Raw genomic sequence first — 58297 nt, forward strand, 5'->3', positions numbered from 1 at the left:
TATTCAGTGTGAAGAAAAATCAAATAATTTGGATTGTTAAGGATTAATTCCTATTAATACCATTCTGTTTGTAAGAAATTTTTCCTCCAAGTTGTATATAGAAAACACGTGAAAAATTTCCTATAAATTTTTTTGCAAAAATCGCATCGTTTAGTAGTTTGAAAAGCGTGCGCGCGGAAAACGAGATGCTTTCTCTCCCAATCTCCCATATCACCCGGGAACGAACGAAGCCTTAGTACTAGATGTGACATATACTAGTATTACGAATCTGGATATACTTCTGTCCAGATTCGTTGTATGTGTCACATTCAGTTCTAGGTTTGTCCAGATTCGTTGTATGTGTCACATTCAGTTCTAGGTTTGTTTTTCGTGACGATAAAGGGAGTATATTCTTTCTATTTCTTCACCTTTTTATGTTGCTATGGATTGAAATTTAGGCCCAGTTTAGTACCAAATTTTTTTCTCAAAAACGTCACATCGAATATTTGAACACATACATAGAGCATTAAATATAGATAAAAAATAAACTAATTGCATAATTTACATAGAAATCACGAGACGAATCTCTAATTAGTACTCTACATGATTAACCATAAGTCTACAATAACCCATATGCAATAATGACGGATTAATTAAGCTTAAAAGATTTGTCACACGGTTTCCAAATAAGTTATGAAATTAGTTTTTTCATTTACGTCTGAAAACCCTTTCTGACATCCGTCAAACGTCCTATATGATACCTAAATATTTTCTTTTCACGAACTAAATATGGCCTTATCAGAACCGAACAAACCTGTAAATATATTCCGCAGTTTTGTAAAAAAAAAACAAAGAAATCGCTCTAAAAATATTTGTGCGTTGACTAGAAACCATGTCCCGGAACTTATAAAAGCGGCCCCACCCAATTTCCATCTTCCGCACACCAAATCCTCCCTTTTTGCCAAACAAACCCGACTCCGTCTGACCCCCAATATGGCCACCGCCGCCGCCACCGCCGCCGCCGCCGCCGCCGATGTCCCCTCCTGCCGCGACCTCCCCGCCGCCGTCTCCGCCTTCGCCGACGCCTTCGTCGACTTCGCTGTCTCCGGCATCTTCTTCCCCTCCACCCCAACCCCCTCACCCCCTCCTCCCCCTACGCCAACCACCTTCCTCCCTTCCCCCACCCGCCTCGTCGCCATCGGCGACCTCCACGGCGACCTCCCCAAGTCCCTCTCCGCCCTCCGCCTCGCCGGCCTCGTCCCTCCCCACGACCCCACCTCCTGGTCCGCCGGCCCCACCCTCGCCGTCCAGCTCGGCGACATCCTCGACCGCGGCGGCGACGAGATACGCCTCCTCTACCTCATCCGCCGCCTCGCCATCTCCGCCGCCGGCCAGGGCGGTGCGCTCCTCCCCATCATGGGGAACCACGAGGTCATGAACGTCTCCGGCGACTTCCGCTTCGCCACGCCCCAGGGCCTCCGGGAGTTCTCCGCCTGGGCGGGCTGGTACCGCGCCGGCCTCGCCATCAAGCGCCGCTGCGCCCGCGGCGGCGATGGCGGCGACCCGCCCCCCAAGAACCCGTTCCTGGGAATCCCCAAGGAGTTCCCCGGCGTCAAGCCGGAGTTCTGGGATGGCATCCGATCCCGCCTCGCCGCGCTCCGCCCGGACGGGCCCATCGCGCGGCGGTTCCTCGCCGACCTCCCCACCGTGCTCGTCGTCGGCGACTCCGTGTTCGTCCACGGCGGGCTCCTCGAGGCCAACGTCGAATACGGCCTCGAGCGGATCAATGCGGAGGTCAGCGAGTGGATCCGCGGCGAGAGGGGCGCCAATGCCGTGGCGCCGGAGTTTGTGCGCGGCCGCGACGCCGTGGTCTGGCTCAGGAGGTTCTCCGACGGCGTCAATTGCGATTGCCAGCGGCTCGAGGGGGTTCTCGGGATGATCCCGGGTGCCAAGAGGATGATAATGGGGCACACGATTCAGACTGAGGGGATCAATGCGGTGTGCGGCGCGCAGGCGGTGAGGGTGGATGTGGGATTGTCTAGAGGATGTGGTAATGGGCTGCCGGAGGTGCTCGAGATCAATGGTGGCGGCACCAATGTGAGGGTGATCACGACGGATCCCGCGGAGGCCTGGCAGTACCGGAAGCAGGGGGCGGAGAAGGCCGCCATCGCTACCGCGGTGAAGAAGAAGGGGGAGGTAAAGGAAGGGCTTGCATTGTTGGTAAGGGAGAGCCATGGGTTGAAAGAGGTACAAGCTAAGGCGGCTTAATTAGTTCAGTGTTGTAACTTCAGGGTAGGTAACATTTTGTTGACTCAATTGGGATTGCACAGTAAATTGGGGTAACAAGGATAGAAAGGATGATATGTTGAAACTGTTTGTGGATTCAATAATGGAAAGAAACCATTATCATCATTATTTATCGAGATGTGCTAATCAATTACTGATATGTGCAAATTGTGAGAAACTGTTTCTTTAAGTTTAGTTGTGCATGCCTGCTTTGGCTTTTGATTATTTTCCCAACATGGATTCCAGTAAGAAAAATGGCCCGGTGCCAATTGCTGACAGGACTGTCTCCAAAATTATTGTGTTTGGTTGACTATGTGCAGTGTATCACTGAGTAATCATGTTTACACTTCCCAGTGTGTCAAGCCTGATTCAGCTATTCAGATTATTCATGTGGCCTGATTCAACAATTCAGAATATGCATGTGGCCTGATTCAGCAATTCATATGTTATCATTAAAAATAATTTCTCAACCTTGCAAGCAAGTTTGGGCACACAGTATAATTGATGATTGGTGTTGGTACAACAAAACATCAAGTGGCCAGACTAAGTTTGGGAAACCAGCTGCAATCAACAGTGGACACTGTAAGTTGTCAATTATGTGAAATATTATGGAGATAGTATACTGAAAGCTTATGTGGCAGATTGGACTTTAGGAGGAGGAAGGGAGACGACGCCAATGGAGACGGCATGCTCTCACTTACAGATTGCGTGGTTTGTACCGATAGTCTGTTGGAAGACAGTGCATCATGGGTGTGATCCAACTTGTCAAGTGGACTTTGTTGGCTATCTAGAATTTTGAACAGAATGCATGGTACACATCTGTCTGGTCTTTTTATTATTATTCAGCATCAATGTAGTTATACTGATTTATCTAGGGTTTAAGTACTGCTGATGCATTTTTAAAGTTATTTCAGTCATTCAGTGGAAGCTTACTGCCTTATCATAGAAGTATCTTTTTATACAACCAATATGTCACCCTGAAATTCTAATTATTCATGGAGAAAATATCCAGCATATGGTGTAACATATGTAAAGGCATCATGGTGTGTCCTGTCTATATCCTACTCATTGCGAGAAATTTAATGCTATCTTAGTTGCAGATCTCTCCTTTGGTGATGATAAGGAATTGGATAAAAGAGAATAGACTAGTATGGGCATGTCCTGGAACAGCAAATTGACAAGGAGAAAGACCTGGAGTGCGATCTGCATTTGTGGGCGCTCAAACTTTTCCACCAATTTTCTCATTTGATTGGTTGTTGAATCAGTCTTCTGTTCAAATTCCTGTCTTGTCTCTGTCTTTACCCAGTGCATGGTAGATTGTTTCCATGTTTTTTCCAGGAATTTTCTCATGTGTTCCTCACATTCCGATGGTGACATCTTTCTGTTCATCAAGGTACCTCTTGTCGATGTGGACACCTTCTTTATTTATGAGGAGTATCAGTTGAAATGTGATAACATGGAGAAGTGCTGTTCAATTTTTGCAATCTGTAAGGAACTTTTACTCAGTGGTGATCGATGACTCAACTAGTACTTAAAAGGGCTAAAGTGATCTAAGGTTTACAGTGCATACTTTTAATCTTTGTTGCAACCTTTTTTTCCACTATTCTCTTGACAAAAGTATCTCCATGCATTGCCGTGGGTTCTTGTTTGTTTTCAGGTGATGTGAATGTGATTCTTATTAGAATTTCTGAAAATATTTCATCTTCCTGACGTGCTTTAAATCATTATCCTCATCTTCTACTCCTGAAAAACATGTTAATATTACGTAAATATCATTGGAGTAAATTTCACAAAACTATATATACTTTGACCGAATTATCACAAAACTACACATTTAGGGTGATATATCACAAACTTACCGATTAAACACTAAATTTCTCATAGAACTACAGATTTAAGGTGGAGTATCGTAAAACTATAGATTTAGTAATAAAATTATCACAAAACTATAGGTTTAGTGATAATTTAATCACAAAACTTACACGTGTAACACTAGTGCTAAGGATTTAAACTCTAAAATATTTAGTTTTGTGATAATTTTGTTATTAAATCTGTAGTTTTGTGATACTCCACCTTAAATCTATAGTTTTGTAATAAATTTAGTGCTAAATATGTAGTTTTGTGATATATCACTATAAATCTGTAGTTTTGTGATAATTTGATTAAAGTATATGTAGTTTTGTGAAATTTACTCTATCAGAAACTATTGTTGGCTATATGTACTAGATGACCTAGAAAAGAGAACATGAGGTGCTATTGTACTATGTTGTTTCTGAAATATAATTGGTGAATTTTTTGTTCAGATTTATGCCCCTTTTGGAATGTGGGAGTTATTCCTGTTTGCTGTGGGAATTGAGTTTCTCCTTATGAAATGCCACTCCCTACGTTTTATATTATAAGTCATTTGACTTTTTTTTAGTCAAAATTCTTTAGGTTTGACAAATTTTTAGAAAATTTAAGCAACGTTTACAACACCAAATTAGTTTCATTAAATTCAACATTGAATTTATTTTGATGATATATTTGTTTTATACTAAAAATGTTAGTATAACTTTTTTTTATAAATTTGATCAAATTTAAAGAAGTTTGATTAGGACAAGAAAATAGTTACTCCCTCCGTCCTATAATATAGCAACCTAGTACTAGATGGGACATCTCATAGTGTCCAGATTCGTTGTACTATGAGATGTTCCATACTATGTTGCTATATTATGCGACAGAGAAAGTAAACGACTTATAATGTGAAACGTAGGGAGTACTCTTTTCTTATTCTTAGTTCTTAAAATAAGTTTTATGCTCAAGCATGAAAGATTCGCTGGTTTTTTACTTTTACTTTTTTTTCTTAGTTCTCATGTTATTTTTCCCAGCATCTCACTTCGTTTTGTTCTTCTGTACGCTTGTACCGTTGCTTGAATGAAGACATTCGATCAGCCTGACTTTCCCGGTGCCCACCACCGGAAATTCCTGTGTTCTAGACAAGTTAACTTGCCTTTAATGGTCAAAATCGCATACTGATTTTGTACTCCTGAAATATCTCGTCCATTTAGCTAGGTAAACTACTACTTAGATTTTTGAGCACTCAACTTGTAAAATTCAATTATTGATCCTGTGGATGTTATTTCGCTGCCACGAGTCCACGACCATCACATCATATGTACTGTTTCTGAAATATTATTGGTGAATTTTGTTCATTGATTAATGCGAAATTTAATACTGATTTTTGTAATGATAATGCGTAATCTTGTGATATACTTGGATTGTTTGAACACCCTCAAATTCCAACACTCACATGATTCATGTCACTTAGTTTCTCTTTTCCCCTCTCTTATTTCCCTCCGATCTCCTGCAACTTATCCCTTTACACCAGTGCTTTTCAGATTAACAGGAAGTTTGTGTTAATTATGTATCACAACACATTTGATCATCAGAAAACTAAGAACTTTTCAGTCAACTGAAAACATTCATTTTGGTAGGATTGTACAATTGTAATTGAATAGATGACATATCATGCTTGTGTGTTTCACGGATACTTCGAGAAGTGTGATCCCCAAAAATGGGTGAAAGACGTGAAACACAAACAATTTATCATCTTGTTGCCCTCATACACTGTCTGAATTGTATGTACTACAGTCTACAGTCTACACATCAGGGTCTCGGTCAAATTCAGATACTCAGCAGTTCTCTTACCATTTAAACACGGTGAAACTACCTGTAGGCTTATCAAAGAATTAGAAACTTGCTTTTGTTGCTAACTCGAATTTGTACGGCATACTAACATGCATGAGTTCTTGATGCCCTCTCAAGCCTATAATGAACACCAGAGAAGTTTCCCCAACTTTTTTTTTTCGCATGCATATTGGCATTTTACTTCAGGCTCTCTCTCTCCCAAATTTGTTATGGTAGTAGTTTCATTTTGTGCCACCTTTTATCATATGGTTTGCTTGGAAATATTTATGGTTCTTCACTGATTATGATTGATTCCCTTGTTTAGTTAGGTCTCAGGGAGCATTGGAACATCTTTTCTTAAAATAATAATCAACATAAGGAAATCTGCATGTTTTCTATTAGAAAAGAAACATGAAGTAGATATGACAGCTGCTACCTCTGACCTCTCTGCCACAACTAGAGTTACAAACAAGGAATAAAACAAGTATTACAGGGTTATAAAAGTTCGAAGCCAATCCATACATATTTAGCACCCATGGGCAGCAACTTTAGGCTTCTTCCTTCTATTTGAAAAGGTAAAAATTCAGGTTCCCATCTGTTTTTTTTGCACAATCTTGTTGGCTTGAGCAGGTAGCTCATTGGCTGAGATAATTGAGTTAAAAAAAATTCACTCACTAAAACCATACCAAATGCACTGGGGTATATTTGATTGGCTATACTAAAGGTTTAACTTTTATTTTGGATGAATGAATGGAACATTTTACATGCTTTATCTCTACTACTATAAAAATTAAACATGTTTTTGTCTAGATTTTTGGTACGTCATTGCAGTGGCGCTCGGTCTCAGTCCCTCTTAGCCTGCCGTCTATTGATCCCTTCACGCGCAAGCGTTCTGCATTCCCACCCATGCCATGTAACCCCCATATGGACATAGACCAGAACTGAAGAGGAAGATCGAAGGCTAGCTATCGTGGTAATTCTTCATGTGATTCAAGGCAACGGTGAATTTTCTCAAGTTATCATGGAGCTCGGTCTACGGATGTGGAAAGCGGGGATTTTAGATTTATTAGCTTGGTTCATAAGACTACACAAGAAGAAAGGGTTTCTTCATCAGTCTGGTGAGTTTGATTTATCTATTTGGTGATGATGCGGGTTATTTGGCCATGGATTAGAGATAATCAAATTTAAGACAAAAAATAAAGATGAACATGGTCTTCGAGGAGTCTATGATGTGACAGCTAAGGATGAGTTCAATTAAGCTTGGCAAGACGACTAAGATGATGGGTGAGAAAGTGGAGCACCGTTACGGGTGTAGTCCAGAGGAAGAAGTTATGGGGATAGTGGAGTCTCTTAAAGGTGGTGGGTTTGGTGCAAGTTCGTTAGGTGGTTCGGTGTGGCAATGGAACCCTATCAAATCACTCAGGATATGACAGCCGATACACAGAAGTTTGTTCCTTGGGTTTAATTCCAAACTACTACTCTATTAATTTCACAATTCAATCGGTCCAATCTTCTACATACTGATGTCTTTGAGTTTCTTCTAGCCGATGTTGTTGATATGATTCATCTTGCCGATACTGATGCGCTTGCCCCCAAGTCAATATTGCTGTTGTTCTTGGCTCCCTCCCCCAAACTGGCGTCTTTGAACAATTTACTCATCAACTATTCTTTTGATCAAATTTCGCAATGTATCCACCAAAACTCTAGATTGATCAAACAAAGCACGATGAACTGCTTCATCAACTATATCTTGAAGTGTTTCAATCATCGGCTTGGGAAATTGAGCCTTCTGAATCAGCCCTTGTTGCACCATGAAGAAACATTGAAGACAACGCTTTTGAAAATCAGCCACTGATTGATCCATCTGTTACCTCTGTTCCTTCGTCAAATTCTCCATTGCGACCAGGATATTAGCGTCGACTTCTTCATACATGTAGGTATAAATTTTGTGTCCCACTGGGATGCCAAATCTGTGTTGATGAAAAATCCTCGCTCGGCCAATGGTCCGGAACTGTGTTGGCGCAAACTAAATTGACAACAACAACGGCCTGGGAGATCTGCTTAGCTCAAGTGTAGGTCCAAAATGTTGATGAGATGCGGGCATGCTAGTCAGTTTGATCCCGCAACTGACAAAAATGGATAAGCAAGAGATCAAATAGCCGATCGGCTGACAAGCCGATAGAGCGATTCCAGCCGATGTCGATAGGGTTTTAAGTGATCGGCTATATGTCCAATGTAGATAATGATATAAAGACAATCGGCTGATAATAATGTAATAAAACAATAATATAATCCAGTAGAAACCAATCGGCTAATAATGATATGATAGAACAAGTGTTGGTCCAAAGGTTAAAGCATACATCGGCTGGAGGTTCGATGTTATAAAATCCAAACAATTAGATAAATAGTGAAACCTTTGTTGCGATCGGCAAAATCTAACTTGTATGTAATCCTTGTAAGCCGATGCAACGTCCAGATAACTCATCGGCTGAAATCCCGATGAAACCCTTGTTGGCAATCGAAGATATGTTAGCTTTTATGATTCTAAGCACGACTAGGGATGATGCATTGCAAAGTATGCAAAGTAGCATAAAGTCTAAACAATCAAGCCTTTGACTGATTTTAAGAATGGTGGATACCATAGCTGACCTAATCTGGCAAAGCAATTCAGCCAATACCGACAAAAAACCCTAAAGTAGATCTCAGCCGATAAAAGTAAATGGAGCTACCAAACTAGATTAACTAATATATATGATAAATATATAGGCAAATATATCAACCGAACTAGAGCAATCCAAGATGTCGAAGCGATGTAGCCTGGAACAATAGCAACGTAGCCTAAACAATTGCCAGGGCCGGCCGAACGTAGGACTTATCCCTTCGCCGGAGATCTAAAGCCGATGCAACCCCGCATTAGGTGCCAAGTTCTGCTAGTGATACGTAAAACCTCAGGAGAAAGGGTGGCGATGCTCTGAGAGTAGTTTTATTGATCGAGAGATAATTTTACATTGACCCGGGTGTACATATTTATACCCATGGGTAGATACTAGTCCTTCTTGGACAACAAAGAAACTTTTCTAAAGATAAAAGGAAAACATAAAATCTTTATCGGACACTAAACACTTTCCAAAAGATAAATGGAAACTAGCAGACTCTTGCTAATTAATAGATAAACTGTCATGCCACATCCTCCTTGAAATCGGTCTCTTCTGGATAAACTTTCTTTAATTGATTAATTTCCTTAACCGAATATAACAAGAATTTGACTAATTGCCATCGGCCGATTCCAAAACTCTAAAGCTGATACTGACTCTAGGACGATGATAACTTTGGGGTTTACCAAATTTTGGCATTAACAAAGGGGCACCACAATGTAACTATGGTGAATACAATGTAGCGTAGACATGCAGGGAGATGATGGCGGCGAGGCCATGGATACATAGTGGCATGGTACTATGTTGGTTGGGGATGTGCGCCCATAATCAGAGTTCTGGAGATCTAGGCTATGGTCGAACTTCGTTAATAAATATCTTGTATTCATATGTCGTCATCTGGCATGTCGTGATCAATAACTGAAGCGATCGAGAATATTAGTCGTCGTTCCGCTTTACCGACTAAATTTTATCGACCATGAGAGCAAGCTTTTGAAATGCCTTGTTTTCCAGTTTCGCTAAACTGTGTTCATGTTTTTTTTGGGGTGAGGGGTGGGTGGGTGGGTTTGGGGGGGGGGGGGGGGGGGGGTTATAGCTGCTTTAATCGTCAATGGCTAAAATATTACAATCTTCCTCTAAGCAAAACATGAGGATCATCAGTCATCATAGGTTTACTGCAGTTAGCACACTATTCTAATGATGGGACTCTTATATCCACTGCCATTTTGCTCAGATATATATGATATGGTCATATATGCCCATATCTCCAGGCTTTTCTTAGTGTTACCCCCATTGCTGGAACAATCAGCATAAAAAACTGCACATGTCGGACACAGGAAGTCTGCAACAATCAACTGACAAACACACGGTCACTGCAAACTGCCCAACGAATGCCATCTTGGTATTAGCCTGTGATAATCAACGAGAGGCATGAGCATTCCTACATCACCACAATCTGGGCCTTGTTTGATTTATATTATTAAGCGAACAATTGCTGCTTATTATCTAGCTGATTATAGGGATAAATTATATAGTTTGAGAAATAAAGTTAACAAATAGCTTAAGAAAACATATTTTTCGAAACGAGCAAACAATCCACTTCAATAATCCAGTGAATAATCTAAAAGCATAAGAAGGAAAATGGAAGCCTCGAGCTCTTGCTAACAACAAAGGCAATATGCTCCTATAATGCATATGCACAACATCTCAAAATGCACAAGCAAGCAAACATTAAATTTCTAGATAAAAGTTTTATTCATTGTACTTCATCCACCATTTTCATGTTTTCCATACATCCAAACTTGTGGTATGTGACATTATTATCCTCTGGGATGCCTGAACCATGGTAAATCCTGTATGTTGTGGGATTGTTCAATTACAAAGCTGTGCAGTCATAGCCTTAAACCCCCATCGCTGAACACACTGTTCCCAGATCTAGTTACACCGACTATCACACATCGAGACACCCCTAGTTGTGGTTGTCATTTCACCACCAAAGGCTTCACATCATGTGCAATGTTTCCGAAATATGATTGGTGATTTTTGTCTAGCCTAAATTTGTTACTGGTTTTCGTTAAGTCCCCAAAACTTGTAAGCTGTTTATTTCTAGATAGTTGAACGTCCTCAGTTTCCAATACCACTTAGTTTATGTGCATTTGCAAGCAACATCTCCTTTTTCTTTCTTTTTGACTTATCTCCTGTGTATCAAAGAAAGGGCGTGAACACATACTGCCAAGTTGCTTGGATGTTGCTTGATTGGATATATAGAAACTGCAGCCAGCTTTGCATTTTCGCCACCGCACTATCTCTGCAAGGGATTAACCCCACAACTGAACCTTCCACTAGACTCTTATCTTGATGGGTTAATGCAATCCATCTCCTCAATTGAAAATTCCAATCTGGATCGATTTCTGATTTGAACAACAGGGCCTTTTAAAAACGCTGGTCTCAAATGGAGACTAATCCATAGAAAACCCACTTGTCCGGGATTGATGTCTTAGTTGTACCATGTGTTAGAATAATTGGGCTAGGCCCAATTTATCTTATTAAATCTCAAAGGCCCATAATAAGTGTTAAGGATAATAATACCATCTCAGGATTTAAGCGAGGAATATCTCAGCCTAAATAGGGAGTTATTGGAGGCTCCCTGTTGACTGGTTGAGGTGGGGGTCGGAAAGCCACAAGCACGCGCGCGGGGGCCGGGCCGGGCCGAGGCTGAGGCATGGCTTGGCTTGGCTGGCGTCACGTCACTACTCTTTTGCGGCCACTAACCCACGTTCCCACGACTGCCTCCGCAACAGCGCACCCACGTTCCCATGACTGCCTCTCTCTTGATAGATAAGGAGGCCGCGAGTCCGATCTGTTCTGATCACTTGCTTCTTTCTCGGTGTTAGTTCCTCCTTCTCCGCGCCTGTGCTGTTCTCGCTTCCTCGCTTCTGATCGCTTGCGCGCACGAGAGATTGGAAGGAGCAGGGCCTCCGAAACCACACCTTCGCCGTGGAGGGCCATTCTGTTCCCGTTGTTAGCGCTTTACTGCTATGTTCCTGTTCCTGATATTCATGATAGCATGCTATTGTGTTACTGCTATGTTCCTGATATTCATGGTGCGCATGATGTCTTTAGTATGCTACTGGTTATGTTACATGTTGTCACTAGATCGCCCTACACTGCTACTATTGCGTTACTGCTATGTTCCTGATATTCATGGTGCGCATGATGTCTTTAGTATGCTACTGGTTATGTTACATGTTGTCACTAGATCGCCCTACACTGCTTATGCCATGATTATTGTCTTAACATTTTGGATTAAAATATGCCGATTCATGACCATATTTCCAACAATCCAAAAACCTGATTAGGTCATTTTCGGTAGTTGGCTTTGCTGCTGCACTGAAACCACATGCTTTTGATGGTTCTAACTATAAGAGATGGAAAGCACGTGCACTATTGTGGTTGACAGCGATGCAGTGCTTCTATGTTTCACAGGGCAAACGAAGTGAACCACCTCTTTCTCCTGAGGAAGAGGCTAAGTTCGAGGCTTTGGATTGCCTGTTCCGTGGAGCATTGATCAGTGTACTCGCTGACAACATAGTGGACGTGTACATGCACATGCCTTCTGGGAAGGACATGTGAGATGCACTTGAGGCTAAGTTCGGAGTTTCTGACGCCGGCAGTGAGCTGTATGTCATGGAGCAGTTCTATGACTACAAGATGGTCGATGACCGTTCTGTAGTAGAACAAGCTCATGAGATTCATATGCTGGCTAAGGAACTTGAGAACAACAACTGTGAGTTGCCGGACAAGTTTGTGGCGGGTGGCATTATTGCCAAATTGCCACCTTCTTGGTCGGACTTTGCCACTTCTCTAAAGCACAAGAGACAAGAGTTCAGTATTTCTGATCTCATTGGCTCTTTGGGTGTCGAGGAGAAGGCGAGGGCAAAGGACGTCCGGGGCAAAAAGGTTGAGGGAGGTTCTAGTGCCAATATGGTACAGAAGAAGAACCCTCATGCATCCCACAACAACAAGAAAGTCAAGCCTGATGTCAAACCTAAGGCTACAACCAACTTTAAGAAGAAAGGCAAGGGAAAGGCAAAGGGAGACTGCTTTGTGTGTGGCAAGTCTGGGCATTGGGCCAAGGACTGTTCTGAGCGCAAAGACAGGAAATCTGCCAACATGGTCATTAGCGAGGGCGGAAGAACATCGGGGTACGGTAAAATATTACCTACAGTTCTCTCTGTTTTTCACTCACCTGATTGGTGGGTGGACACTGGTGCTAATATTCATGTATGTGCTGACATTTCTCTGTTTTCTTCTTATCAGGTCGGGAGAGGTTCCTTCTTGTTGATGGGAAACGGGTCGCTTGCGGCTGCTCATGGTGTTGGTACGGTCGATCTGAAGTTTACTTTGGGAAAGACCGTGCAGTTAAAGAACGTGCAGCATGTCCCTTCAATAAAGAATAATCTAGTTAGCGGCTCTCTATTGTATAGAGAAGGTTTTAGACTTGTGTTTGAGTCCAATAAATGTGTTGTATCTAAATATGGGACTTTTGTTGGAAAAGGTTATGACAGCGGAGGCTTGTTCCGCTTTTCTTTGAATGACATGTGTAATAATCATAATGCCGTGAACCATATTAGCGAGAATGATGAGTCTAATGTGTGGCATTCGCGACTCTGTCATGTGAATTTCGGTTGTATGACGCGCTTAGCTAACATGTACCTATAGCCAAAAAGCGAAAACTTGGACCAAATACTGTTGAATGTGTGTTCCTTGGTTATGCTATTCACAGTGTGGGTTATAGATTCTTAATAGTAAACTCTGGAGTACTCGACATGCATGTTGGTACAATTTTTGAGTCCAGAGATGCTACATTCTTTGAGAATGAATTTCCCATGAAACATACACCTAGCACTTCTAGTCAAGAAACTGTCATGCCCCATGAGCACTTTGCACCGATAGAACACAATGATCAAACGCCTGAGGAAAATCCTGAGGAGGACAACATTGTAGATACTCGCAAGAGTAAGAGACAAAGGGTTGCAAAATCCTTTGGAGATGATTACATTGTATACCTCGTGGATGACACCCCAAGAACCATAGAAGAGGCATATTCATCTCCTGACGCTGACTACTGGAAGGAAGTAGTACGCAGTGAAATGGACTCGATTATGTCTAATGGTCCTTGGGAAGTCGTTGAGCGTCCATATGGGTGCAAGCCCGTGGGATGCAAATGGGTTTTCAAGAAAAAGCTTAGGCCTGATGGTACAATCGAAAAGTACAAGGCAAGGCTTGTGGCCAAGGGTTATACCCAAAAGGAAGGCGAGCACTTCTTTGACACATACTCACCAGTTGCTTGCTTGACCACGATTCGAGTACTACTTGCTCTGGCAGTCTCTCATGGTCTTCTTGTTCATCAGATGGACGTTAAGACAGCTTTCCTAAACGGAGAGCTGGAGGAGGAGATCTATATGGATCAACCAGACGGGTATGTACTAGAAGGTCAGGAGGGAATGGTGTGTAAACTGTTGAAATCCTTGTATGGCCTCAAGCAAGCACCTAAGCAATGGCATGAGAAGTTTGACACAACGCTTACATCTACAGGCTTTGTTGTGAACGAAGCTGACAAATGTGTGTACTATCGCTATGGTGGGGGAGAAGGAGTGATCTTGTACTTATATGTCGATGATATATTGATCTTTGGGACCAGCCTTAATGTTATTGAGGAGGTCAAGGACTATCTGTCCAAGAGTTTTGAAATGAAGGATTTGGGAGAGGCTGATGTTATCCTTAACATCAAATTACAAAGAGGAGATGAGGGTGGGATTACACTTGTGCAATCCCACTATGTGGACAAGGTTTTGAGTCGCTTTGGATATAGTGACTGCAAGCCAGCTCCTACTCCTTATGATCCCAGCGTGCTGTAAAGGAAAAACCGAAGAATAGCAAGGGATCAACTGAGATACTCTCAAATCATTGGTTCATTGATGTACTTGGCTAGTGCAACGAGGCCTGACATCTCATTTGCTGTAAGCAAGCTGAGCCGGTTTGTCTCAAATCCGGGAGATGATCATTGGCAGGCTCTAGAAAGAGTAATGCGCTATCTAAAGGGCACTATGAGCTATGGAATTCACTATACCGGGTATCCAAAAGTACTAGAAGGGTATAGTGACTCAAACTGGATATCTGATGCTGATGAGATAAAAGCCACAAGTGGATATGTGTTCACACTTTGAGGTGGCGCTGTTTCCTGGAAGTCCTGCAAGCAGACCATCTTAACGAGGTCAACAATGGAAGCAGAACTTACAGCACTAGATACTGCGACAGTTGAGGCCGAGTGGCTTCGTGAACTCCTGATGGATTTGCCGGTGGATGAAAAACCAGTGCCAGCTATCCTAATGAACTGTGATAATCAAACAGTGATTATTAAAGTGAACAATTCAAAGGACAACATGAAGTCATCTAGGCATATCAAGAGATGACTGAAATATGTCAGAAAGCAGAAAAACTCTAGAGTGATAGCATTGGACTATGTCCAAACGGCTAGAAATCTGGCAGATCAGTTTACCAAGGGGCTACCACGTAATGTGATAGATAGTGCATCGAGGGAAATGGGCTTGATAACCACCTAAGGTTGCACAATAGTGGAAACCTGTCCATTGTGATCGGAGATCCCGTGAATTTGGATGGCGAAATAAACTATTGTGTGACTGAGAGAAGAGACCCTTGAAAAGGGCTCATTTTCATGATGTACTTCTCTTCTTTCCTGCATGGTAGGATGGCTCATGCCTTAATGTGATCCGAGTGGCTTTTTCAAGCAGAGATGTTGACCTGCAGAACATCTTAGAAGGAACACACCTATATGAGTTCGACTGCTAGTCACAGTCTATTAGGTTTGGGCGATCTCTAGATACTCATGAAAGGCCGGGAGTTTGACTTATATGCTCCAAACAGAGGGGATGCGAACGGCAGCCCAATACCAGTCAAGGTTCTGAGTGAAACCTGATCACACAAAACTGACAATTCAAGGCATAGTCCATTGTTCAGTTGTGGTCTGATGTAGCTCATTTCCTAGGTGGAAGTTCAACTTAACAGTCTCCACCAAAACCTTGGTATATAAAACAGGCACAACATTGAGAACATTTCTTATGAGCCTTGAAATTTGGTGGGGATTGTTAGAATAATTGGGCTAGGCCCAATTTATCTTATTAAATCTCAAAGGCCCATAATAAGTGTTAAGGATAATAATACCACCTCAGGATTTAAGCGAGGAATATCTCAGCGTAAATAGGGAGTTATTGGAGGCTCCCTGTTGACTGGTTGAAGTAGGGGTCGGAAAGCCACGCGCGTGCGTGCGCCGGGCCGGGCCGAGGCCGAGGGCGTGGGCGAGGCGAGGCGAGGCGTGGCGTGGCTGGCTGGCGGGCATGCGTGCATCGCGTCACTACTCTTTTGCGGCCACTAACCCATGTTCCCACGACTGCCTCCGCAACAGCGCGCCCACGTTCCCACGACTGCCTCTTTCCTGATAGATAAGGAGGCCGCGAGTCCGATCTATTCTGATCACTTGCTTCTTTCTCGGTGTTAGTTCCTCCTTCTCCGCGCCTGTGCTGTTCTCGCCTCCTCGCTTCTGATCGCTTGCGCGCACGAGAGATTGGAAGGAGCAGGGCCTCCGAAACCACACCTTCGCCTCAGATCTGCACCGGATAGGCGGGTGATCAGGTTTTTGGGGAGTACTTCCGCACGACTGCTCGTTCTCGCCCACCATGTCTGCGCCTGGAGCCGGCGCCGCTGCTGCTGGAGGAGATGGCGGAGGTGGTGCGCCACCAGGAGCTGGAGCCGGAGGTGGTGCGCCAGGAGCTGGAGCCGGTGGCGCGAACAACAACACCAATGGAGGCAATTCTGCCTCACAATCCAGCGGAGGGCCATTCTTGGGGTATATTCTTCTCCTGTTCCTGTTCCCGTTGTTAGCGCTTTTCTACTATGTTCCTGTTCCTGACATTCATGATAGCATGCTATTGCGTTACTGCTATGTTCCTGATATTCATGGTGCGCATGATGTCTTTAGTATGCTACTGGTTATGTTACATGTTGTTACTAGATCGCCCTACACTGCTTATGCCATGATTATTGTCTTAACATTTTGGATTATAATATGCCGATTCATGACCATATTTTCAACACCATGCTATCAACACAAATGGAAAGAGGCATGGTGAAAGAACGTGAACTAGGTGTGGCTTTCCTCACTGATAAAGGTGGTGTCACATACCAAACTAGTATAATGTCTATGCTGACTATAAGGACGTTATCATTGGGATGATGAGGGAATGAGGCAGAGCTGGAGGGAGGTTGGACTGGTGCCTTGAGAGAGGCAGGTTGCGGTGCGCTCTAGCAATGACAGAGACAATAGAAGTGTTGGACCTCCAAGAACATATCAAGGGTAGAGGTGCTTTTTGCGGTGCATTGCGTATGACTAGTTTCAAAAAAGGTTTGACCAGCTTACTTCAGATATAGAAGGTACATGATTTATTTTTTTAAAAGAAAGCAAAAAAATTTTTACCCATTGTATCAAACATCATCCCCCACTATATATGCACTTGATCTCCTAACCCTAACTAGCCCACACCCAATACCTCACCTACCCCCACCTTCCTTGCTCCTGCCGCGCCGCCGCCATCTTTGCGCTCTCCACCCCATCGGTGATGTATTTTGGTCACTCCTGCCACCACTACTCATACCTCCACCGACAATTTCCTTCATTGCCATCTTCATTTCTATGCCTTGTCTGCAGCGCCTCGTCATACATCTTCTTCCTTCTCTCTCGCAACTATGACCTTTGGATGTGTCACCACCACCCCGTCAATTCGAATCCCTTTTCTTCTTCAACCTTCCACCACTTCTGCCTCCAATCAGCAGTCCACCACCTCCTATTCTCCCTCTGCGGGATGGGAAATGGTAACTGGTGAGAGCTACCAAGGATCCAAAACTAGGAACCTGATCTGCCATGAAGTTGAGAGAGAAGACGACATTGTTCACACATCAAGGTATGTAATACGGCTTTTTTGGGATAAACAATGACTCTGGTGCTTATTTAGAAAATCCATTAAACATATACGTCAATGTAGGATATATGTCAAATGTGGTGAGGGACTAGTTGATCCTTGGTCTCGTAGCATAATCAAACCATGTAATAGGCCCATCCCTGGGTTTGTGCAGGATGGACAATCGCATAGGCTACCTTAAAAATTAATTGTCCTAGAACTTTGTGCTTAAATGCAAGCTAATATGTTCTAATATGTATCATGGTCTTCTCCCTCCTTTTTATCTACTAATGATTACCCTTAGACGCAAAATATTTCTAACATTTTTTATTCTAACTGGAATTATATATACGTTGTCTATCTGGTAAGGGTCTATGCATGCAACCTGTTAATTAATCGCCAAATTATACGTTTGATGTATTGACTAGCCTAATGCATGTGCTTTGCTATAGATTAAAAAGATAAACTATACAGCTTTGATTATTAGAACTATTTTACCATTAGACGTAAAATGTTTATCACATTTTTCTTATTATAATTAGAATGATATATACATGTTCTATCTGGCAAAGTTTGATTCATGCAACCTGTTTATTGCCAAATAATACCTTTAAAATATTGACTAGCCAATTGCATATACTTTGCCATAGATTAAAAATATAAACTATCTAATTTTGATTATAAAAATATATCACCGTTGCACAAAAAATGTGTCTAACTTTTTTTATTCTAATTAGAATTGTATTTACATTTTCTATCTAACACAGGTCTATGAATGCACCCTGTTTATCGACAAATAACGTGTTTAAATTATTGATTATTATATTGCCTGTTCTTTGCTATAGATTAATAAGATAAGCAACACAATTTTGCAAGAACAAGGTTTTTTTTAATTCTCGGCTTTGATGACAAGTGTTCCATCATAATCATGGTTACCTCGAATAAGTGTAGCTCACTATGATGATGTGAACATGCATTAGGAGAAGGAAAACTGAATAGCTGTGATAGGATGCGATTACTCTTGCTACTTAGGCATATTGCCACTACCGTGGTGAGTGAACTTCCTTGGCACAGATCTAGTTGTCATTGGTCACACACAATTCCTTCTCTTTTGGTAGCAGGCATGTTCAATTGGTCATTAAATTTCCTGATATAGTTAAGAGGGCCATTGACCTAGATGTGAATCAAGCAAATAGGTGTTATGTGGTAAAATAGCTCTAGTTGTGCCTTGGTAGAATGAAATTTACTATTTTTTCTTGTTTATTAGCATCTTCTCAAAAAATATAAGGCCTCATTTTATGTTTAGAACTGAGGCCTCCAATTATAGGGGATGCCCTTGTCGTGCACTCTGCAAGCAAAAGGGAGAGATCTCATATGCTCTTCCACATTGCAGCTAGTAACTTCCAGTAGATAAGTTGAATTCAAGCAGCTGTGAGAATATCAGGTTATCATGCCTACTTTCTGTGAAATCATTGTCATGATTAATATTTGTGATGAACAATTGGCTTTGCAATATGATTTAATCAACGAATTGGTTTGGAGTTATGTGTGGATGTTGGTGTGAGTGCGTGTGACTAATGTGGGTCAGGTTGTGATATCTGTGCCCAGAAACGGTTGTTTTGTCTGATTGTGTGCAGGTGACTTGAGGTCAGCCTTATTCAATGGTGAGGACTAGGACTATGCTCAGGGAGGAGCAGAGGTCTATTGCGGCCGGGATACCATGTGAGAAGGTGACTAGAGTCTAGATTCTTGGAGGTCAACTTCGATCAACGGTGGAGATCGGGACTAGACTCAGGGAGGAGTTGAGGTCCAGACGGTCAAGGATACCAGGTGACGAAGTTAGATACGAGATGGCATACGGTAGATGGACATCGTGTGGGAGAGATCTTCGCAACGGGCTTCACGAGGTGTGCGTGCAAGCGTCGGTGTTCGCGGAGGAAAATTGTGGAGTATTATATGGTTGCTACAGTACTCGAGGTACTGTAGCGGTGTTACTGTATTGTGCATATATGCGTACACAGTGGCATGTATGCGTGTATGTGGATGCATGTACACGTGCATGTGGCTGCATGCATGTGTGTTGATTTGATAGGTTGGCTCGGGGCTGTGGCAAGCCGAGTCAGCTCAGGACAACAGGAGGACGTGTCGCTGCTGTGACGGCGAGGAGAGTCCGACTTGTCTGTGGCCGGTGTGGCTGCAGGTTTTGGGAAATTATAAAAGGTATGGAAATTGTGTATTGAGTCCTAGTGGAACTAGGAGTTCTACTCCTACTTTGAGTAGGAGGTTTTTTGGTATAATAGAGAGGGAGCGTGAGGCTTCCCGGTATCGCTTTTCAGAGCGTGGAGTTGATAATTTAGTTAGGGTTTCGAGTTTAGTCGAGATTTTTATAAGGAGTGCTGTTGTTGCACTTTGTAAACACAGAGAGAAGCAATAAAGTTGTCATCTACTTTAAAAGTTCTTCGATTTGTGTTTCATCGGGTTCGGTGGTCTAACCGACGACATACCGGCGGTCTAACCGGTGTCGTGCGAGCGGTCCGACCGGCGGCGATAGAACTACGTCGAGATTTCCTTCGATTTGAGGGTAACTTTTATTTCCGCTAAAAGTTTTTGGGTTTTTAGTTTTCCCTACCATTCACCCTTCCTGGTAGGCTTGGTTGCTTGTGTTCGATCCTACAAGTGGTATCAGAGCCCCGTTTTCTTCTTTGGATTTTAATCGATCTAGAGTTTTTGCCATGGCTGCTCCTGTTAGGTCTTCAACTAAGCCTCATGTTGTCGATGGAACGGATTTTTCTCATTGGTGTAGTAGGATGCAATCTTACATTATGGCTGAAGATTATGATATTTGGAGAAAAGTTTCTCATCCTTATGCGATTCCTGAAGTAATTAATACTGCTGCTTTAAAAACTGAGTTTGAACAAAATTGCAAAGCTCGCAATATTCTTTTGAGTGGGATTTCTCGTTCGGATTATGATCGTGTTGTTCATCTTCAAACTGCCCATGAGATTTGGATTGCTTTGAGTAATTTTCATCAAGGAACAAATAACATTAAAGAACTTCGTCGAGATCTTTTCAAAAATGAGTACATTAAATTTGAGATGAAACCTGGAGAAGCCTTGGATGACTATCTTTCTAGGTTTAATAAAATTTTGAGTGATCTTAGATCGGTTGATTCTGCTTATGACAGAAATTACTCTCAATCTGAAGTTTCTCGTCACTTTTTGAATGGTCTTGACATGTCTATTTGGGAGATGAAAGTTGCATCTATTCAGGAGTCAATTAACATGTCTATTTTGACTTTAGATTCGCTTTACACAAAACTGAAAACTAATGAGATGAATATTCTTTCTCGTAGAGTTGATTCTAAGTCTAGTGCTTTGGTTTCTTCCTCGACTTCTTTGGATGTTGGTGCTTCTTCATCGGAGTCTTCTGTCCTTGCTTTATTTAATGCCATGTCCGATAATCAACTCGAACAGTTCGAGGAGGAGGACTTGGTTTTGCTATCTAACAAATTTTCTCAAGCTATGAAAAATGTTAGGAACAGAAAAAGAGAATGACCGAATCGTTGTTTTGAGTGTGGTGCACTTGATTATCTTCGCTCACATTGTCCTAAGCTTGGGAGAGGCAAGAAGGAAGATGATGGTAGAGTTAAGGAAGATGACGTGAATAAGAAGAAGATCATGAAGGAGAAGAAGAAGAATTGCGTGCAGTGGCTAATCCAAGAATTAATAAGAGCTTGTGATGAATCAGAGGATGAAGATGAGAGCAAAGGTAAGCAAATTGTTGATTTAGCTTTTATTGCTCGTAATGTAAGTTCTGATATTGATGAATCTGATAGTGATAGTGAAGAAAAGCTTAGTTATGATCAATTAGAACATGCTGCTTACAAATTTGCTAAGAAACTTCAAACATGTTCTATTGTGCTTGATGAGAAGGATCACACTATTGAGATTCTAAATGCTGAAATTGATAGATTAAAATCTTTGATTCCTAATGATGATGAATGTAAATCTTGTGAAGTTTTATTTTCTGAAATTAATGCTTTGCGAGATGTCAATTCTGTTAATTGCAAGAAATCGGAATTTGAGATTGAAAAAACTAAAAAGTTGGAGTCTTCTTTTGCTCTTGGATTTGTTCTACATGCTCGTGTTGTTGATGAGTTGATTTTGACAAAGAATGTTTTGCTTTTTGTGCAAGTTCTTTGGTCAATGCTTCATGTGTGAATAAAGCAAAACAAAACAATGGTGTTTTGATTTCTCAAGATTGTTCAAAGTGTGTTTTGAATGAGTTGACGTTGAAAGATGCTTTAGGGCGTGTTAAACACATGGAAGAAATTGTTAAACAAGATGAGGTGTTTTCTTGCTCAACTCGTAGAAAACAAAAAAGGTCTTTTGGATGCTTGCAAGAATTGTGCTACTCTTACTCAGGAGGTTTCTTATTTGAAAAGTTCTTTGCAAAGATTTTCTGATGGTAAAAAGAGCCTCAACATGATTCTTGATCAATCTAAAGTTAGCACACACAATCGTGGTTTATGTTTTGATTCTTATGCGTATCATGCTAGACATCCTTCTACTGTTTTGGGTGCTGCTAGGAGAGGTGAAATTTTAATTGAGACTGAGCCTAAGAACACTGTGTTTCAATCTGCTGGCATCATGTCTTCTTTGAATGCATCTTCTTCAAAATCAAATGTTGCGAATGCAAAACCTTCTGTTGATGCAAAACCATTGATTTCAAAACCATCTACTTCACAAACTTGTCGTGAGAAGTACACTTGTTCTTTTTGTGGAAAAGATGGACATTTGGTTGGTTTTTGTTTTCGACTTGCCCGCAAACAGAAAAAGGAAAGAGAAATTGCTTTTGCGAAACGACGGTGGCAAAAATCGGGTTTTTGTCCGCACTTGAACGGGCGGTCAGACCGGCCTCTGGGCAGTTTTTCGCATACTTCAAATCGGACTTTTATGAAACCAAAAGGTAAGTTTTCAGGTAAGTCTGATTCTGATTTTATTAGTGCATATGTACCTACTGGTTCTACTGGTCGTGTGACTCAGTGTTGGATTCCAAAATTTCTTATTTCTAACCCCAACACGGAGGCCTCGACATCTTCTCGTTCGTAGGTATTTTGGTGGCATACTCCCCATGAGCGTTGAATGTTGAGACGGCGATTGCTTTATGAGGTAATATCATGGTAATTGTGAATTGACATAATTTTGTTCTACCCTCTCGTTTATTAGCTTTTCAAGTGCTAGTGTTTGAGGTAGTAGTTTTTGTTAATACAAGTGGATACATGTCAATTCATGAGAACCTTGGTGATATCATTGGCAATTGGATGTCTTTTTCAAAATCTTTGATTTCTTCTTGATTTTTGTTCGGGGAGAATTGGAGGTTCATTTGAGGAGGAGTTTATGCTTTTTCATGCATTCATGTTTATTTTTATGCATTTGCTCTAATTCTGAAAATAAATAAAAATAAGAAAAAGAAGAGCTTTGTTTTATACCTCTGGTATATTCTAGTGCATGCTAGCAAAATAATTGAGGTATATTTGTTGCTATGTTAGCTTGTATGCATTTTAGTCTTTATATGAGGCTAAGATATTGCTTTTAAGTGTTCTTTTACTTGAATTAAGAAAATATGCAATATTGATGCTAGCATATGGTTTGATTTATAAATGCTTATGTATATGCTTTATTGAATTGTTATTCCTCAAATAGCTTTGTAATTGCTCATTGTGAAAAGAGAATAAAAATATGAAAAAAATGAATACCGAATCCTTGGAAACAGTCTTGACGACAAGGACGTATTCGATGTGAGCAAAATAATGGGTGCCGAATCCCTGGAAACAGTCTTGACAACAGGGACGTACCCGGAATAAAAGAGAAAAATATGAGCAAAAAGGCTCAAGAAAAAGTAAAAAAAATTCTCTTGATTGTTTTGTGCTAAAGCTAATTTGAGAAAGAGTGATAAATGCAATAGGTATATATGTATAGTGGTTATTTTTCAACCTATGTGTTTGTGAATATATTGCATTATAAATCATTTGAAATCATGAATCCTTATTGTTGATTTGAGCTTAATTGTAATATCTTTGATTCATGTTTATACTATAGTGCATGCTTGTTAACTAGCTGATGAATTTATCTCCCTTATATTGCAACACATGATCATGAATTGCTTTTGGTATATTTCAAAGCTCTCGAAAAAAATTGAGAAAATATAAAAAATAAAAATGGTTATTCCAAGTGGCAATCATGACATAATTGCATTTGTGCTTTATTGTTATTATTTCTCTTTTGCATTCTTGATGAAATCATTGTCAAAGGGGGAGAAATATACAAAATGCATGCTTCTTGAAAGGGGGAGAATTGAATTGTTTCGATTTTAAAAAATAGTCGATTTTGTGCTTTGATTGCAAATTGATGGGAGAAATTCTTTCTTTTAAAAAAGGGGAGAGTTTTTCTTTTTCACTTTTGTGATTTTTGTTTTTATTTTTCAAAAACACAAAATTGCATTTTGAAGATGTTGCCAATGTGTTCATCAAGGGGGAGATTGTGAAATCATTGTCATGATTAATATTTGTGATGAACAATTGGCTTTGCAAAATGATTTAATCAACGAATTGGTTTGGAATTATGTGTGGATGTTGGTGTGAGTGCGTGTGACTAATGTGGGTCAGGTTGTGATATCTGTGCCCAGAAACGGTTGTTTTGTCTGATTGTGTGCAGGTGACTTGAGGTCAGCCTTGGTCAATGGTGAGGACCAGGACTATGCTCAAGGAGGAGCAGAGGTCTATTGCGGTCGGGATACCATGTGAGAAGGTGACTAGAGTCTGGATTCTTGGAGGTCAACTTCGATCAACGGTGGGATCGGGACTAGACTCAGGGAGGAGTTGAGGTCCAGACGGTCAAGGATACCGGATGACGAAGTTGGATACGAGATGGCATACGGTGGATGGACATCATGTGGGAGAGATCTTCGCAACGGGCTTCACGAGGTGTGCGTGCAAGCGTCGGTGTTCGCGGAGGAAAATTGTGGAGTATTATATGGTTGCTACAGTACTCGAGGTACTGTACCGGTGTTACTGTACTGTGCATATATGTGTACACAGTGGCGTGTATGCGTGTATGTGGATGCATGTACACGTGCATATGGCTGCATGCATGTGTGTTGATCTGATAGGTTGGCTCGGGGCTGTGGCAAGCCAAGTCGGCTCAGGAGAACAGGAGGACGTGTCGCTGCTGTGACGGCGAGGAGAGTCCGACTTGTCTGTGGCCGGTGTGGCTACAGGTTTTGGGAAATTGTAAAAGGTATGGAAATTGTGTATTGAGTCCTAGTGGAACTAGGAGTTCTACTCCTACTTTGAGTAGGAGGTTTTTTGGTATAAATAGAGAGGGAGCGTGAGGCTTCCTGGTATCGTTTTTCAGAGCGTGGAGTTGATAGTTTAGTTAGGGTTTTGAGTTTAGTCGAGATTTTTGTAAGGAGTACTGTTGTTGCACTTTGTAAACACAGAGAGAAGCAATAAAGTTGTCATCTACTTTGAAAGTTCTTCGATTTGTGCTTCATCGGGTTCGGTGGTCTAACGGACGACATACCGGCGGTCTAACCGGCGGCGTGCGAGCGGTCCGACCGGCGGCGATAAAACTACGTCGAGATTTCCTTCCATTTGAGGGTAACTTTTATTTCCGCTAAAAGTTTTTGGGTTTTTGGTTTTCCCTACCATTCACCCCCTCTGGTAGGCTTGGTTGCTTGTGTTCGATCCTATACTTTCCCTCTTATTTCTTTTGTTCATTCCATACATCTGTCTATGGCTCTGACACTGGGAATGTGTTTACATAAGGCTCGAGAAGTCCGCAAACGAGGGAAACAAGAAAGTGGTCATGGCTGGTGGAGCGGACCACGTAAGCAGCTTCCCGGATAAGCTCCTTCAATACCTGCTCTCGTTCCTTCAATCACGTGAGGCTGTGTAGACGTGTGTGTTCTCCTAGCGTTGGCACCACTGTGTGCATGTTATTCGAATAAACAACGTTGACAATTTCTCTAGTGTCCAGCAGCTGAACAAGTTTGTCATCCACCTTCTGCTTCAACGCGAATGGACTCCTCTATATGTATATGAGCTCGATTCTTTTCACAATGGTACTAATATGCCATATCATGCAATGTTCATGTGCCTCGGGTCGACAACGCCCATTCGACTGACTATTCTTGATTGCCTGAGATAGCTATCACCTCCAACTAGTTGACAAGGCTAGAAATTAGTGGTGTGTAGTTGGGGGACATCTCTCTTGATTTTTTAATGTAGCCCAGGATTGCAAGTGCTAGTGATGCACAGGACTAAAATCTTGGTGGAGAAGATGCTGTCCCAGTTACTTTAGGGATTGTGGTGATCATGTTTCATGTGGAAACTACTGCACAAGAATCTATGGTGTCTATGATGATTGTGTGCTTCTCAGTGGTTTGTCGAATGTCAGCAATATAGAGTTGATAACTTCGCCTAAAGTGATATGTTCCTAGGATGACTTATGCCATTTTCTACAACTGACATTTTTTTTTGTCTAATTAGAATTATATAGCATTTTGTATCTGCCAAAGGTCTATAAGTGTTTTTATCGCCAAATAATATGTTGAAAGCATTGACTAGCTTATTGTCTATGCTTTGTTACACATTAAAAAGATAAACTATACAATTGTCATTATTAAATAATGTTTACCATTAGACGTAGAATGTTTCTAACATTTTTTATTCTAATTAGAATTATATATACATTTTTTGCCTGGCCAAGGTCTATGCATGCAACCTGTTTATCGCCAAATAATATGTTTAAAGTTTTGACTATCCTATTGCATGTGCTATGCTATATATTAAATATATAACCTATACAATATTGCTTACTAAAATTTTATTACTGTTGGACGTAAAAATGTTTCTAATATTTTTTATTCTAATTAAAATTATATATGAATTTTCTATCTGGGAAAGATCTAAGTGAACAACCTCTTTATCACCAAATAATGCATTTAAAGATATATGTAGTTAGCCTATTTCTTATGCTTTGCTACAGATTGAAAACATAAACCAGGCAATTTTTATTATTAAAAAATTATTACCCTTGGATGTGAAATGTTTCGAACACTTTTTATTCTAATTAGAACTATATATACATTTTCTATCTGGCAAAGGTCTATGCATGCAACCTGTTTGTCGCAAAATTGTATGTTTAAAGTATTGACTAGCTTACCGCATGTGCTTTGCTACATATTAAAAAGATATACTATACAATTTTGATTATTTAAAAAATACTACCGTTAGACATAAGATGTCCCTAACATTCACTACTAGAAAAATAATTTATCGCCACGAAAAAAATTGTAGCATCAATGCTAAAATTGTGGCAATAGATACATGTTGCCACAATCTTAAAATCGTTGCTAGCCGTGGTAATAAATAGCGTGGTAATAAGTTATTGCAACGATTTTTATTTAGTTGTAATAAAATTTGATATTTCCATAAAATGGATGTGGCAAAAAATATATATTGCGACACTTCACATCGTTGCAATAAATAACTATTGCTACCACTCCATGTGTGGCATTAGTTCTATGTACAAAATTAAATGTTTCAATATTAATTTATCATCCTAATTATTTTCTTCTGATATCTTGTCATGGCTAGGATTCGAACCTAAGATCTCTCCATCACGCGCGCTCTCCATGACCAACTCACCTACGCATCAATTTTGTTTAAAAATGCATGCAATTCCATTTGAGACTGTCTAACTAAGATTTGAATCATGAATTTGAGTATTTAAAATATTTCAAATAAAAAATTTAAGTTGTAAATCTCATTGCGAGCTATAAATTTCATATAAAATTTGTCCTAATCCGTGTCCAAATGAAAAGAATAAGTTAAATTATGAGATGATAAATTTTTATTGCAACGAATTTGTTTATCATGGCAATAGAAAATAGTGAAAAGTACCATGTACCATGCAAATTGCCACAAAAATTAAATGTGTGGCGATAGAACATGTTTTTTTTGCAATAGTAATGTTTGTTGTGGCAATAGCTCATTTCCTATTGCAACAAATATACTGAATAAAACAACGATTGTAAATCGTTGCAACAAATTATAGCTATTTGCCACAGAAAAAATATCATTGCGATAGTATAATATATTGCCACGAATTATTTTTCATTGTAATAAATTGGTGGCGATAGCTCAATTATCTTGTAGTGATTATTTTATTCTAATTATAATTATATATACATTTTCTATCCGTCAAAGATATACGAGTGCAACATGTTTATCACCAAATAATACGCTCAGAGAATTGACTAGCCTATTGCATATGCATTCCTACAGATTAAAAAGATAAACTATACAATTTTGATTATAAAAAATATTACCATTAGACATAAAATGTTTCTAACATTATTTTTTCTATTTAGAGCTGTATATACATTTTCTTTCTAACAAAGGTCTATGCACACAACCTGTTTATCGCCTAATAATACATTTCTAGTATTGACTAGCCTATTACATGTGCATTGCTACAGATTGAAAAGATAAACTACACAATTTTGATTATTAAAAAATATTACCGTTAGACATTAATTCTTTTTTATGTATCATTGACTCAATGTATGCATATATGAGTGAAAGATCAATTTCTTAAGCAAATCGCAATAGCTCATAAATTTGATTATCTTTTGAGTGAAGGATTCACATCAGAATCAACTCTATCATGTAAGGAGCGGAGTTGTATTATGTTTCTACATAGATCTCCGTGAAGTTTTTTAGTGAGAATGCCAATGTTATATGTTGGTACCAAATACATCTAACAACACAATATTCAAATGCATGGATTTGAGACTAATTAGTCTGATATCTAATTTTAGGAAGTGCATTTAGCCAGTGTGACTCTTTTTTTTTTAAAGAAAACAGTAAACATGCAAAATCTGGTACTAGATAATTTTGTATATGCTTATACGTAATCCCTTGCAAAAAAAAAAAAACTTACAGAATGCTCATATATATACAATCCAGTACATATGGCTTAATAGTACTTTTGGAGTTTGTCCTTGTCTTTACTGTGTTGTTTTTCACGCGGTACATTGTCACAAAATGTTCGCTTGTGTGCCCAACATTTAGAATGCTAATAACGTTGCTTAATATTTTGGATGCAGATGCTGGTTCGGCCCTGTAGTTTACATTATGAGGCACTTTCCGGTTGTTGACAAGCTTGCTGTTCAACCGAAAGAGGTAAAATGGATTTTATTCTTCGATATAGTAACTTATAGATTATTAAAGCTATTTTTTAGTTTAATCAATATTTATGTTAAAGGATACTTTGTTTGCTACAGAAACCAAAAGTTAAGATAGAAAAAGATCATGGATTGACCTACTTGAATTAATCTAAATTTGAATACATTGTGAATAGTTGTGCCGGCTGAATATCATGGATTGACCAACCATGCATGATGTGTGTTGTTTGTTGTTGAAGAACATCTTGACTATATAAGATAAATGTCATTCCAAAGTTAATGTCTTTTTTGACTGAATTCCAAACTTAATGTTGGTGATCAATCATCCACATATGGATGTTGGGAGCTTCTCTGGGTGGTGGAGCCGATCTCCTAACAATATTGGACAAGCTAGCATCATAAGAAATGCTGCGCGGGAGGGGGGGGGGGGGGGGGGGGGCAGGTTCTAGAGTTTGGTGCTGGCAACTCTACTTTTATTTAGAGCTTTTGAGCTTTATGTTCTTTTACGAGTCCAGCCAAAGTGCTCTCTGCTGGTAGAAATGATCCCAAACATCGATTCATTTGTGTGTGTAGCATTGTTGTCATTATAATGAAATTAATTTTATTTTTCATTTACTCTGATTGGAACTTCCTGAAGAGAACATGTGAATGATCCCTGCTGTCATTCATCGTTCATTGATTCATTCAGTCTTTGCTGCCACATCTGCTCATGCAGTCGTGCTCACCATCGAAGACGCCATCACGTACGCCGCCGGGCTTTGACAATAGAGATTGATCAGCTGGATTTTGTTTATCTACGAGAAAGAAAAATAAAAACAAACTCTATCTGCTAATGGTATTGCCAAACAAATAAAAAAAAGTACTAGCTCCCAGAATGTCTGTCATTAGCCTCCATATAACTGGCACATCTATATTCATGATGTCTTCCAATCTTACGATTTTCCAGACAATGCGAGAACCATTAATGCATGGCCTCTGCATCCTAAGTTGGACAAATTATATGCTGGCTGTCTCCTTTACATCCAAACCCTCTGCCTTCAGTTGCTTCACTCCATAATTCCTTATACATGGGAAAGCCTTCATCTAAATGGATGATAACTTCACTTATGGCAGCAGCTACAACATTATATGGCTCAAAAATTTCAACTGCCAATATTAATTTGCTTTCATCTATGAATGCGATGCTTCACTCAATGAACAAGATATATTGACTCCCTTGCCTGGCCATGCTCCACTATGTGCTTGAGGTTTCTATAGTTCCTGAGGGTATGGTACCTATGATGTTCCTGACTCCTGAAGTGGACCGCAATGTTTTGGAGTATTTCTGGCAGAAACATTGTCGCAAGTTTCTTGTAGATCTGCACAAGAAAATAGACATGTTTATGTTCCTACTGCCTCCCAAGCTCACTTTGAGTTCAGTTCAAGAACTACGTCCAGCAAGTTGACAGGAAACTACAAAACTAAGCATTTTATTACCATACCTCACTCCTTTCTTGCCAACCTTGGGCATGCATGATAAAACGATGGAGATAAGTTTGGATGCAACACAATGCTTAAGTCATACAGATAACACACTATTCTAATGATGGAACAGTTATATACACTGCAGTTCTACTGATATACTGTTACAGTCATATATGCCTATAAATTCAATCCTTGTGGGAATACATTTTATCCCTAACAAAGTCAAACTGAAACCTTCCTAAATTTGGATGGATGGCTCCTTTTCCATAACCACACACCTCCCATGTATGCCATACAGGGATTTCATCCTCTTGTGCATTGTTCTTTAGCCTGAGAGTCCCATATGAACTCCTTAACTATCTAGATCTCCAATCCCCTCAAGTTTAGTTGTCCACTTAACCATGTAAACTACTATTCACATTGTTCAACACTCAACTTCAAATATCCAATCATTTCACCATGTCAGCGTCACATGTATGGTGCTCGATGATGAAAGATCATTTGGATGGTCTAATTCCATCCAAAAGGGCCTTCAGGTACTGGTGCGGACAGTCCGTGTGTGTTCTGAACGCGCTGATGAAGCCTAGAGGGGGGGTGAATAGGCTGTCCCTGAAAACTTAAAAACAAATCGCAGTGGTAAAATTCAAACAGACCCGTAACTTCCTGGTAAGGAACTCCGGAACTTCCGGCCTCCCAGGCCTGGAACTTCCGGTGTTCTAAGGCAAGAACTTCCGGGTAACAGAATAGAGATAAAATTCAAATTTCGAAACAAGAGACTAAGCCAATCTTCACAAGATGGTGCACAGGTATTCTAAGCAGAGGATATATCACAGAATCATCCACAAACATCAGAGAAAGAGACAAGAGCAATTTTTTCCCGAAGTTCGGATCTTGCGATCCTACTCTCCATTGAGGAGCTCTAAAGAGCTGGGTCTCGATTAACCCCCTGCCTTACTTGTGCAAAAACCCCAGAGGAAATCCACAGCCTTCAACCCCAAACACCCCCAGGCAAATTTCTAGAATTGAGTGATCACCAAGATCCAACTCAACCTACTTCTAGAAATCCACCACAAGTGTGGGTTGCTCTACTTGGAAAGCCTCTAGAATCTCAGTACAAGAACTTCACTAACTTACCTCGTTCCCTTTCGGAGGAGAGGAAATTCTTCACAAACTTACCCGGGACATCCACAATATGCAACGGATTCTCGCGGACGACACCTAACCGTCTAGGAGATCATCTCCAAGAGTAATAAGCACCGAGATGACAACCCACGAGATATTCCAAGTGCTCACCCAAGATCCTAGTCTTCACACATCTCCAAATCTTCTTCTCTCCCTCTCAATCTCTCTTTCTCACAAGAATTAGGCTCTAGATTGAGTGGAGAAGGCAAGAAACACTTGGGAGAGGCTAGCAATCGCTCTAGGTTTGAAAAGTGAAAGTGGAATGGCCAAAGAACGAGCTGGAAACGAGCTGTATATGTATAACGGCTAGGTGACGTCATCTAGCTGTTACTCACAAATTTGAACTGGAGACTAGACAGGAAGTTCTGGACCTGTAGGACAGAAACTTCCGGACTACACTTAGGAAAAACTTTTTCACAAGACCGGAACTTCTAGAACTGGAAGACAGGAAGTTCCGGACTTGCACTTCTGGACAGATGGAGTATTTGCAAAAAAGACTCCTAGGGAAACTCGACACTTGGTTCACACTAAGAGCACTTGAGTTATCTCAGAGCATCACCTGGAACCCCTCTTAATAGTACGGTTTTTCCTAAAACTCGATTGCAATTAAATAAACTATCCTATGCACTTCTCGAGTTCCGGTCCGCTTTGATTCCATACTTTTGGGGGTCTCCAAGCATCCTTCTTCCACGCCTTGGACTAATGCACCTGAAAGTAGCTCAATAAACTCATTAGTCCCTTAACCATATTTGTCATTAATCACCAAAACCCACTAGGGGGATTAATGCACTTTCATGTTCAACCAAGCACTTGCACCGTCACAACATCATCAGTCTTTCAGTGCCAAGCCCCCGCTTCCCTTCTCCTATTCATGGTCCTTTGCATAGACAATCTTGCCAATCCTTCAACACATATTGCCATCTTCAGGCACTTATAGCCTTGTATCACCATGAAACCTCTTTTTTTTTTGAAAGGAATACTACCAGGCAATGGCCCAGTAGTGTATTTTATGAAACCTCATTGAACAACATCTTCATCATCATCATATTCATCATTGGACTATTTTCCTACCTATACACTCAATAAGCACATTGATTCCTTAATCATTTGTCATCAATTAGCCATAACCCAGTAGGGTCCTATATGCTCTTTCACATGATAGCATCACATCCAGGCTAGTAGGCAAGGCGTCGGGCCATCCCACTTGACCCACTAAGACACATGGAACAAGGCCCACATGGGAAGCTAGTTGGGAAGCAACGAACGCCCTAGACTGCCTAGAACCAGACACATGCCTAGGACCATACCATGGGGAAGCTTCTCACGATCCTGCATGTGGCGATGCATGAGGCAATCGACAGCTTTTCACAAAAAGACTACCAAGGAGGCGGCTCGTGGCTGTGCTTGGGGCTGAGGGCTGGTCGAAAGGCAATATCTGGCAGTGTGTCGGGTGACCTAGGTCCGCCACCCATGTGGAGGTTGTCTGGAAGGTGGCACATGGGCACGGGGTAACTCGAAGTGGCCCATGGGAAGGTTGCCCAGGAGGTGATGCGTGGCGGCACTCAGGATGAGAGTCGGTCTACTTCGCTGATTTTCTTGATGCCCGCATATGTGGAAATTTCTTATGCTAGGGAAGATGTGAGGACCACACCCTCCCCCTTACCCGGGAGCCCCATGCCCTGACACTGGGGTACATGCAAGGAGTGTGCTCACTCACCTCATCATGTCACATTAATTAGTGATGCTCATGGTCGGTCAAGACATCAAATGAGGGTGATTAGGTGAATTATGCATCGGTCAAACATTTGTCTTTGACCGCCCCATTCTATTGAAAGGGAGGCACGGTCTCTTCGGTGGGAGGCTCGAGGTAGAGCTGCACAACATGGCTAGAATGAATGACCCAGTGTCACACAGCATGACGACAGCTACAGTTGTAACATCCTCAAATTTTAAACTAAAATTTGATTGCGTCATGCTGGCTTTTGACTGGTTTTAATCTTAGATTAGCAAAATCAAATTTCTCTTTAAAAGTTCTGTTTTTATTCTTGATTTTGGTTCAAGTATTACCCCTAGAATTCCCTTAACCTAGTTTACCAATAAACCATAAATTGTTGCCCTATCCTAAACCTTTGTGAATTTAGGCAATTTCTTTCAAATTCCAAAACTTAGAAACTTTCTCTAGATTACCCTTCTATTGGTGAGACATTGTTTTAGTGCATAATCTTTGCAAAACTCTTCCAAAGATCTCTAGATAAATTCTTTCTCCTTAGTCAAAATATTCAAAATTCCTAAATAGTTCTTTTGGGCCGAAATCCTTTTCTCTCCCTTCCGGCCCTTCTCTCTGTCTTGGCCCAAATCGGCCCATAGCCGAGCCGCCCTTCCTCCTCCGGGTGCGCGTGTTGCACACGCGCACGCCGCCGCCAACTCGCTTCCGTCGCCACTAAGAAAGCAGAGCCGGCCGCCGTTGCCCTTCCCTGCACGCTACTGCCGTCGTCGTGTTCCTCTTGTCCTCCTCCCCCAAATCGACATCAGCCGCACGTCACTTCGCTGACATCAAACACGAGCCGAACCGACATCGATGCCCAATCAGAGTACGCGACCGGCGCCGTCATTCTCCTCCTCACGCTACCGTCGCCGTGCCTTCTTCGTCCTCCTCCGGCGAACCGACTTCCCGACTCCTATAAATAGCCGGTGAAGCCCTCTCTTTTTCTCTACATCAACAGAGCTTAAAGCTTTGCTTCTTTCTCTCTCATGGCCATGTCCGGCCATGGCCGCCACCAGCCGATCTCCTTCACCGTAGCTCCACAACCCAAACCCTCGCGCCATCAGCTTTGCCTCGGCGAGGTGAACCCGTTTTTCCCCTTTCCCCTCTTCTTTAGCCACCGCCACAATCCATCACTCCCACCATCCATGCCGGCCATGGCTGAGCTCGTGCCGTCTCCGTTCCGGCCATCTCCCTCTTCCCCTCAGCCAGCTACCATTCTCCCCGAGTACGCAACGTCCGGGAACACGCTTGGTCTTCGGCGTCACAACCTCCCGGCCACCGGAGCGCCGCCGCCCCATTCAGCCTCTCCTTTCTCTTCTCTCGGCTCACTGTGAGGCAGAGAAAGAAGAGAAACGAAGGAAGAAGAAGAAGAGAAGGAAAAATCAAAAGAAAAGATGATTTCCTGACAGGTGGGCTCCTGCACAGTAACATTTCTAATTTGTCAATTTAATTCAAAATCCAAACTTTAGAAGCCCATATCTTTTAAAATATAAACCCAATTCCAGTGAAACTTGGACCAAAGTTCTTCTAAAATCTTTCTCTATCTTTTGAGGCTATTTTTGCTATTTTCTCATTTTATTTCATTTTTGCCATTTTTGGATTTTATTCGAATTCCTTTTGAATTTGAATTTTATATGCTTAACCCTAGGTCTTGAGGAGTCTCCTAACTTACTAGATAATCTCAATCAATCTCAGGACATCAAGCAAGGCAAGTTACTATCTACCTTTTGATCATTTAAGCCTATATTTTACAAATTATTTATTTATAGCCTTCTATTCAATACTCTATTTTATATGCATAATTCAACCATAGAAACCCAGATAATTTAGTATTGCTTATCTTGCTTACAATCTGCTTAAAATATTTTATACTTAGATTGGGACAGTATGTAAGAATTGGATGATTTCCGGGTGGCTAGTACTGTCTCGATCGATATAGTTATTACCAGGTATTTATGTCGAACGAACGGGTATGACCGCAGTTTCTAGAATGGGGACAGACCTAGTTATTATGTTAATTAGCAATATGGCACCTCTGTATAGTGGTTCTTATTTTTAAGTCCTCGCGTAGGAGGCAACTATAGCCGCGAAGGGCAAATTTAACTATTACCATGTACAGGTGAATGGTTTGTGATACTCGAGTATAAATTATATGGTATATTTCTAAACCCTGATCGAGATGACATGGTGTCATACGATCAGTTCCCCTTAAATACCTCGGGAACGCCAGAACTCCTCTTGCTGCTATTAACATTACGTTCAGAGCATATGAGGATATAAGTTCATGGAACAGGTGTCACAATTGTTAATAACTTAATACTGGGCCATGACTAAAGCCGATGATTATTAGCAAGTCGTGGACTGCGGGTAAAGCGTACATCTACTGCAGTAGAATATTTATGAAACTATTCGAATAGCCGTACTCACGGAATTTAGTACCGGGACTCATATGGTACCCTGGTTAGAAACTTAAAGTATATATATATTTTACAAACTCTTGCTTTAATATTTCTAGATTGTCTATTATTGCCTTTTGCAAAGAACTCTACTATATGCCAATGCATCACATATTTCCATGGTAACTTGCTGAGTATTGCGAATACTCACCCTTGCTCTTATTAACCCTTTTTCAGATTTGGGTCAAGAGGAGGACCCCTGTGATTATTATTATGATGACTCTGATAACTTAGAAAATCCCTAGAGGTTATACCTTCCTAGTCAAAATGTACTAAAACTTCCGCTGTGTAATATTAGCACCTATGTTTAATTAGGTGAGTACCTACGCTTGTAAAACCCCTAGTATTGTAAACTTTAATGTATGCAATGAAGAACCAGATATATTACATGTATCAATATTTACTGATCCAGGGATTGATACATTAATCTCAGTCGGATCCAAGTTATTAGTTTTGGGACCCGACAACAGTGCAGATAGTGATGTCTGTCTGTGGTGCCTTGGCAGCAGCCCCCACAATGGTTAGGTGGACTTAACACCTACGGGGGTATATAAGCTAGCAAGGCTTACTCAACAAGAGGTTAGAATTAGTTGAGTACATAAGAACACTCCAAGGCCTCAGGAGCTCTAGACATACCTGCGTGAGCACTACACACAATGTGAAACGACTTCCTCATATCAATCAAGAAAGTACAAATAGGGTTATTATCCTCTGGGAAGGCCCAAACCTCGGTAAATTGTGTGTGTTGTGGGATTGCTCAATGCCAAAGCCGAGCAGTCATAGCCTTAAATCCTCATCACCAAACACCAGGTTTTTCAGATCAAGTTCAGCCTACAATCATGCATCGAGACACCCCCAGTCTAACTGATTGTGATTATTATTTCGCCACCACAGCATGTGTAGTACTTTTGAAATATGATTGGTGAATTTTGTCCAGCACAAATTTATTACTGACTTATTGGGGATTGATGGCTTAGATGCATTATGACGTGGACACACATGGCAAGAGGCATAGTGAAAGCATGTCAACTATGTGTGACTTTCCTCATAGATGAAGGTGGTGACACAAGACAAATTAGTATTTTGTTTGTCCTGATTATAAGGATGTTGCCACCGAGATGATGAGGACTTGAGGAATACCTCAAGGGAGGTGTGACTGGTACCATGAGAGAGGTAGGTAGTGGTGATGTTCTAGAAATGGCACTGTTGGGCCTCCCAGAACTGTAGCAAGGGTGGAGGTGCTCTTTTGTGATGTTCCATGTATGTCTTAGTGTAAAAAAAAAAGTTTGACCAGCTTACAACAAATATAGAAGGTACATGATTTATTTTATAAGAAAAGCAAACAAATTTCTAACCATTACTAGCACAGGGCTTTTGGGGATTAGTTGGATCCGATTTTTTTCAATGAAAACCCTCAAAATCAGTTTTGGGAAGGAAATATGATAGCTATTGGTGATGCTCTTAGGTGCTCCAGACTTATTTAACACCCTGAAAAGTTTGAATCTAAAACTCAGAAACAAAAGTTTGGAATAAACATAATTGTTTTTCGAATTTGCATCATCATGGTATTTATTGGATTTTCCTTTTCTTCTTATCCAGTGCCAAAAATTAAAATAAAACAGTAAAAGGTTAATTCAAAAGAAATCAAATCCAAATTTTAAGTTATAATATGGTATTCAAACAATATTTATTAAAGAACCATGATTATGAACTAGTATCTATTAAGGAAATATTTTACAAATAAAAACAAATTAATTTCAAAGTCTAACTCCTTGTGGGCCTAGCCAGCGTCGTCCTTCTGCCACCGCCACCGCCGTGCTGCCGAAGTCTATAGTGCCCCTACCGCCGACGAGCTCGCAAGAAAAATCCACATGGCCCGCATGCCCCGACACCATCAGAGACCACCGTGCAGTTGCTCGAATCCTAGCTGGGCGCGCCACGCCGCCGAGCCATTGCTGAGTCCTGCTCCCCAAGCGTCATGTGTCCGCCCTACTCCTCTCGTGTGCTATGCCACAAGCCTTGAAGCCACATCGCCTACACGCCATTGTGACGCACCAGACCAGGGTGGGAAAAGCTTCGCACCACTGCAGCTGTGTCCATGCACCGCCCGTGCTCAGCCATACCACGTGCACCACATTTGCCGGACCGCTCCTGCACCGTGTAGCGCGTGTCATCAGTGGGCCCCATAGCAATAACTTTGGCATCCCAACAATTCCTCCCTGCGTTAGCCTCTTCCTCCCACCCCACCAATGTGTCACCATCACACAGCCACATCCATCCACGCCGTGGCCTTGGCACCAAGGTGTGCCGCACCACGCCTCGTGCCACTCACACTAGGCCACGTCACAATAGGCCAAGCAGCGGTGAGCCTCTCCAAATGTGCACGGCTCCCAAGCACCATTGTCCATACCATCCACCTCAGATCCACCACCATTCATGTGGGCCCCACAATGAAGACTTATGTTGCCTCGCCTTTACCATGATGACCACGCCTTGCGGCCATTGTTATGGGTCAAGTGCATCGATGGTGGGCGCCGACACCATCAGGAGTCCCTCGTCTACGCTGCCCCGATACACTGCACACACAACCATCGCCGCACCGTCCTCGTCCAGGTTTCGTGCAGAAAGTGGACGTGACCGTCATATCGCCCAGCCCCGCCTTCCATACCCGCTTGCATCAGCCACACGAGCGCGAGAACGATGACCGCCACTACATCACCTAGCCCTTCAAACTAGTGAGTCAAGCCGTCCGCATCTATAAAACAATGTGCCCGGCTCAACTCCACCTTTCCCACTTGGCACGCACATGTTGCCTTCATGACCGGAAAAGGTACCCCACCCCTCCCCCCCTCCCCCACCACTGCCCGTGTTGTGCTCTCATTACCACTCTCCTTGCCCATTGCCAGCTAGCCGCATGCCACCACTTCTCCTAGCTGCCACTTCAAGGCAGTGCCCAGACAAGGACAAGTGGGAGCCAACGCCGTTTGGACGAGCCACGAGCCAGACAAATCATTTACAAGCTCCCGCTTCCTTGCTGGCCACCGAGAGTGCGAGGATGAACTGCGTGCTCGACCTTCACCGACTGGAACCTCTCCACCCCTAGTTTTGTTTGTGTTGCCGCCTGGTGTACTGCTCCCCAGCTGTTGCACGTTGAGAATCAACTTACACGTCCTTTTTCTCAATTTATCATTGCGCATGTTGCTTTCTTGTGATGTTGCAACTCGCCAGACCACCAACATCACCGCACTTGGCGTACCACCATGCGCACAAACCATTCCCTGTAAAGGCCACACCCAACCTTGACTGACTGACCGACCGCTGTCCGGGAAAGTGTGACTAGTGCCACAAGAGAGGTGTGTAGTAGTGAAGCTCTTGCAATGGAGAAGACAATAGCAATGTTAGGCCTCCAAGAACAGCACAAAGGGTCGAGGTGCTCTTTGTGGTGTCATATATGACTAGTATTAAAAAAAAGTTTGACCAGCTTACCGCAAATATAGAAGGCACATGTTTTTTTTTAAAAAAAAACTAATTCATTTCTAACCATTGGATCAAACTACATTCTGTACTAGATATGGACTCAATCTCCTTACCCTAACTAGCCCACACCCCATACCTCACCAAGCCCTCCTCCTCCCTCCTTCCCCTCCGCCGCCGCCTTTGCCCTCCCCACCCCACCAGCAAGGACTCCGGTCACCCCAGCCACCACTACTCATATCTCCACTAATTCCTTCATTGCCGTCTTCATTTTTCTGCTTTATCTGCAGCGCCTCCTCACACTTTTTCCATTTCTCGGGCGGCTACAACCTTTGGATCTGTCACCACCGCCCCATAAATTTTAATCCCTCTCTTCTTGACCCCTCCACCACTTCTGCCTCTGATCAGCAGGCCACCACCGCCTCTTCCCCCCTCCGTGGTATGGTAACTTGTGAGAGCTACCGTGATCCAAAACAAGAAACCTGATCTATTGGCGAACTTGAGAGAGAAGACGACATTCCTGACACATAAAAGGTAAGTTATTCAACTATTTTGGGATAAAAATGATTCTGGTGCTTGTTTAGAAAATCCGTAAAACATAGCAAGTAATAATAGGCCCATTCCTAGGCATGCACTGGATGGGCAATCGCATAGCCCCACCCCACACCCCCGTCCCTAAAATAGTTAGTGGTCCCAAAAAAAATATGTTTCAATTCAAGCTAACATCTTTCATGGTCTTCTCCTTTTTTTTTCTTCTCCAAATTCCTCTGATTCGGCTAGAATGATTTTTTTTTCTCAGTTGTTAATGACAAGTGTTCCATCATAATAGGGGTTACCTCGGATAACTGTAGCTCACTAATATGATGTGGACGTGCATTCTTGGTACTGAAGATTCATTTTCCATTTAGAAAGGAAAACTGAATTGCTGTAGCGGGGTGCATTTCTCTTTCCTACTTAGACATATTGCCACCACCGTAGTGAAAGTGCTTCCTCAGCATACATAGATCTAGTTGTGAATGGTCATGCACAATTCCTGCTTATTTGGTAGCAGGCATAGTTAAAGAGAGGAGCACTTTAGATTGGTCATTAGCTCTCCTAACATAGTTAGAGAACCATCGACCTTGATGTGGATCAAGCAAGAAGGTGTTAGGTGTTAAAATAGCTCTAGCCTTGGTAGAATGAAATTTACTTATTTTTCCTTTTTATTAGCATCTTCTCAAAAGATATAAGGCCTCATTTTTTGTGTAGAACCGAGGTCTCCAGTTATTGGGGAAGGCCTTTGCATGCACTGTGCAAGCAAAAGGGAGATATCTCATCTGCCCTTACACATTGCAGCCGGCAACGTCGGGTAGATAAGTTGAATTCTTGCAATGAGAATATTTGGTTATTATCATGCTTATTTTCCCTCTTAGCTCTTTTGTACATTGTGTACAACTGTCCATGGCTCTGATGCTGGGAACATGTTTACAGAATGCCTGAGAAGTTAACAAATAAGGGAAACAAGAAACTGGTCATGGCTGATGGGGCAGATCACATAAGCGCTCTCCCGGATGAGCTCCTCCAATACCTGCTCTCCTTCCTTCCATCACGTGAGGCCGTGCAGACGTGTGTGCTCTCCCAGCGTTGGCGCCACCAATGGAAGTATGTGCCTGCCCTTCGAATAAACGACGTCGACAGTTTCTACAGTGTTCAACAGCTGAACAAGTTTGTCCACCACCTTCTGATGCACCGCAAACGGACTCCACTGTACGTATGTGAGCTTGATTCTTTTCGCAATGGGGAAGTTGCAGAATGGTACCAATATGCTGTATCATGTGAAGTTGAGATGCTTCAGGTAGACACCGCTCATTCAGCTGATTATTGTCGATTACCCGAGATGGCTATCACCTCCAACCACTTGACAACACTAGAATTTAGTGGTGTGCAGCTGGGGCATATCTCTCTAGATTTTTCGAGTTGCCCGAAATTGGAGGTATTAGTGATGCGCGGTTGTAAAATCTTGGTGCAGAAGATATTGTCCCAATCAGTCAAAAGTTTGAGCATAACTCAGTGCAATTTTGAGCTGAATACTCGCACTCATATTTCAGCTCCTAGTCTTATTTCTTTAGAACTTGCTGATATTCTGGGCTGGACTCCTGCACTTGAGAGATTGCCATCATTATCAACAGCATTTGTCAGGCTGGATGATCGCTGTGAAGACTATTGCTTACACAGTTACTATGGGGATTGTGGCGATCAAGTTTCATGTGGAAAACACTGCACTAGATTCTATGATATCCATGATGATGATTGTGTGCTTCTTGGTGGTCTGTCGAACGTCACCAATTTAGAGTTGATAACTTCACCTAAAGTGGTATGTTTGCACGTATACTAACTCCTAGTATCATTTATGACATATGCTACATTTTTTTTATTCTAATTAGAGTTATATATACATTTTCTATCTTGCAAAGGTCTATGCATGCAACCTGTTTATGATCAGTAAATAATACATGCAAAGTTTTGACTAGCCTATTCCCTGTGCTTTTCTACAGATTAAAAAGATGAACTCAATTTTGAATATTAAAAAAAGTTACCATTAGACGTAAAATGTTTTGTATATTATTTGATAAAATGCATATATACATGAGTGGAAGACGGAATTCTTAAACAGATCACAATAACTTTTAAATTTGATTATCTCTAAATGAAGGCCCCGTATCACAAAGATCTCTTCTTGTAAGGAGTGGAGTTGGATTATGTTTCTACGCAGATCTTCCTAATGTTCTTTTTTTTTTTTTGTGAATGCCAATACTGTATGTTGGTATCAAGTACTTCTAACAGCACAATATTCAAATGCATGGATTTGAGATTAATTAGTGCTGTATCCATTGAAGGATAAATCCTGCAGAATGCTCATATTTAATCCAGTTTGGCTCAAACTTTTGGAGTTTGACGTTAAATTGTTCATATTCTGTTGTGCTTCATGCAGTTCATTGTCAGAAAGGATTTGCTTATGCGCCCAACGTTTAGCAAGCTAAAAACATTATTGCTTAATGTTTCGGATGCGGATGCTAGCTTCGGCCCATTGGTTTACATTTTGAGGAGCTCTCCAGTACTAGAGAAGCTTACTCTTCAACTGTATGAGGTAAAAGAGATTGTATTCTTTGATATAAAAACTTCTTGTTTATTAAAGCTATTTTTGTAGTTTTCCTATTTATGTTAAAGAGTACTTTGTTTGCTACAGGAACCAAAAGCTAAGATAGAAACAGATGGAAGCTGCAACCTAGAGGAGCAATTGATGGCGTCCAAGAAACTGAAAGTTGTTGAAATCAAATATTCGAAAATTGTAGTGCTTTGCAGAGTTTTACAGATTCTCAACACTTGTGGTGTACCTCGTAAGAAAATTAGCATTGAACGTACGGAGTTGTGGTCTTTTGGAAGTAAGTTAACTGCAGACATTCATCATTTCTCTCATATCTCCCATGTCAACTTGTGTGTTTCTACCATCTAGCAAACTGAAACTTCACAACATTATTAGACAGTGTCCAGACTAGAAATATATGTTAGCTTACAACATAATCTGGATGGATGAGTAAAGTTATGATCATCTCTATGCTTATTCATGTCCCTTAGGGCTATGCCATACATTCATGTTAGCTTGGTGCTTTTCAATTTTGTCTGAGCCTTCCTGTTTGTCTTAATGTGACTTTTGATGTGCTTACTTCTTTTTTTATATATGCTTACACAGGTCATTTCAGTTTCGAGCAGACTTAACAGTCCAGTTGTCTCGTTTGTCAAAATCTGAAGTGATTTACCTGGTCAAGACATGCATATGTTTTGTGTAAGAAGTTCAGAAACACCTATCAAGTACAATAAGAATGGATGTAATGGTATAAGTTTCATGTAATTGAACAATCCAGTACTGTGTGATGATTACCTGTAGAACTTGTGCCTTGTGGCCTATATATATATGCTCTGTGACATGCTTCTGTCTTGACATTGTGTGGACATAACTTTTACTTGCTAGTCCTATGGTGTTTTAGTAGGATTTAGCATTTCTAGCAAGAGATCCATCTGTAGGAATCATTCAGCATCTTTAGCATTTCTCTTTGCACAGAAACTTCAACCAGAAGCATGAATGCAGGATCTGTATGTGAATTAGCTTATTCAAACAGCTTGCCAGGCCATATGTTTACCCATCACTACTACCATCCATTACTGTACATTTCCTTTGTTGGCTTATTTCTGTGTTTCTGGAAACAGTAGAATTTAGAAATGAACAAAGGAAAATGTTAGAGGAACAAAATAATCGATACAGAGGTACAGTCTGAGAGCAGGTACAATAGCAGGCTATAAGCCGGCTATAAACATATTTTAAAGAGATAAAGGAAGAGAGAGAAGAGCAGCGGGCTATAGATATGTAGCCAGTTGCAGCACAGACTCCAAGACGTAATGTGTATATGATAGGTGGGACCAGGTACTAATAGTATAGTAAGCAACTATTGTATGAATTGGTATTACATTGGCTATAGATGGTTTGGAGTAGTAATGGGCTGCACTATTGACCTTGCTCTGAGGATGCTTTTTTCTGCCATAGGAATTGGTGATATTAAGCCATTCTTTCTTTGAGGAAACAAAAAATAGAAAATGAAAACATGCAGTTCTGCCGTATTGTTACAGCACAAAGATATGGAAGAAGGGTCATCCATTAATAGAAGAATTCAGGCTTGGTTATAGAACAAACCGTCTACCTGACCCTTTTATCAGAATAAAGGTAATAAAATTAACAGATGGCTTTTGTTTCAACGTCACTTAAAGTAGAGTTTCCAAGATATTTGGAGATTGGTTAGGAGTGTCGGGATGATTTAAGAATGTATACATTGGTCGATGATTATAATCGTTGTGGCATTCATAAGGCCATAGTTTTTGGCAGAACGAAAATATCTTCAGGTAGCGGCTATAATACGTACGTTAGGGTACATGAAACAACGTGAATTTGCTGTTTATCTTTTTATTTTCTTTACTTTATTTTTTAAAACTGGCTGCATTCTTCTCTTCACGATCTGTAATTGGAGCCTTGTAATTATTTTTTCACCTTTCTGAAATATAATTGTTTTTTCTCTTAAAAAAAATCCAATTATACGCATCTTGATATAATCGTTTGAGATTAAAAAACCATGTGCATCTATACCAAATGGCTATTTTTTTTTAGAAAGGGAGGTATCTCCCCCGTTTTCATTAAAGAAAACGCAGATAATTACAAGAGTTCCAGAACATCTAGTTCTTACAGATAAGACGAGAAAAAAAAAAAGAAAACAAACAGTTATTACAGGACTAAAATATTGGCATTTCAAGCATCAAAACACAGGTTTCCATCGCCGTCTTCAAACTCTTCGCCATCAGTTTAGCCTGCCTCTGTTTCCCATCCTATTCTTTGTCTGCCGCCCCTCCATCCAAATTTTGAGTGAAAGATTGTGGGGATACCCGGTTTGAGTATGGTATCCCGAAACCACCCGCGACCGTCCAGGATTTCGATCGCGCACAGATTGATATACAGAACAGCTTTCGATACAAATACCCAAGTTTTTACAGAAATTATTACATAAAAGATAACTAAGACAGGTTTTTAGGGGCCGACAGGCCAAACACACTCCCTACAAACAAAAGACCCGAACACAAAATAGGATAAAAATACCACAGGCAACGCCTGAGAGTAGATCAACTTATAACAAGAACTCGTCAGCACCATAGAATTCTTCCCCTTCCTGCGCCTCCTCAGGGAAGAACTGATCGCCTGAACCACATTTTATGCAAGAGGTGAGTACCGAGGTACCCAGAAGCCACATCCATAATAATACAAATAGAATATATGTAAGGCGTACAAAGAATATAGTTCATCAAGGAGGTTTCATAACAAGCATATTATAAATAGTTTTTCCCTACTTTATCAAACATTTTATTCGCAAACAATTGTAAATCATCATTTTAAAACGGTAGCAATATTAATCACCACTCATCCTCATCTTCATTATATTCCATATTTTAATTTAAAATCTACTCATACCATGATAAATAGGAATCACCCAATGACATAGCTTCTTAACCGGAAGCACGGCACATTTGAATGATTTAAGACTCATCTCTGCAGAGACTGCCCAGCTTTACCCACCTGATGTCAACAGCTAGCTAGGCTGAGGACAACATAGCCGTTCGAGAGTCCCACTTATTACTAGTTACTGCCCAGTGGGATATTGATCCGTCCTAGCAGTCGGGCACTTGCTGGGCCTAAGCAAGGCTAGACGGTCGCTGCTTTCACGGGTTCCACCGTTGTGGATCATGTCAACCTGGCCAAAGCCCCTTCCACATGTCCACCCCAAACCTGCTCATAGAGCCACCCTACAGTCTTTCATATAGTGGGACATGTACTAGGCTAAGTCTGATTACTCAGTCCTGTGGATGGGCGCAAATTACATCATTTTTCATGGCATAAGGGGGTAGTCCTTATATCTGGGGAAAGCCACCAAAACTAGCACAGGCCCGTGCATACTTCAAGTGCAAATATACACTTTCCACAAAATAATTATAACAATATGCACGGCCTCACACACCACAACATCCATCTTCACCCGGAATTAATCTTCCATATCACTCCAGGCGAGTGACTCATATCAAATAACATATTTTATATCACCTGACACGCCACCAAGTGACGACGGGTAAACCATGTATATGAGTATAGATATTTGGTGGTCTTATCCACTAGAATATTATTGTAAAGTATATAAATCTACACCTAGGTTATCAAAGGGCGTGATATAGCAATCATGGATTTGGCCAATAATAACAATGTAATAATGGGTAATAACTAAACTAACAAGTTTATTCAAAAATAATTCATACGCAAAATAATTTTATAAATACTCAATGCATAAAATAACTAAGTGGTTCTCTACTAGGTTTCAATATGATCAAAGATTAGAACTGTGGCTTGCCTCATGGAACGTGGCCTTCGGAAGCTTCAACATAGCCTTCTTGGTCCACTTCAGTTCCTGCGAGTCCGGTGGGATCTTCAACGTGATCTAACGTACACACACAAAGAAATGACCAAATAAGCCTATAATAAAAATACTACAAATAAACGATAAAATAAATATTGTGAATCAGAGCTCGAACAAAAGAAAATGATAAATTGAGAGTTAACTTGATTTGGAATGGCAAACGATTTATCCAAGGGTTATGATTTATGGCATGTGTAATAGTGGTTGCAGTTTGGGAGTAACGCTATAGATAACAAAGGTGAAAACTGAAATTGATTTGGTGTTTTAGAGCTTGAACAGGAGGAAAACAACCTAATAGAATTGTTTGGACTGGTTTTATTGTGGTTGGGCACTATTTAGGTGGTTTTGATGGGGTTGGTTGGGTTCAACCAATAGGAAACAGTGCTGGCCGGCACTGTTTATCTTCTTCCCGTGACTTTTCACGTGATTAACAGAAGTGGAGAGAAAGGCTCCAGAACTTAAGTGAGGGAACGGCGACGGAGACGATAGCATGACGTGTTCCACAGGCTGACACCCCCACAGGACGTGTACGATGGGCTGGAAGACAACAAAGCTAGCCGGAACGCGATCTGGAGCTATGGTGACACCGGGCATGGAAGTGGCAGCTCCGGTGGCGAACGCGGGCGGGTGAGCGCGTCAAAACGCGTTCCCGGATGAGAAGGTTCCATTTTTGTGGTTAGTTGATAAAGAGGACATTCTGGATGTGTTGGCCATGGTGATGGCCATGACAGCCCATGGGAGCTTCGGAAAAGCTCGATACGAAAGCTGAAAAAGAGGGAAAAGAGAGAACGAAGCCTCACCGATGAGCGGCGAAGTTGATGGCCTGCTGTTGTGGCAGAAAAAAGGGCCGGCGACGGTGGATTTGGCCAGTGACCTTGGCGGCAGTTTGGAGAGGTTTGAGGGCAGGGATGAGCTTGAGGGCTCGGTGTTTCCATAGGAAGAAGAAGGAGGAGAAAAAGGAAGAGAGAAAAGCCTCTCACTAGGATTCGCGCGACGGCTATCGGAGATCGGCGCGTGGCTGGTGTGAGGCGGCACGGGCGAGCGTGTGCGAGCACGGGAAGGGCACGAGGCGGCACGCGTGTAGCGCGAGCGGCCCTGAGCGGTGTCGGCCTGCAGCGGCTCAGCTGGAGCCGGCCTGCCTAGGCTGGGCCAGGACATGGGCTAGAACAGCCCAACACAGGGAGTGACCAGGGAAAAGGAAATCCGGAATATGGGCTGGATTGCAAGGAACTCGGCCCGAGAAGAAATACAGTGATCTATTTGAATTTTTGGAGAGATTTTTGTATGGAATTTTGGTAGGATATTTTTGAATAGGAATTGATAGGATTTGGGATTTTAGAACATTTGCATGATGACTCCGGTTTAACTTAAAGTAAACATGAGCTCTTCTGATGATTTTGGGAATTTTCTTTGGGATATCTCGGATTTTTGTTTGGGGAGGGAAACTAAACAAGGTTATGTGGGAGTCGGAAACTTAGAGGGAACAAAAGAAATATAGGGATTGGGAGGCTCCAATTCGGAATAAAGAAGAACATTGATTTTAAATATTTTCGCAAAAATTTTACCCTGAAAAATCTAGTATGTTACAAAGATCTCATTTGCTACCTGCCTTAGTAGCTGCGCCCCCCACTACATTTTTCCTCTGTCTCCCTCCTTGCTCTGCAAAATACTCCAAGAGTTTAAATTTGAGGAAATAGTGTAAATTATTTCTATAGGATCAACAGGAAGAATTCCATCAAAGCAGGCTCTGTTTCTTGCTTTCCAAATGGTCCACAAGACTGCTGTAACCCCCACCATGATCAACTTCCCATTCCCTTTTCCAAATTTTAAAACCCAGGAGCTAAACATTTCCCCCACATTCCTGCCAGGCTTCACATTGAGAGCGCATTCAACAACACTCCAAATGAAGTGAGCCATGGGGCAATCTAAAAACAGATGTTGGATGGATTCACTTTTGTCACAGAATTGAAATTTAATCGAGCCCATCCTCCAACCCCTTTTGAACAGATTATCTTTTGTAAGAATACTATTTCTTAGAAGCAGCTAGGAAAAAACCTTCACCCTGGGTGGTGCTTTGATTTTCCACATTTTTTGTAGGGATAATTGATCCCATGTAATATCAAAGCTATGTAGAAAGATTTAACAGACAAACTTTTGTTACACAGTCTCCAAATCAGTCTGTCTTTTTTATTAGTTAGACTAACATTGTCCAAGGCTCTACCAATATTAGCCCATTTTCTCTGTCTAACTGCATTTAAGTCTCTCCTGAATTTGATTGAGCCTAACCCTCTCCTTTTGATCTCTGCCACAGTCACATTTTTTGTCAAGGTAATGTTATAAAGATCTGGAGCAAACTCTTTAATTGGTTTACCCCCCCCCCCCCCCACCAACTATCTTCCCAAAAGAGGGTACTCTCCCCATTTCCCACCTTCTTGTCACAAAATCTCAAGAACAACTTTTGATCTCCATTAAACCATACCAAAAGTGAGAATCCCCATTCTTATGCTTGATTTGAGTTAGAGTTTTCTTTTTCAAATACTTGTTTCTTAGCATGTCTTGCCACAAACCTTCTGTATTCTCCATATTCCACAGCCATTTCCCCAACAGAGCTTTATTCATTACATCTAAATCTAAAATCCCCAGCCCTCCCTGATCTTTAGGGAGGCAGATCATTGGTCATTGCACTAGATGATATTTCCTAATGCCTTGATCTTCTTGCCACAGAAATCTCCTTCTATAACAATTAATTTTTTCTCTAACTCCACAAGGAAGAGAGTATAGAGGCATCATATAAAGTGGGACACTGTTAATGCTAGAGTTAATAAAAGCAACCCTCCCTCCTATTGCCAGGGGTTTCCCCTACCAACACCCCAACTTCTTCTCAATTTTTTCCTCTACAGGTTTCCAATCTTTGTTATGGATTCTTACTTGATCTATGAGAACACCCAAATATTTCATTGGCAGTCTTCCAATTTGGCAAGTGATCATTTGGCTATATGAGTCATGTCTCTCAGCTGCCTCTTCCAAGCAAAAAACTTCACTTTTATGAAAGTTCACTTTTAGGCCAGTCAATTGCTCAAAAATACACAGAATGAATTTGAGGTATTTTTGCATATTCCAGAGAATCCTAGATCAAGCATATGGTATCATCGGCATATTATAAAATAGCCACCCCCTCTCTCATGACATCCTTTCCCAACCCATTGATTAGTCCCTGTTGCTCTGCTCTTTTGATAAGAATGGTTAAAGCATCAGCAGCAATGTTAAAAACCAAGGGTGAGAGTGGATCCCCCTGTCTCAACCCTTTGTGTGTTGTAAAATAGTGCCCTATCTGATCATTCACTCTTATGGCCACTTTCCCCCCTTTAACCACTTTCAAGATCCAATCACACCATATGTCAGGGAATCCCTTGGCCTTCATCATTTTATACACAAAAGACCACTTAATGTTATCATATGCCTTTTCGAAATCAATTTTGAAAAGAATTCTTGCCTGCTTTTTTTGATGAATTGAGTTCAGAATTTCATGTATAGTTACAACCCCTTCCATTATATATCTGTTTTTTATGAAAGCTGTTTGATTCAAAGCAATCAAGACTTCAATCACCTCAGCTAGCCTTTCCATCAAAATTTTTGTTATGATTTTGAAACTCACATTTAAAATACATATTGGTCTGAATTTCTGTATCATTCTTGCTTCTTTGCATTTAGGGATCAAAGTTATAACACCATAATTTAATCTCTCAACTCCAATTTTTCTTTTCATGAAATCTGTGATTAGTTCCATCAAGTCATCCTTAATCAGATACCAAAAATGTTTATAAAATTCCACAGGAAATCCATCAGGCCCAGGGGCCTTATTGTTTTCCATCCCAAAAACTACTTTTTTCAGTTCCTCCATTTCTATTGGTCTGATTATTCTCTCTTTTTCAGCTTCACTCAACATAGCTATGCCTTCCAGATTCAAAGTAAAATCATTCTCTGTAGGGGGACCAAAAAGTTGTTTATAAAAATTTGTTATATATTTCATTAGATCACTCTGTCCTTTAATCTCCCCCTCTTCCTGATCTAGAGAAGAAATCATGTTTTTTCTTTTCCTTCCATTAGCTTTAGCGTGGTAATATTTTGTATTATCATCCCCTTCCAAAAGGTTCTTTTCTTTACATCTCTGCATCCATTTCAATCTATCCTCTCTTACTACTTTCTTCAACTCTTCCTCCAAATCCCCTCTATCTTTTCTTTCCAGAATAGTCATTCCATATGCTTCACATTTTTTATCAATGTCTTCTATTTTTCCCATAATTTCCTATATTTTCCTTTTGTACATCCCTTCCCAGTTTATGTTCCAACCTTTTAGTTTCTTTCTCATTTTTTGTAGCCTCCATTGCCATTTATTAATACTAGATCCATTTATATTACAAGATTTCCAAACTTGCTCAACCACAGTATTAATATCTTCTCTCGTGAGCCAACTATTCTCAAATTTAAACAGAGGAGACTGCCACTTTTCTCCCTCAACATTGATCAAAAGAGGAGTGTGGTCAGAGTAAATTCTCTCTAAGACCCTTCCACATGCCAAAGGGAATTAATCTCCCATTTATCATTAAAAAGAATTCTGTCCAATTTTTCAAGAGTAACACTTTGTTTGTTATTAGCCCAATCAAGTGAATTTTTTCCCTTCCAAGGCCATCTCTCTCAAGTTTGCATTCTCAATTATAGAATTGAACATAAGACTCCATTTATTCACCCCTCCCTTCTTGTTTTTCTTCATTCTCTTGTCTCAGGATGTTAACATCCCCACCAATTAACAGGGGTTCATCACACCCATAACAATCCTGATCTAATTCCCTCAAGAACTCCTCCTTGTGTTCAGGCTGGGCAGCCCCATACATAGTTATTAATCTCCACACAAATTTTTCATTTCTATTTTTTACTTTAACATGCAACAAAAAATTATTCTTGGAAACTTCCATAATTTCCATTTTGTCTTCATTTATTCCCACCAACATACCCCCAGATCTACCCCTGGGAATGGTCCAATTCCAACTAAACTTACCCTCTCCTCCTATTAAATCCAAGTTTTTAGCAGTGAAATCCTGCTTCATAGTTTCTTGGATGCCAATGAAATCAACTTTATGCTCTTGTATTAAATCATTGAGATGCTTTATTTTATCATGATCACCCATACCTCTTATATTCCAAAACAAGCCTTTCATGATTTCTTTTTTGTTTTTTCTTCTCATTTTTGCCACTACACTTAGGGTGTGTTTGAGAAGGAGGGGATTGAGGAAATTGGGAAGATACGCAAAACGAGGTGAGCCATTAGCACATGATTAATTGAGTATTAATTATTTTTAAACTTCAAAAATGGATTAATATGATTTTTTAAAGCAACTTTCCTATAGAATTTTTTTTTGCAAAAAACACACCGTTTAGTAGTTTGGGAACCGTGCGCGCGGAAAACAAAACTATCTTTCTCTCTTTCTCCTGCGCTCGAACGCAGCCTTAGGAGTGACCTTGAAAATCTCAAGGTTTCCTATATTATTTTTCCTCCTCTTTTTTCCTGATGAATTGCTTTGAGAAGGCCTCAACATGTTTTCAGCATAATCAAAATCAGACATACAATCATCTGAATGTAAGACTTCATCTATGTTTATGTCTATGTCACTCAAGTTCTCCCCAACATTTTCACACTCCCCTTTCTGAGAAGTTTTTAGTTTCTCTTTCAAGAACAGATTTATCCTAGCCAATTCCAGATTTTTGATTAAGTTCAGATTTGTATCCACAGCTTCTAGAGCACAACCTAAATTAACACCTAACACACTAGCCATTTGAGCTAGAGAAAAATTACTTTCATCAACTATAGATGGGATTTGTTTGTTACCTTTCTTGATGAAAGCATTAAGAGCCTCTTTCCTTTTAGCTGCAGCATCAGCCACCTTCTTGTCTTCCTTCTCCATAAGTCTTAGACTTTTCTTCCTCTTCTCCTCTGTCATGTCTTTATCAGTCTGAGACAGAACAACTCCCATAGCTACAGCAAAGTCACTTGATTCTTGTGATTCCATGATCTCCTCACTTCCCACCAGCAGCACTGTTGGTTCATCTTCATAATAAATCACCTCCTCACTGTCATTTTTATATTTTCCACTCTCTGACTAGTACCACTTTTATCTGCCATCCCCTCTTGTGTCTTCTTTGTTTTCTCATTTTCCTCCTCCCCGGCCTATGCTTCTTCTCTGACTCCACCCTCTATCATCCCTCCTGCTACATTTTATCAAGTTGAATCTGCTTGACTTTAAACTGTTCTTCTAGTTGTACTCTCAGAGCCAGCTCCCTATCTATCTCCATCTGTTTGAGCTTCACCAATTCTGCTTGAGCACTTTCATTGTCTGAATCCTCTTCCACAACTATGGTTTTCTTCTTGTCCCCTGCCTTTTCCAAAACCCCCATGCTTGACGCAGCTTCTTCTTTCCTTGGTTTCTTATTCCTCTGCATGTGATCTATGTTGCTAGGTTCATTTTGCTCTGCCACCTCTACAGCTCTCTTTTCCTGTGCACAATCTCTAAACCATCCCAACTCCACAATCTGCTCCAACTTAAAATGAGCTTTGTAAACCAGCAACTTAGGTGTCACCAGAGTCATGGTTAGAGGCAAGCTTTTTAGTGTCATCATTCCTACTCTAACTACTCTAATTCTGACAACATCCTTTGTCTTTAGAGTTACCATATCCACTTCTATCACAGGTCCTAGATTGGAACCCACTTCATGTAGAGGGTCATAATCCTTCATTTCATCAGGTACCCCCTCCACAGTCACCCACACTTCATGCAACATCCCCACTGCCTCAGCTTCTTGAGTCCATTTCTTCACTTTCACATGTACAGAGGTTCCTTTTACTCTAATTGAGTCAAATTTAGCTAACTCATCCAATTTCATCTTATTTGGGAATCTCATATGGGACACTCCTTTCTCCTGCATCCTGGCCTTCCAAGTCCAGTTCCATTTGAAATGTTGAGTGAATACTTCCTCCAAAGCCTGCTCAGTAAGATCACCTCCCCACATAATTGTCACAATAGCCAAAGGGTTAACATGTTCTTTTTGCACTATACCCTTAGCACTCTGAATCAGCACATAGCCCAGACCTGGAGCAGCACATCCTACTACTTTAGCTATAGGTTTCTTCTGATTCTTCCTAATGCAATCCTCTGTCCTATGAGTCTCTTTTGCAAATATCATACAGAACACTGACAATTTGCTATCTCTAGACAAATGACTGTAACTCCTACATTTAGAACAGAAAATCCTCTGCTGGGAATGGGATTCACCAACCTGATGCTTGGACTCATCTCGATTTTCTTGCTGATTTGGCTTTGCTTCCAATCCTGAACTGACAGAATCCATCTTACCACTTGGTTCCTGCAGATTTGGACCCGCTTCCTTCCTCCCTTCAGTTTCCAGCGTGTCCTTCCCCTGCTTCCCCTTCTCCTCAGCAGCTTGCAGAATTTCCTCATTCTTCGCCTTCCCATCCTCTACTCCTCGATTCAGATCTGGAGGTGGCGGATGTGGACCTTGCGGCTCCTGTCGCCCAACCTGCAAAGGGCAGAAACGTCCCCTTCCCCCTGCATCTCCCCTCCAGAATCGATTAGGTGGCCTGAAAGGTGGACGCGGCCTCCATCCTCCGCCTTGATTTGCCATTAGAGAGCCGCTTTGTACCAACTGTTAACGACCGAATTTGGTAATCCAAGTATCGGAGATGAAGATGGAATCGAAGCAGAATTCGAGATGGAGATCGCTCCGGAGACAGAGAAATGATCGGCTGGAGTCCGAATCGGCTACGACTGGGATCAACAGAGTTCGAGTCGGATGGGGTTAGCCAATCGATTCAGATTTGACAATATGATGAGGTATATGTTGTCGGGTTGTGATTAATGTGCTTCATGAGGATTGCCACGCATGGATAGAGTCTTGAGAAGGCAGTTGTATCTATTAATTAGGATATTTTATGTATTTTCCTTAGAGATATGTTTGGGCAAAAGTTTGCCACAAAGACTTATGGTATATTAGAGTTTGTTAGAGATAAGAGTCGTGTCCGACATGGACATATTTTGTAATCTCGGGTATAAATAGACCCCAAGCCCCATGTAATCAATCTAACACACGTTCAATACAATCTCGGCTCATCGCCACCCTTTTACTTTCATTTTGTTTCGACGAGTTCTTGCTTTCAGGTTGAGCTGCATCGGTTTTGATCTTCAACTAGAGGTAAAACTTGTTATGGTGGCTTGCGTTCTCAGGATTAGTGCATCCATCTTTATGATACTCTAATCTTGTTTATGTAATTTGTCGAGTTATCATATATCTTACATAATCTTTGGCAATATCGCTATCTAACCTTCAATCGGCTAACGTCTGTTACAAGAAGGCAGCCGATTAGGTTATATACCGATGTTGACTTAGATTATATAAGATATCCACCACTCTATGAAACATTCATCGTCTTGATTGTCTAGATATTGTCCTTCTTTTCATACTTATAGCTGCATCAGTTGAATTTGATCTTATGAGTCGTGATTAGAATCTCAATCACTAGCCTGCCTTTGGTTGCCGATTAGGGTAGCATCGCGGTTTCAGCCGATCCTACCTAATTTAACTATATTTATCTTATATGCTTGATTGACATGTTAAATCTGCCCTTTATATTAAGATCTTGTTGCATTTAAGTATATTAAGCTTTTTGTTTGGTATATTCTACTTGCTTTGATATCTTAATATGAAGTAGTATCGGAGTATTAGCCGATACGTGCTAGATCTATCTGATCGGCTATGCTATGAACATATATAGTCTCGTTGTTAATATATATTTCAATCTAAGTGATTTATACTATCTCGGCATGGCGACGGATCTATCCCAATCATTTGATTTAAGTATATGTCGACATAAGGATTATATATTGTTAATATCTACAGCCGATCGAGTAGAATTAGTTCTTTCTTATTTATTCATGATTGCCAATCGATCTACATATGACATCAGTTCAAAGATAAATGATATATCATCGGCAACTAGCTGATCGGCTATCGTTTATGGATTTAACCGTGGTTTCTTTGTCTTTGTTTCTTGTTGATTGCAGGATCAAATCAACTGGCACGTTCGTACACCTAAAGGCAAGCTTTTGGACCTGCACTGGAGTTAAGCAGATCTCCCTAGCCTCGTGTTTTTACATCAACATGCTTTTGGCACTGTCGACCTCCGATTTTGTAAATCGGAAATCTATTGTGTTTATTAGTACCAATCCCTGGATCAGTAGTTGATACACATATATATAGCCGAATCACAACATATCATGAATGAATTCAGGCTAAGAGAGTTAAATGCTTACATTAGGGCCAAGCAGGCCAACAACTATTAGAGAAACAACAGTGGAAGACAAAATAATATAAGGGCCCGATTGACAAGCCACAAGCAGTCGACTGGGGAATGAGACCTAGAATGGAACCGTACTCCGATCATCTTGTTAGGTACGCAAGCGTACTAACAAGGGCTTCTCTTCAACAGTTTGCTAAAAGATATATATAGAGCAACAATGAGTATAAAAGTACTCAGCCAGCCACCACACAAAATGTAGTAATGTACAGGATAATACAAGGAGTGGCTATGGTTACTTTGCGTAAAGCTGAGTTTTGAAATATCATTACACAAACCTAAGACCTAGCATAAACTGATCAAGTTTTAACTCCATTGTTCATTAAACAGCGACGGTTCTGTCCACCATCCATTGTGTTCCCAAGGATAGCTTCCCGCCACTGGTCGTCATGGTTTTCTGGGGTCTACCCCTCCTCGCCTTTCGAGAAGTTGATCCACCAGTACAAAATCATCATGCAACATCCCACCCAATCAGTTTAAGAATTTAGAGTCTAGCCAAGTGTAATTCATGTCCCGATGCTCAATAACCGCGAGCACGGCTATTCGAATAGATTTGGTTTACTCACACTGCAGTGGATGTACACTTTACCCGTACTCCGCGACTTTCCCAACACATGAGCCTACGTCCCAATGAATGAGACTTGCCACGGCAAAGCCTTTCAACAACCTCATTTTGGTAGTACGCGCTCTATGAACTTACATCCTCATACACTCTAGGCGTCATAAGTTTCTAGCAGCGAGAGGAGTTCTGGTGCTCCCGGGAAGGGAAGACTCACACATGCACTAAGTTATAGTTAAGTTTAGGTTTACACATGGCAGTCCTACCGATGGCGACACCACTGTAGGCACCCACCCTACGCGGTCCTACCAATGGCTGCCCCACTGTAGGCCCTGCCTCACACACAACAAGAAAACCACTACGGTTGGGTATCGCCTCCGCTCGGCTATTTACTCCGCTAGGTCTATACCCACACGAGAAGTACGGTTGTACGGGGGTCGTTTCATGCTTAACTTCATGGCTCGGTCCTTAACTGACCAGGGACGGTGCTAGCCTTTTCCGGACACCACCCAAGTCCTCCAGCCGCCCCAGTCGAAAATAGTTGTTTAGTTTCATTTTTCCTTTCACAAATCATGTCACCAATGTCATGGCAATGTGGCGCTCATGTCTCCACATGCCGTATCTCAACTACCTTCCCTAGAAGGTAGTTGCCCAAGCATATAGCATTTGATAAATATGAGAATGCATGATTCTAAAGTAGCATTACTAAGCTTTTGTCATAATTGACTAAGGACTCATACATAATCATGGGTACAAGGAAATAATGAGATAAACAATAATCAAAGGCATGGCATAATAACAAGTAGGATATTCATCATTGCATGCAATTTTATTTGCAAACAAAACAATTTCACAATTGGGATCAACATGCTCAAGGGATGGGGTGATGACTTGCCTGCTCAGGATAGTTCTTATTCTTGATATATTCTTGATCAACCTTCACCTCCTGGAAGCTGCATACGTTGCCTCACGACTAACCGATATACAAATTCTATAATACGCGAGAAAAACCAATATTCAAACAACAAGCAAATATAATTATTGGGGTCGAACCTAGGGTTGCTCGTACTATTTTGGTTTATATTCAAGCTAAGGGCTAAGGTTTCTTAGTATTTTATATTGTCCTGATGGCTCTATTGGTACTAACTAGGACAATATATGATATACACATTTTGCTAATCTGTGGTTTAGTCTAGCTATTGGCTTATGGAAGAGATCTGTTATGAAGGTAAAATGGTCAGGTCCTAAGGTTATAGCATGGCTATGTCGATGGGGAGATTTAGGATAAACCATATCATCACCATGATTCACCTACATTATTATTTTATCAATGAAGCTATTATTCGAATTATCCACATTATGTATATATATGGATTTTATCCGTTTTCATAAAAGGTTGACAATTATGCGCTCTGTATTTTAGATTTGTGGTTTAATAATATTATAGTTACAGATTATCTTATTGTATAACTTTATAATGAACAATCCTCAGGTGTGGTTGAACTAAAATTATGTGTGGTCATGATTTATAACTAGCACCAGTATTTAGCTAATATATTGGTTCTTCATTTATTACCTAGTTTAATATATGCAACTAGTAGGTTATCTAAAAGGGTATGTGTGTGCAACAGTATATTAACATTGAACCATTTACTGAATATAGGCAACCAACGACAAGCTATATCATAACTAGTCACACTAGCTCTGTTATTATTCCTCCTAATCAAGCTAAAGATTCATCTATGTGTGTTTATATTTTAGTTACAAAATATGAGGCTAAACTTTATGTAAATAATTTATAAGTCATGGATTTAATTGAACATTAAATAGTGCTAGTGTCTTCCTATACATCCGTTCATTTGAGACATCACTGTACTTAATTTACATGGTTGCTACTGTGACAAAACATGCTAGAAACAAATATTATTACATCTACTCTACTGTATAATACCAATTTTATTTACTATCATATTTTTTAAGTTGACCATAATCTAATCAATTGATATTAATCATTTAATAATTATAAATATATTTTGTTAAATAGTGATTTATATACCATTGGA

At 40.9% G+C, this 58297-nt stretch overlaps 2 protein-coding genes and 1 pseudogene across 2 annotated transcripts; all 3 read left to right on the plus strand.

Moving 5' to 3' along the window:
• Nucleotides 1–929: 929 nt before the first annotated feature.
• LOC127753851 (shewanella-like protein phosphatase 2) lies at nt 930–2425 on the plus strand. The gene has a single exon (XM_052279298.1). The coding sequence runs from the start codon at nt 973–975 to the stop codon at nt 2245–2247; it is 1275 nt and encodes a 424-aa protein (XP_052135258.1). The 5' UTR covers nt 930–972; the 3' UTR covers nt 2248–2425.
• Nucleotides 2426–7175: 4750 nt separating this feature from the next.
• LOC127755659 (uncharacterized) lies at nt 7176–29020 on the plus strand (annotated as a pseudogene).
• An 11662-nt stretch (nt 29021–40682) lies between these two features.
• On the plus strand, nt 40683–42967 carry LOC127754035 (F-box/LRR-repeat protein At1g52650-like). Its single transcript, XM_052279487.1, has 4 exons — nt 40683–41564; nt 42183–42338; nt 42438–42633; nt 42942–42967. Exons 1-4 carry the CDS (start codon nt 40683–40685, stop codon nt 42965–42967), a joined length of 1260 nt encoding a protein of 419 aa, XP_052135447.1.
• Nucleotides 42968–58297: the final 15330 nt, after the last annotated feature.

This window comes from Oryza glaberrima, chromosome 11, assembly GCF_000147395.1.
Source record: "Oryza glaberrima chromosome 11, OglaRS2, whole genome shotgun sequence".
Classification (NCBI taxonomy): Eukaryota; Viridiplantae; Streptophyta; class Magnoliopsida; order Poales; family Poaceae; genus Oryza; species Oryza glaberrima.

Coding starts and splice junctions, on each gene's coding strand:
- LOC127753851 (XM_052279298.1), top strand. CDS start 973: ATGGCCACCGCCGCCGCCACCGCCGCCGCCGCCGCCGCCGATGTCCCC.
- LOC127754035 (XM_052279487.1), top strand. CDS start 40,683: ATGCCTGAGAAGTTAACAAATAAGGGAAACAAGAAACTGGTCATGGCT. Junction 41,565..42,182: donor TGATAACTTCACCTAAAGTG/GTATGTTTGCAC, acceptor TGCTTCATGCAG/TTCATTGTCAGAAAGGATTT. Junction 42,339..42,437: donor TTACTCTTCAACTGTATGAG/GTAAAAGAGATT, acceptor TGTTTGCTACAG/GAACCAAAAGCTAAGATAGA.